The following is a 72,089-nucleotide window of genomic DNA, read 5'->3' as shown; positions in this document are numbered from 1 at the left end:
GACACACAGTGGACCTGCTGGAAGGATGAGATGGCTCACTTCAGGTAAACTATCACTGCTTTCCATAGTGAGGCCCCAGGATCTGCATCCCTAAACTCCACAATGAATGTTTAAGCCTTTTTTTTTTCCCTCAGAGGACCCATGTATGTGTAGATGAGAGCATAAAAACTGGAAAACAGGAAAGTTGGTTGGAACTCCAACGTGAGGACAACATGAGGATGGTTTCTGAGTATCAAAGAGGGCATCCTATTTGGAACATCTTTGGCTAAATATCCCACTTTAGATTCAAAATTATTGTGTCCCAGACTGCGTTCATAACACCCCAAACCTGTTCCTTTCAATGTTCCTAAGCTCTGCGAATGTCATAGCTCTCTATTTACATGAATTTTTTAACCAAATTACTGTATAATACTGTTTCCTCTTAAACATCTTCTGAATCCATTCTCACTCTGTCTTCCTTCGATCTGCCTGTTGATACTGTCAGGCATTCTGGGGGCTCAGATCTCAATTTAGAACTAAGAAGCATTTCTCTTATAACTCTAAGGGCCAGGTCAATTTTCCTGAGTTTGGTAAATCTAGTCTTTCTGTCTTAAGTTTACAAAGACATTCAACAATAACTCTCAAAGTGAGCTTTAAAATTGCTCATATTTTTGTTTTTATCTTATCCCTAGGCAGGTTTCCTTCTGGTTGGACACTGAGTACAAATAATTCCATTTTCAATGGCTATTTTTTTATATATAACATTGAAAAGACTATTGAAAACATCAGTCAAATGCCTACCAGAGTTTTCTCTGAGGTACTGTAAGTTGAATTTTCTTGAACCAGAATTCATATAAGAAAAGCATGTACATTTAAGTCACAGAAAATTCCAAATCTTACTTTTGGTGTCATCTGTCCCTTTATCAAGACATCTGTCATTTCTGGCTATTCATTAGGTGCAAAAGAACTGGTTATGGGTAGATTAAGTGAGTTTTATATGAACACTTAGTCCTTACAAAAGGTTATGTAGAACTTTCAACTTCATGTTTCCATAACCTGATGTAATAAAAAGAGTTTTATAGTGAATCAGTTATTGATATCTACTGAATTAAAATAGGAATATATTTTAATATTATTAAAGGTATTAAATACCTTTAATACCTTTAATAATATTAAAATTAAAATATTATATTTTATATTATTAAAAGCACTCTGGTGTTCCTGCCCTCCTTATTTTTAATTCACACCCTAAAAATTTGAATTACATCCCATCGTTCATCCCAACTTAAACAACAGCAACACACCAACTATTATTTTACATACAAATCTTATGGTTCTGTTAGTGTGATCTAGGAGAGTTGCCTGAATAGAGAGCTGGTCCTGCTACATGCAGGAGTACAAACCAACTATTTTAAAATGAAAGTCTCCAAAATTCAATTACTATCATACATTAACAATTTCCTTAACTTGAAATTGTGTTACTTTTTTTTTAATGATTAAGGGATTAAGCAATTAAATGAAAGTGGAAATTTCCTTATCCTGTTTTATTATTTTTTACATGTTAATTTTGGCCCCTATCAATTACTTGGACTCCCACTTAGCTATTTTGTACAACAAAATAACTCTGTGAATCTGAGTTGTTTCACAAGGACTCAGCCCCAAAAACAGGCATTCTATTGGGTCGTTTCTAATTGACATTGGCTGTGCCTTTTCATCAGGCTACTGAAGGGGGTAGGTTTTCCTTTGGTCACAAATGATGCCCTCATACAGGGTTATAGTGTGTGAGAATGGGTGGTTGTTTTATCCAGTGACCTCCCCCTCCATTCCTCCCTCAAAACTGTCACAAACCCCATCATTAAAACAAAAGATTTATATATAATGTTTTATAATACAATTTATAGTAGTGGCTATAATTAAAGGTGGCTTTGTTGTCACCTTACTTAAAATTCCTATAGCTTTAAGTTTTTATTAGAATATTAAACAAACTTCTGAAATGTTCTGGATTCTTCTACCTTCTGCAGTCTCACTTTTTGTTATTCCCTCTACCTATACCCACCCCATCCCCATCAGTTTCCAGTTCCTTTAAAACGCTGAGCCTTTTTCCAACTGTGTCTTTGTACATACTAATCCCTTTGTTTGTTTGTTTGTTTTCAAAAAAGAAGCATACATTTTATGTATGACATAAAAGTAACAAGCAAGTTTATTCATCCATAAATGTCTGCTTTCCTTTTTTCCCAGTTTTATGTAGGTATAGCTGACAAATAAAATTGTACATATTTAGGGAAGTCCTTAGTGGTCCATGGCCCAGGTTCAATCTGATTGGGGAACTAAAACCCAGCAAACTGTGACATGTGGCCAAAAAAAATACTGTATATATTTGAAGGGTACAACATGGTAGCTTGATATAATATACATTATAAAATATTTACCACAATCAAGTTAATTAACACATCTATAATATTACATATTTGTGTGTGTGTGTGTGTGTGTGTGTGTGTGTGTGTGTGTGTGGTAAAAATATTTACAGCCTACTCCCTTAGCAGAATTCAAGCATACAATACAGTATTATTAACTACAGTCATAACACTGCACATTAGATCTCCAGAGCTTATTTATATACAAGATTATAGCTGAAACTTTGTACCTTTTGATCAACATCTCTCCATGCCCCCCAATCCCCATTGTACTCTCTGTTTCTATGTGTTCAACTTAAAGAAAAAATTTTTAAATTTCACCTATAAGTGAAATCACACAGTATTTTTCTTGTTTTCTGTATGGCTAATTTCACTTAGCACGATACCTTTCATCTGCGTAGATCACAAATAGTAAAATGTTGTTCCTTCTTGTGGCTGAACAGTATTTCATTGTGTGTGTGTAATCTCACTTATTGATTTTTGCTGATTTCACCTGTGCTTTGGCTATCATCCAAAATATCAGGGTCAGGATCAATGTACAGGTGCTAGGAATTTTATAATTTATGCTCATACTTTTAAAACAATCTATTTTGAATTCAATTTTGCAAATGATGCAAGATCAGAATCCAGTTTTATCATTTTGCTTGTGGATATTGTTTTTCCAATACCATTTATTACATAGACTATCCTTTCCCTGGCGGCACAGCTGTAAAGAACCTGCCAGCCAATGCAGGAGACACAGGAGAGGCAGGTTCAATTCCTGGGTCAGGAAGATGCTCTGGAGGAGGAAATGGCAACCCACTCCAGTACTGTTGCCTGGAAAATCCCATGGACAGAGGAGCCCAACAGGCTATATAGTACATGGGGTCTCAAGAGTTGGACATGACTTAGCCATTAAACAATAACGGCAACATCCTTTCTCTGTTGGTGCCTTTGTGGACCATATATGCAAGGACTTATATCTTGGCTTTCTTATCTGTTCAGTTGATCCATGTATCTGCTTTTGTGCCATTCTATAATCACTGTACAGTTTTAATTACTATTGCTTTATAGTTTGAAATCAGGAATTGTGTTGTCTCTAACTTTGTTCTTCCTTCTTTAGATTGCTTTGGCTCTTCAGGTCTTTTGTGGTTTCATACAAATTTTAGGATGAGTTTTCCTATATTTCTGAAAAACGCCATTAGAATCTTGATAGAGATTATATTGAATCTACAGATGGCTTTGGGTTGTATGAAGACTTTAACAATATTCATTCTCCCCATGCAAGAATATGAGGTATCTTTCGTATTCCTCACTTTTTGAAAGTTTGCTTCACACCCCTTTACTTTTACAAAAGACTTACTTTAGCAACTATTTTCATTAACTAAAAGAAATCTGAAGAGAACTATTATATTGTGGGAAAAAAAAAGTGAAAAGCAAAAATCACATTCAACATTTTTGTTTTGCAACCAGATATTTAGAACAGTGCCTGCCCAGAGCAGCAAGAGTGGTACTACCAATTTCATTTCCCAGGAATTTCTCTCAGTATCTCAGCATCAAGTCATCATAACTTTGAACTGTGTCAGTGAGCATCTATGCTGTATCTCAACTTATTTTATGCACCTGTTGGTAAGATGTGTCTTAAGGTAATTTTTGCTTTAAGCCATTTTGGCTTATGCAAAGTTTTATAGTAATGCTGTACTTTTGGATAATGGGGAAACTGGTGTTTGCATCTTCATTACTTTTATCAATGTTTTATAGTTTTCAGCGTACAGATATTTCACCTCCTCTGCTTAAATCACGCCTTCCACCTTCCCCTGCTTGCCTGACTTCTCATGATTCTCATTGTTCTTAGAGAAAATTTTATTTCTTTCAGGGCCTTCCAAAAAGCCTAATTTGAAGCTGCTTTCCTTTGATAGTCTCTCTCCAAAGGCACTGCTTTTAACATTTGGGTTAGTTTCTGTCCTTTTTAAAATCTAATGCAATCTGAAATTACATGTTCATTTGGGTGTTTATATGATCGAGGCTTGTTTCCATCACTGGATTACAATTTCCACTAAATGGGGGACATATCAATTTTGTTCAATATGATGAAAAGAATACCTAGCCCAATGTCTCAGATATTAAATTGTGTGTCAAGCATTTTGCTAAACATTGTTGAATGAATGAATAATGATTGCTAGTGTCCACTCAGTACTCCGAATGTCCCAGAATATATGGACTAAACCAGGCTTAAAGAGACTAGCATTATATTACCTCCTCACTAAAATGTTAGCTATTATTAAATGGTAAGTTAAGGTGTTCTAATGATCTGTACTGGAATAAGGGACTGACGAGTTCCATGAAATTACTTGTTCAAAAGAATGTGATTAATTACATAACTTGGTGTCTTTTCTCTAAGAGGTTTCTGAAGACACTGCTTTCTGCTCTTCCTTTCAGAAATAAGCAGTTTTACTTCTCTGAACACTTGACTGGCTTCTAATTTATAGACATTGTGAATTATGCAACTAAATCATGCTTAACTCTCACATAACCTAAAACTGAATTCTTGACCCATGTGCAATAAGAGAATGGGGATTCATGGTATCTGGAAACTGTATTAGCTATCTTTTTTATTTTCTAAAAAAAATCTTTCTTTTTTTAAATTTTACCTTTACTTTCTCTGCTACTTATACTTCGTAGTATTTTTATTCTGCAAATAATTTTGGAAACAACATATGTGCCTGTGTCCCACAGTAAAAAGAGCATGCAAACTTGAGTCTCTGAGTCCAAAGAATGTATCTCTCATACTAAAATTCTATGTTGAGAATTATATAAAAATGTAAATCTAGTGACATGTGAGTGAAGGGGTAACATCGAGGTGAGAACACCTCTGTTCTAGAGAACAGATTCTCTAGAATCTGAGAAACCATGTAGAGCTCTGATATTTTGATTCAGATGAAGAGTGATGAGTGTTTGACCCTCTGTGGTAAGGGGAGGGAATGCTCACTCTGGACTGATGAATCTAGAGGTTGTCTAGAAAAAGCAGTCGGATTTAAGGTCACAGTAAATATGGGAGGATATCAGACATCAGCTACCATTGGCACCCATCAAACATCAAAAATAGTTATTCCTTGACGGATTCAGTGACTGAATGACTCACTATAACCAGCTTAAGCATACTGGATTTGAAAAGACAATGAATAATGTAAACAGAGATACATTTTTGGCATCAGACTACATTTCTTTTGGGATATAAGAATGAAGAAGAGATTCGGAGCCAGCAATATTTATGATTGGTCAAGTTTCAAACCACATCTTAATCTGTACCTACTTTTTCATCTTATTGGCCATGGGAATTTAGCTTCCTCTGTATATTCCTACTTAGAGGACTGTACCCATCCCAACTCACTTGGTTTTTTAATGAGACTGAGTGAAAAATGAGCTTTTGGTTTCATCATCACCTTCTCCCTTGATCTAAAATAAACATCTGCACCCTCAGTTTAGTCATTCATGATTATTTGCCATTTTTATTCTAGATAAACATTGCTTATGCACCAAGAACATGCCAGAACCCATACTTGATGCCATCCAGAAATGGACTGAAGTATCCAAACTAAAAATCCAGAACCTCACAGAGTCATCATGGTAGAAGTCCTTTGCTCTGCAAGTTGTAGAAACTACTATGATGTATAAATCTGAAAAAAAAATCAGATTCTTTAGAAACATCATTATAGAGAAAAAAAGATGCTGATTATTTTATTGTTTTCATTTAAAGTTTTATGATCAGCTTGAAGAAATAGAAAATTTTTGATTCCTAAAATCAAAAAGTTTCCTAGACTAAAAATTTGTTTTTTTGTAGCTGGAATGGCAGAGAAGATTTCTGCTTAAAATACTAAAGAAACAATAAAAATCACACTTTTGATTAATAAGAAATTTTTTATCAGTCCCTTCTCTGGGGTCAAAGTGACAGATTTAGTCTTTAAGGTGGACCAGGGAGTTGCCCCTGCCCCTAGACCTCAGGCATGTATCAATAGGACCTCTTAGGTAAGAGCAGAAGAATGACATTCTCTCGTATCTGCTTAGTCTTTACTCCATAGACAATAGGGTTGAGGGCAGGTGGGATGACAACATAGAGGTTGGCAAACACAATGTGAAAGGTCTGAGGGACATTGTGTCCAAAGTGATGTGCAAGGATGGAGAAGAACGCTGGTATATAGAACATGAGGATGACACAGACGTGGGAACCACAGGTGCCTAGGGCCTTCTGGCGAGCATCCTGAAAAGGGAGGCGAAATACAGCACAGAGGATAAGGATGTAGGAAACCGCAATTAGAATCGCATCTATAATCACTATCATGATGGGAACACAAAACCCGTACCAGATATTAATGGAGATGTCAGCACAAGCTAGTCGGGCAACACCTATGTGCTCACAGTACGTGTGAGGGATGTTATGTGTCCTGCAGAAGGGTAGACGATGTACAAGGAAAACACATGGGACAAAAACACAGAAGCTTCTGAAGGTGATTCCCACAGCGATTTTGACAATGGCCCTGGGGGTGAGAATAGTGGTGTATCTCAAGGGTGAACAGATGGCCACGTAGCGGTCAAATGCCATGGCCAGCAGTATAGCTGAGTCCAGAACAGAGCTGTAGTGCAGAAAGAATAATTGTGTGAGACAGCCAGGAAAGCTGATTTCCTGGGGACCAAACCAGAAGATGCTCAGAGATTTTGGAACACAGGTGGTAGACAGCGTAAGATCAGTAATAGCCAGCATGGAAAGGAAAGAGAACATGGGCGCATGAAGACTGTGCTCCACTGCAATGAGGTAGAGAAGGACACTATTCCCCGCAACGGCCACAAGATAGAGGAGGCAGAAGGGGACGCTGATCCAGACGTGGTACTGCTCGAGTCCAGGGATACCCAAAAGGGTGAAGGCACCCATGTTGTAGCCAGTTAGGTTGTATATGGCCATTGAAATCTGATTAACAGGTTCTGTGTCCTAAAACAAATTATATATAATTAACATATGCCAAGAAACAACCTCCCTTTGCTATTAAGAGGAATGCTTATCTTTAAAAAGATTCTAAAATACTAGTACTTCTGATACTAAACACCAGGTCTCTCCAAAGTCTTCAAACTGCATAAAATGTTATTTCCATTTTAATGACTGAGTTTTGCCTAGGTTAATGTAACATGTTGCTGTATAGATACAAATATAGAGAAAAATAATCTAACTATAATCAGAGAAAAAAGAAAATTAGAAAAGTAAAGCATTATTAAAAATTATTTACTTATTTTTTATTTGGGGCTGTGCTGGGCCTTTGTCGTGCATGGGCTTTCTTAGTTGTGGCAAATGGGGGCTACTCCTAGCTGTGGCGCATGGGCTTCTCATTGCGGTGGCTTCTCTTCTTGCGGAGCATGGCCTCTAAGGTGCATGGGCTTTGGCAGCTGCAGCATGTGGGCTCAGTAGTTGTGGTTTCTGGGCTCTAGAGTTGTGGCGCATGGGCTTAGTTGCTCCAGGGCATGTGGAATCTTCCCAGACCAGGGATCGAACATGTGTCCTCTGCATTGGCAGGAATATGCTTATCTATTGTGCCACCAGGAAAGTCCAAAAAAGTAAGGCATTTCAATTGGAAAAATCAGGAGGCAATTTATAATTACAGGCTCCTCCCATAGACCAGTCTCATAAAGTATTATCTCATTTAGAACAATCTTCTGAGATTATTTTTATTCTCTTGATTTTCTTTTAACAGAAACTAAAACTCTGAGAGCTATCTTACCCAAGATCTCATTTTTAGTAACTGGCAGAGCCAAGAACATTAAAGTCCACAAACAACAACACTCTACCTCAGGTGACTTCTTCAATACTCCGTTAGATGAGAAGAATTGAGAAGAGGTAGTGGGCGTAGAGTTTAAGGAAAGACATAACCTGTAACTGTAATTTGACGCACCAATCCTATTGTAGATGCAATGATTTCCCTGACTCGAGAAAGTCTTGGGATTTGCAGACCATAATGTGCTCTGAGGCTGTGTTTAATGTCTCACCATGGAGGATAATCTGAGAAAGATATGTAGCCAGCCTCCAACATAGGATTTAATACGGCAGTTATTTCAAATGTGCTTTGGATAAAGACAGAGATGATTTCTACTGAAAGAAATATAGAATTAATATATTCTAAATTCTGAACCAAGATAAAAGCAAATAAGCAACCTCTATAGTAAGAGTTCTTTTCATTTGGAGAAGGAAATGACAACCCACTCCGATATTCTTATCTGGAGAATTCCATGGGCAGAGGAGCCTGGGAGACTACAGTCCACGGAGTCACAAAGAGTCAGACGCAACTGAGCAACCAACACTACTGCTACCATAGTAAGAGTTAACAATTTTTGAGAACTTTCATTATACTACACAAAACTAAAGCTCTTTACATGAAATCATTTCTATGCTCCTCTTAACAATGACATAGATAAAAGCATTATCCACATTTTAAAGATATAGCAACTGAAGCAGAGAGAAGTTAAGTAACTTGCCACTGCCACACAATGAGGAAATGGCAGAGCTGGGACTCAAACTCTAGGAGTCTTTTTCTAGACTCCTGTGTATATGACCAAAATTCTTTATACAGTCTATGGAGAATTGTATATACATGACATCTGTACAATGAAAGATTTAAATTTTGGCATATAAAGAAAACAGAAAACTGGAAGCATATAGCCAACTAGTGTAATATTGAGCACATTACTTATGATTTAAAATGTAGATGTCTGGGGCTTCCCTTGTGGTTCAGTGGTAAAGAATCTGCCTACCAATGCAGAAGACATGCATTCGATCCCTGGTCCATGACGATCTCACATGCCCTGGAGTAACTAAGCCTCTGCACCACACCTGTTAAGCCTGTGCTCTAGAGTACTGAGCTCATGTGCTGCAACTACGGACGCCTGCATGCCCTAGAGCCTGGTACTCCACAACACAAGAGTAGAGAAAAGCTGACCACAACTAGAGAAAAGCTGACACGGCAACAAAGACCAGCACGGCCAAAAATAATATAAAGAAATGGAAAACTTTTGTAAATGTAGCTTTCTGTATTCTTATACTTAAAAGCATAGGTATCATTGAAGTCTTTTAAAATAAAATCTGATTATATGTTGCTCACATGAAAAAGATCTAAAGCAAAGTACCCATAAAGGGTAAAACAAAAGGATAAACCAGGGAACATCAGACAACTTTATAGACAAACAACACAAACCTTATAAAATGAAAATAAGAAAAAGTAAAGTTTACCTTTCAATGTATTAAATGAAACAACAAATACTTTGCGCTATTAAGAGGAACACTCCTAAGTGAAGGTGTAAGCCATACTGCCTGTAGATATCCATTCTTAGTACTCATTTAGCATAAATAATGTTTGTTAGAAATAACCTATTCATTTACCTAACTTTTTATTTTCTTATTATTATCTGTCACAGACTTCCTTGTAATTCCCTTTATTATTTGAAGATATATATCTGGCCATTATCTGCAACAAGTTTAACATCCTTGCCCTTTACCTACCCAAAATTTTCTTCTCAAAGTAGCACAGCATCATGCTGGATGACTTTATTTTGTTACTGATGATCAGCCCACCCAATTCCAGGGCCATATCTTTGAAGTATTGTAACCCCAGATTGACTAACCTCATAAATCACAAATATGGTTTTATATCTGTCCTATGATGTGAGTCACCTATTACCAATCTGTTCCTGAAGAACCTCAATGCCTCTACACCATTGACTTTGTCACTATCATTCCTTCAGTATCCATGTGTCTTTGCATCCCTCTTTATGTAGTTTAACATCTAAGAGTCATCATTTCAACTACTCTCTTAAAATATTTTGCTGCCCTCCCTCCACTGAGCTTCCATGATATATAAATGGCAAAATATAGTTCCTAGATTTAAAAACCTAGTAAGTACTCTAGGTCATGACGGAAAAGTACTTCTTAGTTAAGTATATTTGTGTCCCCAAAATTTTATAATCATCAGCCTTAGACTTAATCCTCAATGCTGTCCAATGGTCCAACAACATGATCTTGTACAACTCAATCTCCCTGTATGACTTTTTTTTTTTTTTTGGCTGCACCGTGTGGAATCTTAGCTCCCTGACAAAGGATTGAACCCAGGCCATTAGTAGTAAAAGCACAGAGTTTTAACCACTGGACCAAAAGGGAATTCTCTGGCTTTTTTCCCTACTCTCTTTTAAGCACATTCACCATCCCCAAATCCCTCTTTCTCAACAGATAATGTTTTATTTTACTTCATAGAGAAGTTAGAACCATTAGATATTCCCTTGTGGCTCAGATGGTAAAGAATCTGTGTGCAATTCGGGAGATATAGGTTCAATCCCTGGGTCGAAAAGTTCCCCTGGAGAGGGGAATGGCAATCTACTCCAATATTCTTGCCTAGAGAACTCCACAGACAAGGGAGCCTGGCAGTCTATAGTCCATGGGATCGCAAAGGGTCGGACACCACTGAGCAACTAACACTTTCACATGTAAATCATGTATAGACACACTAGACAGCATATTCAAAAGCAGAGACATTACTTTGCCAGTAAAGGTCCATCTCGTCAAGGCTATGGTTTTTCCAGTGGTCATGTATGGATGTGAGAGTTGGACCATAAAGAAAGCTGAGCTCTGAAGAATTGACACTTTTGAATTGTGGTGTTGGCGAAGACTCTTGAGAGTCCCTTGGACTGCAAGGAGATCCAACCAGTCCATCCTAAAAGAAATCAGTTCTGAATATTCATTGGAAGGACTGATGCTGAGCTGAAACTCCAATATTTTGGCCACCTAATTCAAAGAACTGACTCACTGGAAAAGACCCTGATGCTGGGAAAGACTGAAGGCAGAAGAAGGGGAAAACAGAGGATGAGATGGTTGGATGGCATCACTGACTCTATGGACATTAGTTTGAGTAAGCTCCGGGAATTGGTGATGGACAGGGAAGCCTGATGTGCTGCAGTCCATAGGGTTGCGAAGAGTCAGACATGACTGAGCGACTGAACTGAACTGATAACTGAAAATCATGTATAGTGGAAAGTCCATGCAGCAAGGAAGACACAGCACAGCCCTAAATAAATAAATTTTAAAAATTAAGAGAAAAAAAAAGACAGTCCTTTTATTCACACACAGAGGATCATGTATGTAAGCCTTTTGGAAGGATGCATCACAATTTATCGCATTTACTTGCCTATCATCCATCTTTCTTGAGGGTAAAGACTGTCATATTCATAGCTTTATCTCCTTATTCTAGCTTAAAGTTTTACTGAATAAATGAGTAATGTTTACGTTACTGCACACACACAAGCTCTTGTTTGACATGGGTCTTTTGTGCATGTGCAGCCACATCATTCTCCATCCTACCTCTACTCTAGCCACCCTGTATTCATTAAAGTGCAGGTTAATGAATAAATAGCTAAAATAATGGGTTAATTAATTAATTAATTAACAAACACACAACATATTTTTGCACATCTACCTAGAAGCACATGGAACATAGGGAAAGTCTACACAAAGTCACAGTACAGACACTGCTTAAGAACTCTGATTTTAGAGTCAAGTGTTCTGAATTTGCGCTTAACCTGTGCTTCTTTTTTCACTATACTTAACACGTTATTTGATTTCTTTAAAATGCCTGTTTCCTCATAGCATTTTCTGAAGAGATTTTCTACAGGAGAAACGTCCTCACCTCAATGACTGGAAAATAGTAGGCGCTCAATAAATAGCAACTAGTATGTAATACCAACTAGTATGACAACAAATGGAGGAAAATGCACAGATAAAGCAGAAAGTGTCAAATCACAAAAAAATACAGAGTGCTGGTCCAGTGTTCTGATCCAAGTTCTTAGACAATTTTGTTTCAGCTATTGAATTGTCCTCATGACAGCTCCAGTCCTGCTTGCTTCCTTTATTTCTCCATCCTTATTTCAGTCCTTAGACTTTATAATCTGGCTCCCTAGCCTGTGGACTATCTCATGGTGAAAGCTGGACTGAGCCCACCTTATCTTTTCTTGTTCCTCCTCTCAGGTCCTCTGTGTGTCCTTCAGTCAGCGCGCCCCAGGATCTGGCCTGAGTCATGACTGTGGCTTTCCAATCAAACCTGACCTGTCCCCAAACCAGCACTCACCAGTCCCCAGCTCCTTCATAAGAATGGACAGAAACAGCACCCTAAAGGGGCCAATCTTCCTGGGATTTCAGAGGAGACATTCAGGCTGGTGGGCCCCTGAGGTACAGCAGGCATTAATCCAATTGTTGACTTGTGGGAGGCACAGTGAAGCTCTTCCCAGGTGGTCTAGCTCATGACGTTTTGAGTTCCCAAAGGTTGGGGTGGACTGAATCCTTGCAGGCTCAGATCTTCCTGGACAAGCAATGTCTCAGGGAGCAGAATCTCTTTGGGCTTTCAAAATGGCTGAGAAAGCCATCGAGATACTCTCTGTATTTCTTGTGTATGAGTATGTGTGTTTTCTGTGTGTTTCAGAGAACTTGCATGTCTTTGAGTGATATTTTGTTTATGCTATAAATTTTCAAAGGTTGTTTTCATAAAATGTAAATAAATTTAAAGAATATACATGGATTTTTCTTTCTGATACTTAAAAAGGAAATGGCCAAGTTATCACAAGTCATTCATCTTGATCAAACACTTGAGCTTTCATATAAAACTCCTTACACATACCCTTGCCAGTCCTGCTGATTTTGAAATCTACTTCAAAATATCTTTAGAATCACGTTCCTCCTTCAATAACCACTCTTCTGTCTCTTGTTGCTTCTGTTATTGGGCCCTTATTGATCTAAAATTCAATTCCACCCCACCAATCCATCCTCTCCTCTGAAGCCATAACATGCTGTGCTAAGTCAAGTCAGTCGTGTCCGACTCTGTGCGACCCTGTGGATTGTAGCCCGTCAGGCTCCTCTGTCCATGGGATTCTCCAGGCAAAAATACTGGAGTGGGTTGCCATGCTCTCCTCCAGGGAATCTTCCTGACCCAGGGATAGAACTCACATTTCTTAATTCTCCTGCATTGGCGAATGGGTTCTTTACCACTAGCACCACCTAGGAAGACCAAGAAGCCGTAGTAATCTTTCTAAAATAGAAGTGTTATTGTCATTTCTGCAGAAAATATTTAGGATAAAGTAAGTGGCTTAGAAAGTCCAGCAATTTCAGGCTGAAGAGGAACTTAATCCTCTTTAGTTGCATCTTCTTCTACTTATCTCCAAACACCCTAAATTCCAACTGCTCTCTTTGTATTTTCACCTACACAAAATTTTGCTAGGATCTTCCTTCCACAAATGTTGTTTCTCTTTTGAGACTATCTTTCCTACTCTTTTCTGACTCAGCTTAAACTCTAGCATCACTTCATTTGGACAGTCATCCCTCACTCACCCCTGTGTTTACTCCCGCCGTGGCACTAATCACACCATGTTGCAATTATCTGTGTAGTTCTCTGTCTTTACTTTCAAAACACAAATTCCCTAATGGAAAGCTTCACTCTTTATGCTCATCACTGCCTTTCCATTGTTGTTCACAAACTATGCATTCAATTTGTGTTCTCAACTATTACTAGTAGTAGAAAGAGCATCACCTGTTTTTATCATATTTGTTTATATAATATCTTGTACGTTGAAATTACTGGTAAAAGTCCAATTAGAAAATAATTTTATACTACTTGATACAAAAATACCTAAAACTTTCTGAAGTTAGAGCATAATTTGCTGTGCTGTGCTGTGCTGTGCTTAGTTGCCCAGCTGTGTACAACTCTTTGGGTACAGGCTACTCTCTGTAGCCTGCCAGCCTCCTCTGTTCATGGGGATTCTTAAGCCTAAGTCTTAATACTTTATTAGCTTATGATATCAAAAATTCAGATCCAACTAGGATAATTTGACAAAAGTGTATCTTAGATTAAAACCTCATTTTTATTGTAACATTTTTGTAGTCTTCTCTCAGTTCAAACTCTATTCTAACCCTAATTTTTAGAAAAAATTCATATTCCATGACAAGCATGATTAGTACAGAAGAAAACAAAGAATTGAGGACCCTAACACCTGTCCTCAATTTACCTTTTTCTTTAGGGAGGGGTTTATCCATGTTTTCTGTAAATTCTTTATTTATTCAGATAGAATGTTGGGAGAAACTATTGTTATTCTGTTAAGAATCAATGGTGACAAAGATAATATGAGCTCTGTGGTTCGTATATAGATTTCAGTGCATTGTGATGCTGACAGCCTAGCACGTTTGTATGCCTGCTGTGTGCTCAGTCACTTAGTCACGTCCCACTCTTTGCAACCCTTGGACTGTAGCCCATCAGGCTCCTCTGTCCATGGAATTTTCCAGAGAAAAATACTGGAGCAGTATGCATATTGTTAAGGTCCAATGACAAAACATCAGAAAGATGAGAATTAAGATTATATATATATATATAAGCAACTAGGTAAGGTGGCTTTAAAAAGTGATAGTCCTATCTCAACAGGTGGAGTTAATTCCCTTCCCTTGAATATGATCTGGATTTAGTGACTCAACTCTAACAAACAGTACACGTGCATGTAAACTGTGTGTTTCTTCTGAAACTAGGCCACAAAAGACACTGAAGTTTCTTTCTCACTGTCGCTCTTGAATTGTCCAATTTGAGAGTAACCAACCTACAGGCCATGAGGACAAGCATCTTGTGTAGAGAGAAACTGAAGCCTCTTACTAACAAATAGCACTACAAAAGTGGCCACCTTGAAAGCAGATCCTCCAGCTCCAGCCAACCCTTTTGATGCTTACAACCCCAATAACATCTTAACTTCAACCTAATAAGAGACCCAAGACAGAAATGCCTAGGTAGACCACTCCTGAATTCTCTCTTGTCAGTCAGACAGTTTGTGATCATAAATGTTGTTTGTTTGAAATTGCTAACTTTTTTTAAATTGGAGTATAGCTGCTGTACATTGCTGTGTCAGATTCTGCTGTGCAGCAAAATGAATCAGTCATACATATACATATGTCTTTTTTGTGATATCTTTCCCATTCAGGTCACCAGAGAGGACCGAGTAGAGTTCCTTGTGCTGTTCAATAGGTTCTCATTAGTTATCTGTTTTATACATAGTAGCATTTATATATCAATTCCTCCAATCTCCCGATTCTTCCCACCCCACCATTTCCTCATTGGTATCCATTTGTTTGTTCTCTACTTATGTTTCTGCTTTGCAAACAAGATCATCTATACCATTTTTCCAGATTCTACATATATATGTTAATATATGATATTTGGTTTTCTCTTTCTGACTTACTTCATTCTGTATGACATTTTATATGTCCAGAAATTGTTAATTTTTGACGTAATTTGTTATACAGCATAGATGACTACTATGAAAAGGAATGCAGGTTATCATTATATAGCTCCACCTAAGGATGAGGAGAAGGCAATGGCACCCCACTCCAGTACTCTTGCCTGGAAAATCCCATGGAGGGAGGAGCCTGGTGGGCTGCTGTCTATGGGGTCGCAAAGAGTCGGACAAGATTGAGCGACTTCATTTTCACTTTTCATTTTCATGCATTGGAGAAGGAAATGGCAACCCACTCCAGTGGTCTTGCCTGGAGAATCCCAGGGACAGGAGACCCTGGTGGGCTGCCATCTATGGGGTCACACAGCGTCGGACAGGACTGAAGTGACTTAGCAGCAGCAGCAGAAGGATGAGGAAGTGAAGGTCAAGGCAGAGTATATAGTTCTTGGCCGCTTGGGCTGCTTAAAGATATTCCACTATAATTTTATCAAACTTCAACAGAAGAGGTCACCTATTCTATATGTGCGAAATGCAGTAATCATCATGAATATCTGTAAAATAATTTTGAAATCACTTCTTTCGCACCAGAACCATTGACTAAAACTAGGAATAATCTGTCAGGTCCTGGAAACTCAGGCATCACATCAGTTTCATCACATCACCACACATCACACCTGCTATTCAGAGATAAATATCAGTCCATTTACTTGCAGACACAAACTACTAAGGTCAATATTGTAAAATAAAATTTTAATATACAGAGAGTATTATAGGAAATACAAAGAAGTCCTTGGAAACTGAGCACAGGGGTAATACCACAGGCTAGGGATCAGAAGGATCTTGAGAAATAAGGTAACTTAATATAAATCCTGAGGATGAATAAGGATTAGAATAAGACACAGAAAAGATATTTGGTGCCGAGAGATTAGTGTGTGCAAAGGTTCAGCAGTGTCAGCGGTTATGATGTGTTCTGGAAATGTTTGTCATTTAGGAGACCCAGGTATATTTAGTGAAGTGCTGAGAAATGAAACTGCTAAGGTAGGCAGGCAACCAGTCATTCATTCACGCATTTTGTTGTTGCTCAGTCACTAAGCTGTGTCCGAATTTTGGTGGGTCCATGGACTACAGCATGCCAGACTCCTCCGTCCTCCACTGTCTCCCAGAGTGTGCTCAGATTCATGTTCCTTGAGTCAGTGATGCTATCTAACTATCTCATTCTCTGCCACCTCCTTCTTCTTTTGCCTTCTATCTTTCCTAGCATCAGGGTCTTTTCCAGTATGCCAACTCTTCACGTCAGGTGGCCAAAGTATTGGAGCTTCAGTTTTAGCATCAGCCCTTCCAGTGGATATTCAGGGTTGATTTCCTTTAGGATTGACTGGTTTGATTTCCTGGCAGTCTAAGGACTCTCAAAGGTCTTCTCCATTCATGCATGCAGGTCATCGATCGTTTCATACAGATACATTGAACATGGAGTACCAGCAAGACACCAAGCTAGACATCAAGAACACAGTGAAAAGGGAAACAGACACAGTGCCTCTCCTCACGGACTGGTCACTCTAGTGAAGAAGGCATACATTATTCAAATCACCAACAAATTCTATGTATAAAAATAATCACTTCTTTTGATAATTGATATGAATATAGAGTATAATAAAGACATCTGATCAGGCCTGGGAAAGACAGAAAAAGATTTTCTGAGGAAGATATTTGAAAGAATTCTAACTAAATGCTAATAAAATAGTGTTTATTGGGGTCTTGCAATGTGTCACAGAGTCAAACACTGAAGAAATATTATCAGATTCAGTTCTTACTCTCTTCCAATGAGGTAGGTATCCTTGTTGTTTCCACATTACAGATGAGACAAATGATACATAGAAAGTCGATCCAGATTGTTCAGCTGTTTAGTGGAGAATTTTCTAACTTAGGTAGTCTGACTCCTGAACCCTGCTTCTACTTCACATTATACTATGTTTTCTCCAGCAGGCTAAAGAAAAGTTGGAGAATATTCTAGATACAAAGAAAAGTATGTGCAAAGTCCTTTAGGTGAGAAGGAGGAAGACGTTGATATAAACTCTTCATACACTTAAAAAATTATGAGCCTCAGAAGACTTTTTTGGTAAGGAACTGATCTTCCCAAGAAACTATCTTGAAAGACAACATTCAACTTAATACTATATTCCCTGCCCCAGTTTACAGTTCACTCACTCATACATTCATCCAACCACGATTTATTGAGGCATCTACAGGATGATTAGAAGCAGGACTAAGGTGAAAAGATGTATGGGTGAATCCTGACGGTTGACTGCAATTTATCAGTTCCACCAGTTCCCTTTGGATGAAACTGGAAAGTTTTTTAATTATCCAAGCGTCAGTTTCCTTATGAGTACATGGAGCTCTTACCTATCTCACAAGTTTTGAGAATTGATGGTGATATTATTTGAAAGGCACTTTGCACATTGTTTGACAATTATTTTTAAATTTGATTTTACTTTACTGTGTAACAGGTGCTGTGGATGCAGATATGACTAAGACATGTTTTACTATCCTCAAAGATGTCATAGGTTAGTAGGGAAAACACACATGGAAGCAGGCAATTCCAACTCAAAGTGACAAGAGATATGACCTTAAAAAAACAGGGAGCTGTGAGAACACAGAGGAGAGTGCTGATACAATTTGGGGAGAGGTCAGGATAGTCTAGAATTTTTTACCACAGCCATGATTTAAAGGAAAAATAGGAGCTTTCAAGGGAAATCATGGGAATAGAAACATGCTAGGCAGAGAAAACATTATTTCAAATGCAAAGAAGCAAATGAGAACATGATGAGATCTGGGGAACTGTCTGAATCTTGATTTGGGCACATACTGAATGTGGCTGAGGCTGAGAAGCAGGAAGGCGGAGGTCAGAATAAGAGTTTAGGGAGATGAGCAAAAACCTATTCCTTGTGCTTTGGAACTTGGATCTTATTATAAAGGATAAGGGATAAAGGAGCTGATGGGAGGTTTAACTTGGGAGTATGACAAAATGAAACTAACATATTAGAACGTTCATTCTTGCTGTTGTGTGGACTTGCTACTAGAATCAAGTAAGATGCACTTAGATTGAAGCTATAGAGGCAACAAAATTAGCTTGAGAACTTTCAGTGCAGTCTAGGCAGAGATGATGAGGAGTTATATTTGCTAAGAGGATGAAGGAATGAATTAAATAATGCTCCCTCCAGGGCTTGGAGGTCTCTAGAATGCAAAATTTAAGGAGCTGCTCATTCTCAAGGTCTTAAGTGTTGGTTCGAGATTTTTTGCCAAGCGTACCTCTCCAGGGCTTGCCTGCTCAGTACAAGGACAAATTATTGCCTGTTCAGCAGAAAAGGGTTAAGCATTTTCTTTATTCATTTATCTGTCTGCTGTTTAGCTGAAGGCCAGAGCAGACACCACGGCCCAGAGGTCATTCCCTTGGGACCTTCCAGGAGCAATAAATAATCCCAGTCTCACTCTGCCTTCTGTGGAGTGGGAATCTCCCTTACGAGGCCAAGGGAATGGATGGGGTTGAGTGAACTAGGTGGGACATTTCCAGGGATCTTGGCCAGAGACACAGAGCAGTGACTGTAACCACCTAGATTGTAAGAAGTCATTTCTGTGTCTGTGGCCTGCCCACATGGACAGCAGGTAAAGTGAATTTTTAGAGTGAACTATTTCGACAGCTTTTTCCTATATTTTCATTGTCTGACTCTGCATTTCCCCCCTGTTCTCCCTACCGAAATCTCTCCCTGTCTCTAGGGAGGAATTTGTGCCCTTTCCCTAAAACAGTGACCAACACAGTGCCTTGTTCTCTGAGCTTCCCCCAGTGGTATTTTACAGTTGTGATGATCACATTCCTGCTGCTAAGTCACTTCAGTTGAGTCTGACTCTGTGCGACCCCATAGACAGCAGCCCACCATGCTCCCCCCCGTCCCTGGGATTCTCCAGGCAAGAACACTGGAGTGGGTTGCCATTTCCTTCTCCAATGCATGAAAGTGAAAAGTGAAAGTGAAGTAGCTCTGTAGTGGCCAACTCTTCGTGACCCCATGGACTGCAACCTACCAGGCTTCTCCGTCCATGGGATTTTCCAAGCAAGAGTACTGGAGTGGGTTACTATTGCCTTCTCCGTATGGCTATCCTAGTGGGCATGAAGTAGAACAACAAAAAGGAATTGAAAAATCATTTTCCTTCGTTCTCATTCTCAAGTTCAAGCTAAGATTTGGATTCCAGAGGGAATAGCATGTGTGAAGTTCCAGAAGGACAAGAGAACATAGTCTGAAAAACCAATAGAAGCACAGGGTGGTTGCAGCAAAAAGGGCATGTGAGAGAAGGAGCGACAGGAAAGGGGAGGACTGGACACCAAGCGATAACTGGTTAGTACCAGTGATGTCACAAAATGCTCTGAAGTTATGCTAGGGTACTGGGTTTTCTTCCAATCAAGATAACTGTTAAATGATTATTAACTACAGGATTGACATGATCTAGTTGAACTTTAGTGAGACCAATATTGTTTCTGAATAAAACATAAATGGGAGAGAAAAATAAGTAAATAAAGGTAGCAAATTTCTAAAAGAGGCTGCTGAAAAATCCAGGGCAAAGGGAAGATTATGACTATTTTTAATGTGAAACATGAATAAATTGAGGATATTCAGAAGACATAATAAATAGTAAATATTTTTTAAAATAATTTTTTCCCTGGTAGCTCAACTGGTAAAGAATCCTCCTGCAGTGGAAGAGACTCTGATTTGATTCCTGGCTCAGGAAGATCTGCTGGAAAAGGGATAGATAGGCTACCAGATTGCCGGGAGAAATATCAATAACCTCAGATATGCAGATGACACCACCCTTATGGCAGAAAGTGAAGAGGAGCTAAAAGCCTCTTGATGAAAGTAAAAGTGGAGAGTGAAAAGTTGGCTTAAAGCTCAACATTCAGAAAACGAAGATCATGGCATCTGGTCCCATCACTTCACGGGAATTAGATGGGGAAACAGTGGAAACAGTATCAGACTTTATTTTTTGGGCTCCAAAATCACTGCAGATGGTGACTGTAGCCATGAAATCAAAAGACGCTTACTCCTTGGAAGGAAAGTTATGACCAACCTAGATAGTATATTCAAAAGCAGAGACATTACTTTGCCGACTAAGGTCCGTCTAGTCAAGGTTATGGTTTTCCCTGTGGTCACGTATGGATGCGAGAGTTGGACTGTGAAGAAGGCTGAGTGCCAAAGAATTGATGCTTTTGAACTGTGTGGTGTTGGAGAAGACTCTTGAGAACTTTTGGCCACCTCATGAGGAGTTGACTCATTGGAACTGCTGGGAGGATTGGGGCAGGAGGAGAAGGGGCGACAGAGGATGAGATGGCTGGATGGCATCACTGACTCGATGGACATGAGTCTGAGTGTATTCCGGGAGTTGGTGACGGACAGGGAGGCCTGGTGTTATGCAATTCATGGGGTCACAAAGTATTCTTGAACTGCTTCAGTATGGCCAAAGAGTCAAGACTGAGCAACTTTCACTTCACTTCAAAGCTTTGAACTTGAGAATTATCAGCATATAGGTGGTTATTGAATTCATAAGCTTATTTCATGCTAAACAAATTTAACCTTACAAAAAGCCTACAACTTAAGCAATATTTTTTCTGTTATTTTAGTAAGAGGAAATTGAAACAGGATCAAAGGACCTAAGCTTTTGTGTCACAACATCTGACCTCTCATTTTCAGTCATTCAACCACCAATAATGCCAGCAGAATCCCAAATTAAACCATTATTGAAGGCCCCCCATCAATATGGACATTTTCCACAATTGTTCATTGGTTGCATGTTTTAGTGGAACAAAGCCCCAGCAGACCTATGACATAGAGACTGGCAAACATGGTGTGAAATATGTGAGAGATGCTGTGACCGAAATGAGTCCAGAGAACATGCTCAAGAATGTAAAATGCCATAAGGATCATGTCTGAGATAATACGTGTCCTGTTGAATGGCATCACAGAGAAATAACAGGAACTATATCAAAATGGCCAAAACAATCAACCATTTGGCTGAGTACCAACTGTATCCAGAAGATTTCTGATGAGCCAATCTTTTACTTTCTAGTTACTCCATAGTGATGAGGTAGAGAAGAATGCCATTGCCTACAACTCATCAGGAGTCTCTAAGATCTTCATTCATTTTGTCATGCCAATTTGATTCCTGACCAGCTACTGCGCTTTAAAATCATATCATTCCCCAGCTGCTGGAACACAGTAATCTGAGGACTGGCTCTGGCTCTTCATTCTCCTTCAGTCTCTATGTCTCATTTGCTGGCTCATATGATCCTTTTTTTAAATTCCTATTTGGTCTGACTATTCCATTTCTTTTCCTTCCTCTCAAGTCATCTTCATCACTAATTAGAACCACAGAATAATTCTTCCAATGTCTTGCAAGTCCCTTCATCACCTTATGCTGTCAGATTTCTCTTTTGAAAATATGAAATTTTTAAGACACTATTCCTTAAAAGATATTCATATAGGCCCCTCCATATTTTTCCATTATTCCTACATTTAATCATATATATTTCTATGTTTTCCAAAAATGCAATCTTGTCTCCTTGTTGCTCCTGATCCTTTCAAGTGCCAATGATTCCAAGAAACCTTCTCTAGTATAGCTGAACCATACAGTCTACTTCCCTGCTTGTATAATCACAGTTATTAATCATTTTACCAAACAATCAGATAGTTAAATCTATGCATTATTTTCTTATTTATTTTCCAGATCATCTTTCCTAGATATGTAGTCATCCTTCATTAATGATTGAAAACTCTTCTTAAGGACACATTTTCTGTCCGCATGTGTCTATTCAGACTGGGAGGAGGTAAGGTTTCACATAGAATAACCATTCATACAGTCTCAGTAGTAAAATTGATATTTTAAGTCTGCCATTGTTTACGTTTTTTTTTTTTTCTGATTTTTTTTTTTTACATCAAACCTTTCCCTTAGACCGAAAGGGGTGTGTGTGTATACACACAGAGAGGATTTAGTCTTTTACACAGAAGTCACTAGTCTGACTTCTGACCTTTGTAGTCACATATTTCTCTCTGACTATAAACTTTTCTATCTCCCTCTCCATTTATAAAAGCCATTGCAATTGCATTGGAATCATCCAGAAATCCAGTATAATCCCCCACTTTTAAGTCAGCTGATTATCAAGCATAAGTCTTCTTTGACTTGTAAATAATGTATGCACAGTTTCCAGGAGTTAGAATGTGCATATCTTTGAGGGGCCAGCCACTACTCTGTCTACCACAGGACCTTTTATACCATCTGGATCTTTCCCAGTCTACCTCCACAAGACTTGTACCCACACTCAGATAACACTCACAGGCCCCTGATTTTGAGGTCAGTGCTGGGTTAGAAAGTCAGGAGAAAGGTTGTCATGGAGAACTCCAAGGATAAGAACACCAAGATGCAGGAAAGAACATAGAACAATTGAGGAGGACATATAAAAAGAAAGAAAGCAAGGGTACCCAGGTCATAAGATGAAGCATGGGGAGGTGAAGGTGAAGTCGCTCAGTCGTTTCCAACTCTTTGCGACCCCCTGGGCTGTAGCCTACCAGGCTCCTCCGTCCATGGGATTCTCCAGGCAAGAATACTGGAGTGGGTTGCCATTTTCTTCTCCAGGGGATCTTCCCGACCCAGGGATCGAACCCAGGTCTCCTGCAGATGAAGCATGGGGAGAAACAAATTTAATTCCAGCCAGGAAAGATAAACACATATGGTTGGCGTAACTTTTACCTCATGTTGGTTTTCTCAGGGGATAGCGGGGACTCTGAGAAATGAGGGCTCTAAAACTAGGGGGATTCCCAGGACTTCAGTTCCAAGTCAGTACTATTAGTATCTAGTTGTCTATCATTTTCGTAGTCTATAAATGATAGCATACACTCATAGGATATGATTCTAGGTTTTCTTTTAAGTCTATTTTTAATTGAAAGATATTTGCTTTACAATGTTATGTTGGTTTCTGCCATACAACAATGTGAATCAGCCATAAGTGTGAAGTGTTAGTCGCTCAATTGTGCCTGACTCTTTGCGACCCCATGAACTGCAGCCCACCAGGCTCCTGTGTCCATGAGATTTTTCAGGCAAGGATACTGGAGTGGGTTGCCATTTCCTTCTGCAGGGGATCTTCCCAACCCAGAGATCGAACCCGCATCTCCTGCACTGCAGGCAGATTCTTTACCGACTGAGCTACAAGGGAAGCCAAATCAGCCATTAGTATACACATATCCCCTCCCTCTTGAATCCCTCTCCCACCTACCCCTCATCCTGCCCAATAGGTTGTCACAGAGCACTGGATCGAGCTCCCTATGTTATACAGCAACTTCCCACTAGCTGTCTATACTACATATAGTAAAGCATATGTTTCAGTACTACTCTCTCAATTTGTCCCACCCTCTGAGTTTTAGACAGAGGCGAGAAACCAAAAAGTGCTAGGATTCTTCAGGGTATGGCTTGTGTAGACTAGCCATTTATAGACAATCAAAAAACACTCTTTGAAAGAATAACGAATTAAAATATGTAGGCACCTGGATCTGAATCAGAACAGTGTGATGATGACATTGCAAATTCTAGGTCCCAGAAGATGATTTTAGGAACTGTTGGAGAAAAGACAGTTGATTGGTTAGGGATGCTAGTTAGTTCCAGAAGATATGGTTGCAGGACAGACGTGACTATCAGTCTTTCAAAGTCCTCCAAATTCTGATTCATTTGGTTTCTCAGCCCCAATCCTCCATCAAGTGAGGGTCTTTCTGGATCATTGCATCATCTTCTGTTTCACTGAATGAGACTTTCTGGTCTCTACATGTTACGGTAATGAGATATTTTTTGGAAATAACTCAAAAAAATTTTTTTGTGAAAACTCAGTGACTTCTGAAAAAACTCAGTGACTTCTAAACTTTTAAACTTTTATTACACAAACCACTCCCTTAGATCATTGTCTGTTTATTATATGCCTACCACATGGCTGGAAACGTATTATTAACATCCAGCTACTTATGGTATAAACCTAAACACTTTTGACATCCTTTTTTCTCATTTACCATACTTTCATTTTATTGATTATGTTAATGTTTTACAAAAAAAGAAAAAAAAACTATCATAGATCCCAGTGTCATACAGAGACCTTTTATACTTGTCTTGTATTTTATAACAGTGTAATGGATATATAATGCAGACCACATTTTACATATTGCAGAAAGGGCTGAAATACATTGTAGTTTTGTATTGCTAACTATTCTTTGCATTTTACTATAAATGCAAAGGTATAAATATCAAGTCTAGAATATTACAAGGAGAAACAGAACAGAGTGGCTATATGCTTGTTAGCTTGGTGTATCAATTAAGATAGATTTTTTTTTTAAAGGCTAAAATAAAATTCTGCTTCCCTAAAAAATTACCTATTCTTTTGACTCTGGCTGTGTGAGTGAGTTCATGAAAATCTCTCAGTTCCTTACATGAAACTGTCTTTCTCTCATTTCAACATGTCACAGTTGATATTTCATGGCAAAAAATCAAACTGAGCACACAGTAACAATGTAAAAAATATAACATTTAAAAATAAAAGCATATAACATATACACAAAAGAGCTATTTTTAAAATAAAATTAAAATAGTAAAAGACTGAAAACATTTATGAACTAAACTGTTGCATCCAGAAGAGTCTGAGGAGACATGAAATTAAATGTAATGAGGTTTCCTGGGTGAAATTCTGGAACAACAACAAGAGGACATTAGGTAAAAACTAAAGAAATCTGTCATTTCTGTATGGGCTAAAGGATACTGTCTCTGACCCAGAAGTTTTGTGTTCTTTACCAGCCTCATGAAACTGTGACAGACTAACATGCTGTCTTGCAAGTAGAGTACAATTTCAGACACTTACAGTTCTTGACAGAGACTATTTGACAAGATGTCCCTAAGAAACAGTGAGTCACAGAGATAGAAGCTATCTTTACTATTGACTGTCCTCTCTATGAAACCAACAAGATTATAATTCTTTGGGACAAATATTCTTAATGATAAAGTGATTGTTGTAAATGCAGCAGATATATGCCATTCTAGAATGCTATATCAAAATAAGTAATATTAAGATGCAGCTCTTCCGAAAAAACATGAGTTATTTCCTAAACTTACAAAACATATACTAAATGCTCAAAAGATGTTAATTACTGTTAGCTGTTGTATATAAATATATATATATATGAATGCATAAATTATATAGTCTATTATTGAAATTCTATAAACTTATCTATATAAATAAACTTAAAGAATTACATACCAATATTTCTACTGTAAATACACTATAAACAGAATATATATTTCTGATACAAATTATATCAGAGGTTGACTTTGGTTAACATATTTTTAAGGGCTTCCCTGGTAGCCTAACTAGTAAAGGATCCGTCTGTAATGCGGAAAACCTAGATTCAACCCCTGGGTTGGGAAGATCCCCTGGAGAAGGGAAAGGCTACCGACTCCAGTATTCTGGTCTGGAGAATTCCATGGACTGTATAGTCCATGGGGCCGCAAAGAGTTGGACACGGCTGAGCAACTTTCACTCTTGCCATATATTTACCTTAATTAATACTAATGCATTAGTATTGGCTCATTGATTATAACAAATGTGTCATACTAATGTAAGATGTTAATAATTTATTTATCATAAATTACAGGACTCTTTGCTCTATAAAATGTCTGAAATAGGTGAATGTATCAGAAACAAATTAGCATTTCCAGGAACTGACAGGAATAAGGTCTGAGCTGTGACTACTCTCAGGCGTGTCAATTATTTGCAGGGTATAGGAAATGTTCTGGGAATAGAGGCCATGATTCAACAAACCTGTGAATATACTAAAAGCCACTGAATTGTATATTTTTAAAAAGTTGAATTTTATCTCAATTGACAAATAAAATTAAGTAAATCTTCTCTCCAAAAGAGGCATCATTCTAAATGTGGAAGATCCTAAGACAGATTAATACTATTTCCTATCTCCTGAATGCTAGTCTCTGCTATCTGTTTTATTTCCAGTATTTTAATTCCACTCTTACCATTCTGTCCAAATTCACCAAAATAATATTTCATTAGGAAAGTCTTTTCACCTTCATTGTCTCAAGCAGCACTTACAATAACCTCATAGACATGCCACCCACACACAAGTGTACACACACTCTCATGCTTTACAGTTCAAACTGCAATTTGACACTCTGTGAAGCCTCTCTTAGAAATACCAGGCAGAATTATGCTTTTAGCCTCTGACTCCCACAGCATGGTGTATCCACTGTTTTATTGTAATTACTGATAGCTACTCATGGTAAGAGGGCATGATTCCTTCCTCTTTTGACTTTGCTAACTCAAAGAAAGGGTCAAGCCTTGTCAGATTTTTTAAAAATCACGCAATATACATTTAAATTTTTTTTAAAATTTTGGCCACATTCTAGTTCCCTGACCAGGGATCAAACACACCTGGTCCCCTGAAGTGGAACCACTGGATTGCCAGGTAATTCCCCTTTATCAGATTTTCGAACGAGAAATCACTACATACCCTTTTTCTTAGGATGACATATGAATATACGAGATTTTCAGAGACAGTGAAGGAGTGATGAGAAAGCGCTAAGGTGAAGTACAAACATGGATTTGACAACAAAAAGGTGATGAAGAAAAGAAGCCTAAGAGGAACTGCTTTAGGAAGGACAATGGAGAGAGAGAGAGAAGGGGTAGGATTAAAAGTGTGAAAGAGTTCTAGTATTGGAATGGGTAATACAAAAGCAAGTTCAAAGAAACATTCAGGCTAAAAGCCTCAGAGCTGGTGCTGACCACCTCCTCTTCGATGCCCAGATTTGCTGTCAATGGCTCTCTTCCATCTGGCTCTATCCCACATTCCTATGTGCCTTAGAGCCTCATGTTAAACAGAGGCACATTGGTCCAAATGGTATGCAGGATGAAGTTGGAGCTGAGGAAAGGAATGACACAAAGGGAGGAGAATCTGTGCTCCCAAAGGAGACGAGGGAATAAACACCATATGAGGCAAAGTGTGAGCTTCAATTCTATATATTAAAGAAGCCTAAGTTGTATATGAAATACTGAAGCAACTGTGAGTCTGAGAAGGTTGCATTGGGAAGGTAAGTTTGGGTTAGATATTTCAGGATGGAGAGAAGGCTATTAATATGAAGGAATGGATGCAGAATAGGAACCAGGTAAGTGGAAAGTTCTGTGTCAGTGTTCAAGGAGGAGTAGAGGGCTGATGGAAAAAAAAATGTCTAGAGTAGCTGGAGTGAATTGTGTTTTCCTGGGAAGTCAGAAGAGAGAAGGGCAGTTTGGAAGGTCACTTTCTAGGTAAGGATAGAGAGGTAGATGACTAAGTGATCCTTGGTTCCTGAGGATGATGCAAGAATCATAAATGATATAGAGGTTTTAACCTCAGACATTAGGGAAAAACAAAAATTTATTTTGCTGCATTTGGGGGATCACTTAAAAAGGACAAATTTCCTGGACAGAGCAGTCAGATAAAGGATTCAAAAACAGGTGGGGAAAAATTCACTGATATATAAGGGATACTTTTTCTTGTAATTTTGCCAGAGATGACAGAAGCAGGAATCAGTGGGCAAGGAAATGGAAATCAGCTATTTTAAAAGTGAAAGTTCTGAAAACAGAGGTTGCTGGAGAGACAACTTTAAGCAGAGTGCTTGGAGTTGCTCTGGTTCGCTTGGTTGCTTGGTTTGGGGATGTGGCAACAGCAATAGGTATATATTGACCAATATGCCTGAATTGGAAGGAAGCAGAAATCACAGAAATGAGTGATAGAGAGATAATGTGAACAGAGTCTGCCTGTTAGAAGGGGAACTGAAACGAGAGAAGAAAATTGTGTGCAGGCGCTGATGTGACTGGCAAAGGTGGGTGCATGTAGGAGAGGATGAGCATGGGGAATGATGCTGTAGAAAGAACGAGCACGATGAGTAATGCGCACTACAGACAAGGAAAGAATGTGAGCACAGATCTATGATTGTAAATCCGTGATTATTGCAATATTTGCTTGTGTCCTTCACAGTGTGAACTTGCATGGCTGAGTGGGTGGAAACTTACATATTCTCTTATTTTCCTTTAACATTTGTTACATGTCACCCCTGTCCCAGACATCAGTGAATAAGATACAGCCCTGACCCTTAGGGAGCTGATAATATATTGAGGCTGAAAATGTTTCAGTGTGATAAATCCTAGAGAGAAAGAAATACATAACTATAGGGGAATATGGGAGTACAGAGGAAGTACATAACACTTAGGAAATGAGAAAAGTCTTCTTGAATGAGATATTTAAATTGGCTAGATTAAAGGAGAGGATGGGGATAGAGGGAGCGGAATGTATAAAAGACCACCAAGAAAGAAGAGGCACTTCAGAGACATGCATCTTGACCAGTATCAGTGGAGAAAGCATAGACCATGATTCTGTTAGGCAATGGGAAATTATTATCAGTGATCAAGTAAGCAGAGTACTCAAAATTATCTTTAGGAACTATTATTTATTTATGGAGACTGGTTTAGAGACTAGAAGGACTAAAGGCTAGGATACCAGTTGGGAGGTCTTCGAATAATTAGATCTGGATCCTGGAAAGCAATATAAATGGCAGCTATAGATTTGGGATGTCTTAGTAAATGAACCTAAGGCAGGTGACAAAATTGGCCAGGTAGACTGAAAAGTAAGGGACGCACAGAGACAACCATAGAAAGTACCAACACCAAACCCTCCTTCAGGGGCAGAGGAGCCCTTCATGAGGATAGAAAGAAAGGTCAGGGGCAAGAGAAGAACCAGTGGAGGGTAAAGACATCAAAGCCAAAAGAAGCATCTAATGAAAAGCGTGACTTCGAAGGAAAGGAGAGAGACAGAACAGAAAGTAGTGAGACAGGGTAGGTGAATAAGAAATTTTACTGTAGGTGTTAAGTTTCTTGTTTGCTTTTAAGACAAAAAATATATGAATGTTCATAAATAATCCTGATTCAGGAAATTAGGAGTAATTACTGATAAATAAGAGAAGGGATAACTGATGGAACAAAGTCCCTGAGAAGGTAGGAAAGAAGGTTGATTCAGAGATTAGTTGGGGAAATTATTCTTGAAAATACACATACATACTTTACATATATATATAGCTTCTCTGGTGGCTCAGACGGTAAAGCATCTGCCTGCAATGCGAGAGACCCGGGTTCGATCCCTGGGTTGGGAAGATCTCCTGGAGAAGGAAATGGCAACCCACTCCAGTACTCTTGCCTGGAGAATCCCATGGATGGAGGAGCCTGGCAGGCTACAGTCCATGGGGTCGCAAAGAGTCGGACATGATTGAAGTGACTCAGCATGCATGAGAGTGTGTGTATGCATATGCACGCACTGTCACTGAGTCATGTCTGACTCTTTGTGACTGCGTGGACTGTAGCCCGCTAGGTTGCTCTGTCCATAGAACTCTCCAAGCAAGAATGCTGGACTGGGCAGCCATTTCCTCCTCCAGGGGATTTTCCCTACCCAGGAATCAAACCTGGCTCTCTTGCCTTGAAGGCAGATTCTTTACCATCTGAGCCACCAGGGAAGCCTCACATACGCAAATATTTATGGGGGTTTTGTGGGTTTTTTGGTGTGTGTGTATATGTATCCAGCTTGTTTCAAAAATTACTTGAGATAAGGCACAAAATTAAAATGGCAACTGTGTGAGGTAATGGGTATGTTAACTAACTTGGTTGTAGCAACCATTTCATATTGTATACATATGTTATCATGTTGTATACCTTAAATATACACCATTTTTATTTGTTGATTACACCTCAATAAAGCTGGAAAATTAAATTTTAAAGCTATATATTTATTTTGAGAAAATTGATGTTTTAACAATCAATTGCGTTTGCCATTCTGTGTACATAGTACACTTCTCAGTCATGTCCGACTCTTTGCGACCCCATGGGCTGCAGCCTGCCAGGCTCCTCTGTCCATGGGGATTCTCCAGGCAAGAATACTGGAGTGGGTTGCCATGCCCTCCTCCAGGGGATCTTCCCAACCCAGGGACTGAACGCAGGTCTCCCACATTGCAGGCAGATTCTTTACTGTCTGAGACACCAGGAAAGCCCAAGAATATTGGAGTGGATAGCCTATCCCTTTGCCAGGGGATCTTCCTGACCCAGGAATCAAACCAGGGTCTCCTGCATTACAGGTAGATTCTTTACCAGCTGAGCTACCAGGGAAACCCTACACTTCTCCATTTATTTGCATTAAAAAAATTCTTCTAACAATATTTTACAATTCTTAGTACAGAGGCTTTGAAAATTTGAGTTAAATATAAAAAGAAAATTTTCAATTTAGTCTTATAGTTGTTTGCTGCTAGTATAAAAATATAATTGATTTTAAATATATATATAATTGATTTATATTGTCTTTGTACTCTCTAAATAAATAAATAAACAAATACATAGATAAGGGAGCTTTCTCATGCCTAAGTAAAGTAAAATATAGCTCTAAGAGAGGAGATATTGAAGTGCAAAAAAGATATCATCACTGCTTCCTCTGAGAGTGGAGGAAAGGAGACACGGACGGTTACAGAGATAAGACAAATTTACAGGACTGGAATAATAAGATGAGGAGTTGGCTCCTGACAGTCTTTAAAGTTTTAGTTAGGTAGGAGGGACATTCAGCTGAGAAGAAGGAATTTGGGCAGCAGTTAAAAGCTTTATAGTTGTGAGAATAATTTAATAGGACTGAGGGGGGCAGGTGGGCTAGCATGTTAAAGACCACTGATATGACTGTGTCATTTTCTTCACATCCTGACTAGTTAAAGCTTTGGTTTTTCCAGTAGTCATGTATGGATGTGAGAGTTAGACGATAAAGAAAGCTGAGCGCCGAAGAATTGATGCTCTTGAACTGTGTTGCTGGAGAAGACTCTTGAGAGACCCTTGGACAGCAAGGAGATCCAAACAGTCCATCCTGAAGGAAATCAGTCCTGAATGTTCATTGGAAGGACTGATGCTAAAGCTGAAACTCCAATACTTTGGCCACCTGATACGAAGAGCTGACTCATTTGAAAAGACTTTGATGCTGGGAATGATTGAAGGTGGGAGGAAAAGGGGATGACAGAAGATGAGATGGTTGGATGGCATCACCGACTCAATGGATATGAGTCTGAGTAAGCTCTGGGAGCTGATGTTGGACAGGGAGGCCTGGCGTAGTGCAGTCTATGGGGTCGCAAAGAGTCATATACGACTGAGCGACTGAATTGACTATGTGAGTTGAGGGAAGCACCAGTTAGATTTAGATGAAGTTTGAGTATTTTCACAGAGAATGCGGCAGAAATTAATTGGGATGGAGAAGTTATCAGTCCTGTGAGACAGACATCTAGACTAGAGAGGGAAGAAAGTAAAGACATTCTTACAACATTGGTTCATAAACATTAGCTGTAATCAGAATCACCTTGTGATCTTGCTAAAATAGAGACTGCTGCTCCAGTTTCTAACTCATTAGGTGTGTGGCAGTGTCCAAGAACCTACAAGATCCCTGGTGATGCTGATGATGCTGGCCTGGGGATGGCACTTTAAGAAGCATTGCTCCACAGCTCCACACCTTCCTTCATATTCTAGGCGATAGCACCACACTGCAGAGCCACAGTGTTTTCAAACTCTGAAGATGCCTGAAGGTCTTATAGCCAAATGGGGTAGAGGGTCTGAATGATGACACTGAGACTGTCTGTGGACAGGGTCTAGAACTGTGTACTTTGCACAGACATTGGGTGTGATTTTTCTATAGAGAATATGCATGTGTGCAAAACCCATCATGGTTGTAGAATCTGTGAGTGTGTGCAGGCCTTGTGGCTGATTGCAAACCATTATGTGCACTCTGCTAATAAATACAAAGTCTGAAGCTATTTTTCCCCTATGGCACAGGTGAGATCTCTGCAGAAAATTATGGCCTTTTTGTCCGCCAACAACACAGCTGCTGTGAACAACTCTGATACTCGCCTGGAGGGCTGCTTCCTTCTTGGTATCCCTGGGCTGGAGGACCTACACATCTGGCTCTCCATCCCCTTCTGCACCATGTATGTAGCTGCCCTGGCAGGCAACGGCATTTTAATTTGTGTCATCCTCTCCCAGCCAAGCCTGCATGAGCCCATGTACATATTCCTGTCCATGTTGGCCAGTACTGACGTCTTACTCTCCACATCCACCATGCCCAAAGCCCTGGCCAACTTCTGGCTAAGTTCTACCCACATTTCCTTTGATGGTTGCCTAACCCAGATGTTCTTCATCCACTTCCTTTTTGTGGCTGAGTCTGCAGTCCTCCTGGCCATGGCCTTTGACCGCTATGTGGCCATCTGCTCCCCTTTGAGATATGCCACAATCCTCACCAGCACAACCATTGGGAAGATCGTGGCTGCCACGCTAGCCCGCAGCTTCATCATCATGTTTCCATCCATCTTTCTCCTCAAGCGCCTGCACTACTGCCGGGTCAATATCATCGCGCACACATTTTGTGAGCACATGGGCATTGCCCGTCTGTCCTGTTCTGATATCTCCATCAATGTCTGGTATGGGTTGGCAGCTGCTCTGCTCTCCACTGGCCTGGACGTCATCCTTATTGCTGTTTCCTACATTCACATCCTCCGAGCTGTCTTCCACCTCTCCTCTCAAGATGCCCGGTCCAAAGCCCTGAGCACTTGTGGCTCCCACATCTGCGTCATCCTACTCTTCTACATCCCTGCCCTCTTTTCTGTCTTTGCCTATAGGTTTGGGGGGAGACACATCCCACGCTATGTCCATATCCTCCTGGCCAATCTCTATGTGGTCATCCCACCTATGCTCAATCCCATTATTTATGGAGTGAGGACCAAGCAGATTTTGGAAGGGGCTAAACAGCTGTTTTCAATTTTTGTCAAAGAATCTAAATAAATGCTCCGGACTTGACTTCAACTTAATTCCTTTCTGTACGTCTTCTCATCTCTACATCTTCCATTTATCCCTGTGTTATTATCATCCATATTCCAATTATGTAAATACATGTTCTACTCAAATCCACATTTGACTTGGAAATCTATAGTAATAGCCAACCCCCTTTCTTCCATCTATTATTCAAATACCTCCTGGTTCCCCTCTAATTCAAGGAAAATCTAATTAGGAGAAATGCTCTAACTTAACTGAAATTTACCATATAAACAGGACTTTTCTTTATATCTACTTTCATTTTCTCCTTGATGTGGTAATCAATCACACATATAATTTTTTCATTTAGATTTTCCAGTTCAACATCTTTCTCACAATGGGAACCCTTGAGAACTGTCATGCTTATAAACTCACAGTCCCTTCAGATATTTATTATCAGCTATACATGTCCATAATTACACGTTTAAATATCCAAGTTCAGAGATGCTAACACAGCATCATAATAGGTGAAGTAAACACATCCATTTACCACCAACTAAACGTGGCTCCGCTGGATCATAGAAAAAGGAAGAGAGTTCCAGAAAAATATCTATTTCTGCTTTATTGACTATGCCAAAGCCTTTGACTGTGGATCCCAATAAACTGTGGAAAATTCTGAGAGAGATGGGAATACAGACCACCTGACCTGCCTCTTGAGAAACCTGTAGGCAGATCAGGAAGCAACAGTTAGAACTGGACATGGAACAACAGACTGGTTCCAAATAGGAAAAGGAGTACATCAAGGCTGTATATTGTCACCCTGCCTATTTAACTTATAGGCAGAGTACATCATGAGAAACGCTGGGCTGGAAGAAGCACAAGCTGGAATCAAGATTGCCAGAAGAAATATCAAGAACCTCAAATATGCAGATGACACCACCCTTATGGCAGAAAGTGAAGAAGAACTAAAAAAACTCTTGATGAAAGTGAAAGAGGAGAGTGAAAAAGTTGGCTTAAAGCTCAACATTCAGAAAATGAAGATCATGGCATCTGGCCCCATCACTTCATGGGAATTAGACAGGGAAACAGTGGAAACAGGGTCAGACTTTATTTTGGGGGGCTCCAAAATTACTGCAGATGGTGATTACAGCCATGAAATTAAAAGACGCTTGCTCCTTGGAAGGAAAGTTATGACCAACCTAGATAGCATATTCAAAAACAGAGATATTACTTTGCCAACAAAGGTCCGTCTAGTCACAGCTATGGTTTCCCAGTGGCCATGTATGGATGTGAGAGTTGGACTGTGAAGAAAGCTGAGTGCTGAAGAATTGATGCTTTTGAACTGTGGTGTTGCAGAAGATTCTTGAGGGTCCCTTGGACTGCAAGGAGATCCAACCAGTCCATTCTGAAGATCAGTCCTCAGTGTTCTTTGGAAGGACTGATGCTGAAGCTGAAACTCCAATACTTTGGCCACCTCATGCGAAGAGTTGACTCATTGGAAAAGACTCTGATGCTGGGACGGATTGGGGGCAGGAGGAAAAGGGGACGAGAGTGGATGAGAAGGCTGGATGACATCACCGACTTGATGGACATGAGTCTGAGTGAACTCCAGGAGTTGGTAATGGACAGGGGGGCCTGGCATGCTGCAGTTCATGGGGTCGCAAAGAGTCGGACACAACTGGGCGACTGAACTGAACTGAACTGTGGCTCAGCTGGTAAAGAATCTGCCTGCAATGCGAGATACCTGGGTTCGATTTCTGGATTGAAAAGATGCCCTGGAGAAGGGAAAGGTTCCCACACCAGTATTCTGGCCTAGAGAATTCCATGGACTATATAGTCCATGGGGTTGCAATGAGGTGAACATGACTGAGCGACTTTAACTTCACTTCACTTCACTTCAAATACGAAAATACCATTTCAAAACTTTTATCAAATAAGCCTGGGCCACTTTTACCTGTTCCAGACAAAGCTTTCCTCAAAATGTAGATAATTGTATAGGAACACAGTAGTCTATTCCATCCGAATATGTTTTGTATTTGAAAATTATACTCACAATTAAAATAAGTCAAATACCTACTCATATAATAGACAGAGACTTACATATTCTTTAATAACTAATTACTTGTTTTGTGCTCAGCGGCATCCTACTCTTTGCAGCCCCATGTACTGTAGCCCACCAGGCTCCTCTGTCCGTGGGATTTTCCTGGCCAGAACACTGGAGTGGGTTACCATTCCTCCTCCAGGGGATCTTCCTGACCCAAGCATCAAACTTGCATCTTTTGTGTTTCCTGCTTTGGCAGGCAGATTCTTTACTCTTTTCATCTATTTTGTTGGGTCCTGAGAATATTTCTTCCTGTTTATTAGAGTTTCTCTTTTTAATGTTGGTGACTTTATACCTGGTCTAGAATGCATTCCTTGAGAAAAGAGGTTATTTTGAAAGGTTCTATAACTATTGCTCCAAACATAAGCACCTATACAAAGCAATTATGTATTATGTATGTGCATAAAATTTGTATTTTAAAGATTTTTTTAACATCACACTTATGCTCAACATTTATTCTTCTTTGAGTGAGCTCTTCTCAGCCCTGGAATTCAGTGTCAAGTAGAAGAAAGAACTGTACTAGGTGCCAGGATAGTGAGTTAAAGCCAGGATCTACTGCTTATTCAGTGAATTCTAGATGTTGCATAGTCCCAGTGAACTTCATTTTCTCTTCATCTGTAAAGAAGATGAAGATGACATAAACAATTCACTTCAAGTGTTCAGTCGTGTCTGACTCTTTGCAACCCCATGGACAGCAGCATGCCAGGCTTCACTGTCCATCACCAAATCCCAAGGCTTGTTCAAACTCATGTCCATCGAGCTGGTGATGCCATCCAACCATTTTATCCTCTATCATCCCCTTCTCCTCCTTCCTTCAATCTTTCCCAGCAGCAGGGTCTTTTCCAAGGGGTGAGTTCTTTGCATCAGGTGGTCAAAGTATTGAAGTTTCAGCTTCAGCATCAGTTCTTCCAACGAATGTTCAGGACTGGTTTCCTTTAGGATTGACTGGTTGGATCACCTTGCAGTCCAAGGGACTCTCAAGAGTCTTCTCCAGCACCACAGTCCAAAGCATCAATTCTTCAGCACTCAGCTTTCTTTATGGTCCAACTCTCACATCCATACATAACTACTAGAAAATATATTTATTAGAGTAAGCATTCAATGAATGTTCAGTTCATTTTTCTTTCCACAATGCTCTCTGCATCCTGAAGACAATATAATGAAAGTTATAGAAAGAAATTATTAGCATTTATCATGTGGAGGAGAAACCAGGAGAAGTTTTGGGTTCCGGATCTTCATTAGAATTCAGAATCTTCTGTATATTATTTTTTTGACTTTGGGCAAGTTACTTCACCTCTCTATATCTCAACTTTCTCATATTTAAAAGAAAATACTAATAGTACTTTTCTCCTAATGATTTGATAAAAGATATATATTATATAGAATGCATATGAGATATACATATATGTATATATTCACATATATATCATTTAATAGTACTTGGCATATAATAAATGCTTTACAAAACAGCTTTACTTGTATTGTTGCTTTAATTAATAGCTCATCCAACTCAATAGCTCATCACCTCATAATTAATATAAGGTTGTCTTGATTAGAATTGATGCTTTTGAACTGTGGTGTTGGAGCAGACTCTTGAGAGTCCCGTAGACCGCAAGGAGATCCAACCAGTCCATCCTAAAGGAAATCAGTCCTGACTGGAAAGACTGATGTTGAAGCTGAAACTCCAATACTTTGGCCGCCTGACGCAAAGAACTGACTCATTTGAAAAGACCCTGATGCTGGGAAGGATTGAAGGCAGGAGGAGAAAGGGATGACAGAGGATAAGATGGTTGGATATCATCACCGACTTGATGCACACAAGTTTGAGTAAGCTCCAGGAACTGGTTGATGGACAGGGAAGCCTGGGGTGCTGCAGTCCATGGGGTCGCAAAGAATCAGACATAACTGAGTGACTGAACTGAACTGAACTGATTGTACATATATTTTATATATCTCATGCAATAAAGTCCAACTTCATTTTTTTAATGAGAAAAAAGAAAACAAGAATCAAAAAATTTTAGTTTAATGTTTTAACCTAATGTTTACAATAATTGATTTCAAACAAATATAATTTTGAAATATCAAAATTAAGTACACTAAAAAATCTCTGAGGGCTTCCCTGGTGCTTCAGTGGTTAGCAATCTGCTTTGCAATGCTGCAGGCTCTGGTTCAATGCTGCAGGCTCTGGTTCAATCCCTGGTCTGGGAAGACCCAGACATGCTGTAGACAACTAAGCCCATGTGCCCCAACTACTGACGCCCACCTGCTCTAGAACCCATGCTCCAGACTAAAAGCATGTGTGTTCAGTTGCGTTGGACTCTCTGTGACTCCATGAACTGTAGCCCGTCAGGCTCCTCTGTCCATGGGATTATCGCAGCAAGAACACTGAAGTGGGTTGCCATTTCCTGCTCCAGGGGATCTTTCCCTTCCAGGGACTGAGCCCATGTCTTCTGTGGCTCCTGCATTGGCAGGTGGATTCTTACCACTGAACCACCAGGGAAGCTTAACTTATTATTAAATACACCTCAATTATGCTTCAGTTCAATTCTTCCAATTATTTTTAATTGGTGAGTAAGCATGTTTTTGCTTTAAATTGTGATGGAAAAGTAAAGATCACTGAGGCTGAGACCTCAATATCACTGTCTATTGGCCTGTTGAATTACTGAAGCCTACTAATCTTTAAGGGCTTCCCACATATACTAAAAACCACTGAATTGCCCTCTGTAAAGTGGTGAATCTTATGTTTTGTGAATCTCAACTTAATAAAAAAGTTAAATAACATGATCAATATCATACAAATAATAAATGATGAGTGTATAGCTTAATGGGGCTTACCAGGTAGTGCTAGTGGTAAAGAACTTGCCTGTCAATACAGGAGACATAAGAAATGTGGGTTTGATCCCTGGGTGGGGAAGATCCCCTGGAGGTTGGCATGGCAACCCACACCAGTATTCTTTCCTAGAGAATCCCATGGACAGAGTAGACTGGCAGGCTACGGTCCACAGGATGGCAAAGAACCAGACACGACTGAAGCAACTTAGCACACACACATGCACTGTTCTTTAAAATCCTGATACAGTTCTTTCTTGCTTAGAACACACATTTCTTCCCCTTCCCACTTTCTGATTCATGGTGCAGCATTCTAGACTTGGAATGACTGAACGTATTTGAATTCACATTATAGGAGGTTTTTCCGGCTCTTCCTGCCACTTCCCCAGCCCCAGAAGCTTTTCTTACTTTCTGTTTTCTTCTGCACATGCAGGTATAGGCGAGTGAAGCCAGGAGGCCTTCATCCTCCCTTCAAAAGGTTTTGCCTCTCCACCAGACTTCAGTAGTTGGCTGATGTTGGATAGAGACGTGTAGAGAATTTTGCAGGTTTAAAATGTAACCCGTTTGCGGAGAAAGCATAGAAAAGCTGATCTCTAGCCATGAAGTGGTTGTGTAAAGGCCATTGTCCACCAGACCCTGGCCCAGGAAGCTAAATGGGATGGGAGAGGCAGCTTCTTGGATTAAGGCATTAATTCCTAGAATGAAGGTATTTAGTCATGAGATAAGAGGAGATTGAGAGGCCAGCAGCTTGCATTCATTTCTCTTTCTGCTGCAGGAGTCCAGTTTCTTTTCTTTTCTTTAATTTAAATTAGCACTTTATTGAAATATAATTTATATACCATATACTACCTAAAAAGAGATACCTTTTTTCCTACAGTCTCCTAGGTCTGACTCAGGAGATAACTGATATACCACAGTAGCACACCATTGTCTCAGATATCAGTCTGTCCTGGTTTTACTTCTTGAAGTCTCTGGATATAATAAGTGCAGAACATCTTGTTGGAGAGCAGTACAATTCTCAGTATTCTAGAGTTCAATTTGTCTCAAGTCTTTCCTACAGTTCAAAGGGACATAGAGTCTTTGTCTCCTCAACTAAAGCCAAAGCTTCACAGAGGACAAATCACCCTGCCATTCTGGTGAGTAGCTGCTAAGCTGCTAAGTCACTTCAGTCGTGTCTGACTCTGTGTGACCCCATAGACGGCAGCCCACCAGGCTCCCCCATCCCTGGGATTCTCCAGGCAAGAACACTGGGGTGGGTTGCCATTTCCTTCTCCAATGCACAAAAGTGAAAAGTGAAAGTGAAGTCGCTCAATCTTGTCCAACTCTTTGCTACCCCATAGATGGCAGCCCATCAGGCTCCTCCATCCATGGGATTTCCCAGGCAAGAGTAGTGGAGCAGGGGTGCCATTGCCTTCTCCGTAAAAGAAGTCAGAGAAGGACAATCTCACTAACCTGACAATAACTCCACAGGAGAGGTTTTTATAGTGAGTGACTAAGTATGGAAAAACTCTAGAAATTCCATGATCTAGGGTATGGATCTTTTATGGCCTGAGGGCAAGACTTGAGTTCTTTTGACAGTGATGGAAAGCTTGGATCATAATACTACAACTCTCAGAATGGTTCCCTCAGAATAGGGCTTCCCGCTTAGCAGCAGCAGCAGCAGTATAGCTCAGTTGGTAAAGAATCTGCCTGCAATGCAGGACACCTGGGTTTAATTCCTGGGTCATGAAGATCCCCTGGAGAAGGAAATGGCAACTCACTTCAGTATTCTTGCCTGGAGAATCCCATGGACAGATGAGTCTAGCAGGCTACAGGCTATGGGATCACAAGAGTCTGACATGACTTAGCTACCAAACTATCACCACAGACTGGTTCAGAATTTGAAAAGGCATGTGAGTCAAAGCACCCCAACGATGAAATCAACAGGCAGAATTTAACAGCTCAGACTGCAATTCCTATAGCCCATTAACCAAGTTTTCAGTAATAAAGTGTGAGGACACAGAAAAAAAATCATCGATCCTGAGACTTTATTTTACTCCACCTTCCCCACTGACTTTGAGAACATGCCAAACTCACTTTAGATACTTGCTCACTCCTGCTGATCATGAATCCTTAATACTCAGCTCAGTGACCTGTATCTGCTAACTGCTCAGTAATGCATTTTCACTACCCTGATTCCCACAAGGGCTCACTGTGAACTGTGATATAGTTCACCAGACAAAGTAGCTGACACTTCCCACCCTAACCCCATCCATATATTCCTTTCTGGGGCACTTTTCCGTCCTGTGGGAGAAAAGAAAAACAGGTTCAATTCAGAAATCACAGAACATTGCCCCCTTTCAGAAAGGTTTAGTATTACAGTCATAAAAGCAAGAGTAGGGTCCAGGCAGATTATTCTAGTGAACCAACAGGGGTCATGAGAAGATAAAAAAATAATAACTCCAAGTTGCAGAGTCTGACAGACTTGTAGGAGACAAAGAGGAGCCTATATTATTTTCTTTCTGTGATCTGATCCCTGAAAAGGAAGTCATGTACTTCCTTCCACAAGCTAATTCTGAATAATTAGTACATTATTCTACAGTTATACACATATGAATATAGAAATGATCCCTGGCCTTGAAGAGTTCAATGTGTTATTCTTCAGCCTCTTGTTTCTTATCATTCCATACATAACTCCTTAGGGATATAATTACATTTTCTGGCTTGAACACTTGTACAGTGTGTTGACCCACAAATCTATAGTAAAATCTAGTGGCTACACTTTACTTGGAAGGGCTTCCCTGGTGGCTCAGAGGTTAAAGCATTTGCCTGGTATGAGGGAGACCTAGGTTCAATCCCTGGGTTGGGAAGACCCCCTGGAGAAGGAAATGGCAACCCACTTTAGTACTCTTGCCTGGAGAATCCCATGGAGGGAGGAGCCTGGTAGGCTACCGTCCACGGGGTCACAAAGAGTTGGACACGACTGAGTGACTTCACTTCACTTTACACTTTACTTGGAACTCAGTGTTTTAATCTTATCTGAATGATATTCAAGATATGCTAGTTTGGTTTAAAAAACAGCAACAACAAATGTGCATTTTTTTCCCCCAGAAAATTGCTTTGTCTCCATAATTCCTCACCTTGTGAACAGCTTCACTGTCTATCCAATAGCTTAATGCAAAAATCAATCTTAGAAATTTGGGATTAAAATATACACACTGCTGTATATATAATAGGTAACCAACAAGGACCGACAGGGAGCCACACTAAATATCTTGTAATAACCTATAATGGAGGGGAATGTAAAAAAAGAATATATACATAAAACATACGTATGTGTGTGTATATTTATATATATGGGCTTCCCTGGTGGCTCACATGGTAAAGAATCTGCCTGCAATGCAGGAGAGCTGGGTTTGATCCCTGGGTTGGGAAGATCCCCTGGAGAAGGGCATGGCAACCCTCTCCAGTATTCTTTCCTGGAGAATCCTCATGTACATAGGAGCCTAGTGGGCTACAGTCTATGGGGTTGCCAAGAGTTGGACATGATTGAGAGACTAAGCACAGAACAGAACAGCACAGCAAACACACACACACACACACACACACACATATATACATATATATAGCTGAATCACTTTGCTGTAAATATGAAACACAGCATTGTAAATTAACTATATTCCAACAAAAATTTTAAATAGAAAAATCAATTTCAGATTCCTCCTTCTTCCTTCCTCCAACATGCTGCAGTCAGTGGGCCTAATCATTCCATCTTAGCAACTTGTTTTATCAGTTCCTTCATATTTTCACTCTACTGCTTTAGTTTAGTTTCATCTGGACTGTTTCAATAGTCGTTGATCTTGATTTCAGCATTGGGCATTTCCACGTCCCCAACTATCCAGCCACGCTCGCAACTATCCAAAATACAAATAACTGCATTTCCCATTGCCTTTGAGAGAATGAAATCAAACCCCATGGAATAGATTAATCGGGCTTCCCAGGTGGCGCTAGTGGTAAAGAATCTGTCTGCCAATGCAGGAGACATAAGAGATGAGGGTTTGATCCCTGGGTCAGGAAGATCCCCTGGAGGAGAGTATGGCAACCCACTCCAGTATTCTTGCCTGGAAAATCCCATGGACAGAGAACCCTCATGGACTACAGTGCCTACATAGGGTTGCAAAAATTCGGACACAACTGAAGGGACTTAGCACACACACACAATAGGAAATAGATGCTGCTGCTGCTGCTAAGTTGCTTCAGTCGTGTCTGACTCTGTGTGACCCCATAGATGGCAGCCCACCAGGCTCCCCCGTCCCTGGGATTCTCCAGGCAAGAACACTGGGGTGGGTTGCCATTTCCTTCTCCAATGCATGAAAGTGAAAGTGAAGCCACTCAGTCGTGTCCGACTCTTCGTGACCCCATGGACTGCAGCCCACCAGGCTCCTCCGCCCATGGGATTTTCCAGGCAAGAGTTCTGGAGTGGGGTGCCATTGTCTTCTCCAGGAAATAGATGAACAGATATATTATAGGACAACAGCTATTCATTACTTGATCTGCCAGTTAATTTTAGGCAAACAAATGTAAATTGGGGTTCTCAGAGTTTCTTTGTAAAGCAGATATTTCACCTTTCACTAACTTCTCTGTGATAAATTGAATTTCAAGTGCAAAAATCAAATCTATAAAGTCATATGAAGATATCTTTTTAAGGGTTGGGGTGAGCGGATTGGGCTTGAATAAAGTAGAGATTCAAAAATGTGGAATAGGGTGAAGGAAATAAGAAAGATCAAGGAAAACTTGTTAGGAGAACTTGAAAGATAGACATTCTAAAAGCAGCAGTGTAACTTCTACCTTGAAATTCTGGAATAGCTATTCTCAAAAGAAAAGCAATTCAGAAAAAGAAAACGCAAGTTGCATTTAATGGAATGTTATAAACTCTTTGGTTTATTAATCCTCACGTTTTAAAAAAAGCTTTCGATGAAATGAATTTTGAGCTAATTCTTGAGCTAGATATCATCATTCTTTTGAATCTATTCCTTGCTAGATACTAGTCTTCTTTAATATCAAGGCTCTCTTGAACTATCTTTTTGGCTTTTTGCTCTGTTCCTTCAAGGTACTTTCCCTGGAAATATGTTTCTTCAGTGGGCTCCTTTGCATATCAGCTCACATTCCTCTTCTTACTCGTATTTTTCATCTCTTAATTTTACCTTTTCTTCCAAATAGATGTCATTAAGAGTGAGAGTAAAAGATCTGGCTATATGTCATGATTTACTTATCCTTAATTTCCACCTACACTTTGTCTTCAATTTCAGGTTGAGAAAACCAATTATTAACAAATTCATTGTCTTCTATCTATATTCAATAGAATCTAGTTAAGCAATTTTCCTCCAAATTAAAGCAATAATTAGACATTTAATTTCCCTGGATTTAGGCATTGTCTGTCACCTCCAGACCTCTTCAACCTGATCAGTGCAGCCAGGTGATCTTTTCTTACCTAACATTTAGACACTGAAAATATTTCATTCCCAACTACACCCTACCATCTCTCTCTCTTTCACACACACACATACACACACAAAACTCCTTAATGATTTCCCAACAATGTCAAGACAATTCAATGAGGAAAGAATATGTCCTTGAGACAACAGGCTATCCACACTCAAAAGAATAAAACAGAACCTCTATCTCACACAGTAAAAATGAACTTAAAATAGCTCATAGCTCTAAGTGTAAGAGGTAAATTATAAAATCTTTAGAAAAAAATATAGGAGAAAGTCTTCATGACTTTGGGTTAGGCAAAAACTTCACAGACATGACATCAAACGTACAAGTGACCGAAAAAACGTATTTCATCAAAATTAAAAATCTAATCTTCAAAGGATGCAATCAAGAAAATGAAAAGACTACCCTTAGAATGGTAGAAGATATTTACAAATCACAGAACTCATAAAGGACTTGTATTTAGAATATATGAAAATCTCAGAAAAAGACAAATAACCCAATTTAAAAAAAGATCAAGGACATGAATAGACATTTCTCAAAAAAGGTACACAGATAGTAAAGTGTATGAAATGACGATAAACACTATTAGTCCTTGAAAGTGAAAGAAAGAAAGTGAAGTCGCTCAGTCGTGTCCGACTGTTTGCGACCCTGTGGACTGTAGCCTACCAGGCTCCTCCACCCATGGGATTCTCCAGGCAAGAATACTGGAGTGTATTGCCATTTCCTTCTCCAGGGTATCTTCACTGGAGTTGGTTGCCATTTCCTTCTCCAGGGGATCTTCCCGACCAGGGATCGAACCCAGGTCTCCCACATTGGAAGTAGATGCTTTAACCTCTGAGCCACCAGGGAATGCAAATTAAAATAAGATGACATAGCACTTCACACAAAGTAAGTTATTATAAGAGAAAATAAAACGTATAATAACAAGTACAGGCAAAGATGTGGAGAAACTGGAACCCTTCTTACAAAGCTGGTGGGAATGCAAAATATTAGAATCACTTTGGGAAACAGCCCGGAATTTCTTCACAAAAGTAAATACATGGTCCAGCAATTCTATTCTTAGGTATATACCCTAGAGAAATAAAAAGCCTATGTTTATTTTAAAAAAATTGTACAAGAAAATTCATAAACACGTTATTCACAATAGCCAAACAGTAAAAACAATCCAAATGTCTAAAAACTGATGGATGAACAAAATGTGAAAAACCCATCCAATAGAGTATTACTCAGGCGTCAAAGGAATAAAATACTCACACAAGATACAACATGGATGAACCTAGAAAATATTATGTTGAATCACAGAGCCCTCTGCTCTGACTTTTATCTGGATACCCTCATAGGTCCAGGCCCTCCTTCCCTAACTGCCTTCCCAAGTCAGTTTCCTTGGGGCAGAAAGTTTAGCCTTTTCTTCTCAAATTGCTGTGCTCTTAAACCCCTACAGTTGAAGTTCCTGAAGCTTCATGAAGCTTGCTTGTATTCCTAAGGACTTAAGAGGAAACATTTACAGTCTTTCAGTTATATCAATTAAAATTAGATACAAAGTTATATCTGTAATACAAGTTCCAACTATATTCGTAATTTTAAATTCATAAACTTTAATGATCTTTTTGCAAAGCATGCCATTATAACGCCAAATTGTTATCTTTCCTTATTCGTATAACGTTATAAATACTTTTACTCAGATATTTTAATTTATATTTTAATACGGAGTACAGGTATGAGTATACCAACACTGACATGAGGTCAGGAAGCCAAACTGAAGACAATCTACGAGTACCATCCCTGGCCTTCAGGAGTTGGCCGAGGCCTCACCGTTTGCGGTTCAACCGGTAAGGGGAACCGCCTTCTTGAAGCTGGATGCGGCCTTGGAGCGCAGGACCCAACGCGGCGCTGGACAAATCAGCAGCATCTCCTCCCCCCGGCCCCGCCCCCGCCCCTTTCCCCCTGAGCCTTTCTGCCTCGGTGGCGGCGGCAGCAGCTGTAAGTCCTCGGCTCTGATCCAAGTCACAGATTGCAGGTTGGTGAGCGAATCCATTTTCCGGCCAGCCGCCGCTGTCCCCACTAGTGTTCAGAGTTTGACCCGTCCTACAGGTTGTTTGGGGGTGTTCGCGGGTGGAGACCGACTGAGGGAGACCTCTGCAGTTTTGAGATGACTCAAGTTCAGGAAGGGAGTTAAGGAAGAGACACCTTTGGAGCTGGGAGTAGCCTGTGTAAAGGTGGTGATAATGAAACCCTGATTCTGGAAGCTAAAGGATGTCGGGGAGTCACCTCTGAAAGTCCTGTTAGGGAATGACGTTGGGGAGTAACTGCCGACCTGGGGACTGGCTTGGATCCAAAGGTCAGCAGCCCCTCCCCCCATCTCCCGCGTTCCTGCTCCGGGAAGTGAGCACCGTTTATCCTGCCCCACCCCCACCCCTCCGCCCCTGAGGCCCTGACTCCACCCTGAGCGAGCTGGGGGATGAGCCTTCCGGACGCACTCAGTCCGACCTGCGGGCTGCGTGCAATTTCCCCGTAGCGGGCAAGGCGGCGCCCCGCTGAGCTCAGGCGAAAAGACCTTTTCGTGAGCATTGTCTGTTCTTCAGAGACTATTCTAAAAGCCTTTCGTTTGCCTTTACTATCTGAAGCCTCTAGGTGCCCTTCACCCGGAGATGTTTGCCCGCTGTGGCTGGACCACTTACTGTCACTTGAAGTGACAGGGCTGTAGAAGAAATGGGGTCCCTTACCTTGTGGGGCTCATGATACAGATAATTTATCTTTATTTCTTTCTCATCCTCACTGCGAATGAGCTCAGCGAGATTAGAGACAGCGTTTAATCTGTCAATGAAGAGAGAAATGTATGGTTAGGAGCATAGGAGCTGTGGCCAGAGTGCCTGGGCTTTTCTGGTGTCATTTGGGCTGCATTGAGCAGTAGCCGTTGGTGAAGGGCCTAATGGGATGTGGGCAGGGCTCACTCAAACCCTTATAACTGAATGTTAGCTGAGTCAGCCTTGGCCACTTAGACCCAACCTGTGTGCCCCCTACCTGTTGCTTGAGCTTCAGCTTCTCTCTGTATAATGGACAGCATCATATTTACATTCTAGAGTTTTGGTGAGGTTTAAGTGAGGCAGAAGTTTAAACACAGGAGAGCGCCTGAAAAAGTCGTAAATACTCAAAATATTAATCAAACTCAATGCCTACCTTAGAAAAGTACGAAATCAAAATTTTGGACAATACCGATTTCCTGACTTTTACTCTGAAAGCCGTTTTAATATCGAGGTGTGAGCTTTCATTCTAAGAGATGTTTCAGATCTAAGTATCAGTTCATTCTCTGCTCTTCCCTACCCACCTTCACCCCTTTCTATTTTGCACCCTAAACTGCAATTACCTGGGAAGAAAGCAAAGCTTCTGAGGACTTAATGTGCATACGAATCGCCTGAGATCTTATAAAAACGCAGATACCGAATTGATCTCTCTGAGGCCCAGAAATTCTGGATTCCAGTGAGGCAAGTTAGCAGACCACTTGACCATTTTCTGGAGGCTGCTTCTAATGTAATTGGTCCCACCCAGTCCTGGATTTGGCTTCTTTCATTTGCTAATTTGGGCTTCCCGGGTGTTGCTAGTGGTGAAGAACTGCCTGTCAATGCAGGAGAGACATAAGAGATGCGGGTTCGATCCCTGGGTGGGGAAGATCCCCTGGTGGAGGGCACGGCAATCCACTCCATTATTCTTGCCTGGAGAATTCTCACGGACAGAGGAGCCTGGCAAGCTACAGTTCATGGGGTCCTAAAGAGTTGGACCAGACTGTAGGACTTTCACTTTCATGTGCTAATTTGATCTTCTGAGCTCTTCCCCTTAGGCTCTGGTATCTGCTCTCACACAGTGGGACTCATTTTTCTGCCACCCACACTGCTCTTGAGACATGGGACTCTGTTGGCTTTTCTTGTGTCATCTGGGCTGCATTGAGCAGTAGCCATTGGTGAAGGGCCTAATGGCATGTGGGCAGGGCTCACTCAAACCCTTATAACTGAATGTTAGCTGAGTCTGTTTTCTTCCTTTCCCCAGGTTCAACTTCATGACAAGAGACATCAACTCTTACATAATCTTTTCTGTTCAAGAATCTTACTCTGCCTTGAATATCTCAAGTAGAGCATTAGATGGAAAAGTTATATAGAATTATAGGGCCACATACATAATTTAAATTTTTCTATTGGCTTCATTAAAACATTAGAAGAAATTGACTTTAATATATTTAACGTCATGCTCCTCAAATATATTTAAACAATGTAATCAATATTTTAAAATCCATTAATGAAATGTTTTAGATTATTTTTTCTTACCAAATCTTTCCTACCAGATTATTTGCTTCTTACCAAATCTTCAATGTGTATTTTATACTTAAAACATCTGATTTTCAATTAGCCACATCTCAAGTGCTCAGTAGCCACATGTGACTACCATGCTTGACGACACATTTCTAATTTGTGTTCAAAAGATCAGAAAATTAAGCCTCAGTTTTTCTCATTGCATTTCTTCTATTTTTTGTTAGATCTACTGAGTTGTCATTTACATTTAATAAGTTGGCAATTTGAAGCCTACAATTCCATCAGATTTGACCATATATAGTTGTCCAAACAACACAGTCATAATATATATAGGGGATTTCCATCATCCTCCATACTTTTTTGTATCCCTTTGTAATTCATCCCCTTCTGGCAGCCCGGGGCCCTGGTATCCACTAGTCTGTTCTCAAATAGTAGACTTTTTTGTCATTTTTAGGATTTCATATAAATGAAATCATACAGCACCTTATCCTTGCTGTCTAGTTTCTTTCATTTAGCGTAATTCTTTTGAGATTTATTTTGTTGTATATATCAGTGCACCCATTTTATTGTTTGGTAATATCCACTCAGGTCATGGTTTCAGCTCACTAGATCCCTAGCAATGCCTTGTACTCACCTTACTTATCTCACAGATTGCTTTCTTGGTCTGGGGCACTTTCTCAGGCTCTTCTGTAAGGGCTTGTTACTGTCAGGCAACTTGATATTTTTTTAATCCTATTAGGCCCTCAAGAGGGGAAAATTGATGTCAATTACAGGACCTGTCACCAGATTCAGTGGGTCCACCACTTAGGGTACATAGCCAATGGACCACCAACTACTGATTAAAGTAGAAGTTTCTTACCTGTGACAAGTAAGGAGACAGGGAGAAGCTCTCAAAAACTGTCTTTCTGAACAGCAGGATCAGGGAAGTTTTGTGTCTGAGGTACATGGCTATTCATGAAATGGCAACAAAAATGGAAAGCAAACAGGTGCTTGGTGGTTTGCTCACACTGTGGTTATCTTGTTGATTGGAATGCACTGTAACCTTTGTGAACTATCTGGTATTTGGAACTTTTTGCATCTTTTTGCAATGGTTAGTTTCTGCAAAACAAAGCATACCTTGGTTTAACTCCATCAGTTCCCTGCTGCTGCCTAGCTAACAGATTTTGTTTTCTTAAATTTTGCCCACACTGAGCATGTTGTACACAGTGTACATCCACCTTTGCTGGGGGCCAGTCAAGAGAGAATTATATTTGCTCTCAGTCAGGCTATGGCCTACCTTGTACATGAGGGTCACAGCTGGAATCAGAGGTAGTGTACCTTCAAGTAGGCAGTGCCTCTGTCAGCTGGCTCTTCTTTGGTGACCCAAACTAGACTCCTAGGCCCATTCCTGTATAGGCAACGGGAACATGTGGTTTCCAATGAGTGATTCAATGTTGGAATACTATAAATAAATACTTTTAGATTTCTTTAAATTTATGTGATTTAAGACAACAGTAATATAATTTAATGACTGAAAACTTTCAAGAATGAGAAGATATTTTTCAATGAGGACATCTATATTAATTAAGCACAGACAAAAAATAAAGTTAGGGTCAGTTCCAGTATCTTGAGTTGTCTCATCAGAGAAGCTACTAGCTTCCCTAATTAACCCTTATGTGAAGCATGGGAAAATGACTGGGCTAGGTCCAGCTTTCTCACCTTGTCCTTCAGTTCAGTTCAGTCACTCAGTCGTGTCCGACTCTTTACGACCCCATGAATCGCAGTACGCCAGGCCTCGCTGTCATCACCAACTCCTGGAAATGCCATCTTATTAAATCTTGTAAATGACTTGAGATAGTGGATTTTTTACCCCCTAGGTCCAAAAGTAGGAGGAAGATATGAAAAGGGTGAGAAAGTGATGCATTCATCCTTATAACAAATACTTATATAGAGCTACCCATTCATCAGATTTTGCTGTATCCCTGTTCCTGGTAAAAATATCAAAGAGGCTCTTTTCCTCGTGGTAGTAGGGCAGAGCACTAAAGATCGGCAAGCAATGGTGGTATAAATGTAGTGACAGCCAGTTTTTACTGAGACTCTTCTACACAGGCTCAGGTAATTTATGACAAGTGTGCTGTAAGGGAGGACTTGTCATCAGCAATTCACAAAATCACATCTCAGATCAGGAATTACCCCAGGGTTCCAGACCCAGAGACAGACAAATTCAGGATTCAGAGCTGCATCTGTGTTACCCCCAGTGGGCAGTGCCCTCTCTTCTCATCTCACGCTGTCAGGGGAAAGGAAGCATGGAGTCCCAGGGATGTGCCGTGAGGAATGAAGCAGAGCAGGGCTGGAGAAGGAGCCTGCAGATAGCTTAGGAAGTGCTGTAGGATGCTTTCAAAGATCAGAAGAAGGGAGCTATCAGTTGCTGAATCAGTACAGCTGAAAAATGAGACAAGCACCAGTCAGGAGTGGGTAGAAACAACCTGAGCCACTTTGTGATCTGAGTGTCTTTGCAGGTAGTGTGTGGGGGTAGGAGGTGCATAAAGGAAACATTCTCTTCTTTTAAGGACCAGACAACTGAGGTTTGGATTTGCATAAAACTAGATTATAACCTTTGCTTCATCAGTTATTCATTCCGAGACCTTTGGTAATTGAATATCTTTTTAAGTTCACTTTTCACATTTGTAAAAAAAAAAAAAGTGTTACTACATTTATCTGATTGAGTTATTATGGGATTAGATTCAGCCATTGCCTCTCACATAAAAAGCAATCAAAAAATGGTCTCTATGATTATTTTTTGTTTTCCACTATCCCTTGCAACAAATAACTTCATGAATACATACTTGCTTGCATTAATAATGATTGTCTTTGCTATGTGTTCAAAAGAGGATGTGTTTCCTGCTCACAGTCTGAGTGGTACACTTCCTTGTACGGGATTTATTTCAATCATCCCTATCTCCCCATATCAACTACAGCACCTTGCTTGTCTCAGGTCTTTTCCCATAGCTGCCTTGTGTAAAAGCTGTGGAGTTGGGAGAGCTCTGAACCAAAAGTCACAAGATAGCCTCTCCCTCTTTTTTTTTTTCCTGTCATATAATTTTTTTTTAAATTGAGATACAGTTCATATACCATAAAATTCACCCTTTCAAGGTATACAAATAAGTATTTTTTTTTTAAATCACAAAGGTGTTCACTAGCACCACTGTCTAATTCCAGAATATTTTCATCACCTCCCCAAAGTGATTCCAAATGCATTAGTAGGCATGCTCTATTCCCCGTCCCACCACCTCTTGGCAACCACTAATCGACTCCATATTGTTTTTCAATTGTATTTCTTTATGCTGCACTGGGTCTTCCTTGCTTTTGCGTGGGCTCTCTCTAGTTGCAGCAAGTGAGGGTCACTCTTCGTTTTGGTGTGCTTCTCACTGTGGTGACGCCTCTTGTTGCGGAGCGCAGGCTCTTAGGTGCGTGGGCTTTGGAAGTTGCAGCATACGAGCTCAGCTGTGGCGTGTGATCTCTAGGGCACAGGCCCAGTAGTTGTGGCACATGGACTTTGCTCCGCTGCATGTATAATCTTCCTGGACCAGGGACCGAACCTATGTCTCCTGCATTGTCAGGTGGATTCTCATCTACTGTGCCACCAAGGAAGTCCTGGACGTTGCTTATAAAAAGGGTTCTATTATATGTGATCTTGTGTATTTGGTTTTACTCACTTAGCATGTTTTCACAGCTCATCCATGTTATTAAAGGTATCAATTCTTCATTCCTCTTTTTCCTCCATTTTTATCTTTTTCTCCTATCAGTGATTCTGAAATACTTTCCCCCAAATGCTATAAGACCTCTGTCCCAAACACCCCACCTGCATACTTCTGCCTAGGTCTGCTCTTAATGAATTATCCTATCCCTAGACCATATGTGACGTCAACTGCCCACCTGTCTCTTCCTCTCCCATTCACATGGGCCCCGTAAGCCTCCTGCTAGAGTTTTGGACAGCCCTGGTAAAGTCTTGTCCCCAAAGCTCCAGGTCAGTGCTGGACTTTGAGCATCCTTAAGACTATCTTTGCAGTCCATGGGGTCACAAAGAGTTGGACACGACTGAGCAACTAAACTGAACTGAACACCATCTTTCCTGGAGAAGGAAATTGCAATCCACTCAGTATTCTTGCCTGGAGAATTCCATGGACAAAAGAGCCTGGCAGGCTACAGTCCATGGGGTCGCAAAGAGTCAGACATAACTAAGCGCTAACACACACACACCATCTTTGGGGTTAAAGTTACAAGATTGAGGATGGAACTTTGAACTAGGACTCGACATGAGAAGTGTTGCCAGCTCTGTGATTTATAAGCTGTGTGATTTTTATAAAGTCACTTAGTTTCTCTGCTTATCAAAAGGCCAAAAATTAATTTATTCATAGTTTTCCTATGAGGGATAAAGCAGGGGAATATGGTTTTGAAATCACAGCTGGTTATAAAAGTGTTGGTTGTAAAGATGTGACATCATCTTATTGTGGTCATTGTGATTTCTTTGGGTTTTTCTGGGAAAGTGACCATGAGAGATGAAAGGGCTCTGTGTAAAGCTCTGTTAGAAGGTGGTTGTGTCTTCCCAATAAATGATAACCTTTGAATTGGAGATTAGGTCCTGGAGAGCCGTGCCAACATGATGGCAAAGAGAGGTGAAGAAGCTGCTGAGAAAGATCTAATCATCTATGGAGAGATGAGATTCTGGTTTTCTTCATCGAAAGTTGAGGACCTGTGTGTCAGGCACTGAACTCATTCAGTAATAAGCAAAACAGTCTCTGATCTCATGGAGCTTATATTCCAGTGGGAGGATTCAGACAATTAAAGATGCGTATTGTTGTTTAGTTGCTTGGTCATGTCTGATTCTTTGTGACCCCATGAACTGTAACCCATCAGACTCCTCTGTCCATGGGATTTCCAGGCAAGAACACTGAAGGGGGTTGCCATTTCCTTCTCCAGGGGATCTTCCTGACCCAGGAACTTGCATCTCCTTCATTGGCAGGCAGGTTCTTTATCACTGAGCCACCAGGAAAGCCCCCTAAAGAAATGTATTAGGTGGTGATAAAAAGAAAAATAAAGTCATTGAGTATATGAAAAGTGATGGTGTGGGTGGCTGTGCCTTCACTAGGCTTGATAGAGGAAACCCTTCTGGTAAGGAAACATGTAGGGAGAAAGTTGAAAGAAGTCAGAGAGTCATGTGGCTATCAGGGTGAAGGGGCTTCCTTGCAGTAGGAACAGCAAGTGCAAACATCCCGAGGGAGCAGCATGTTCTGGTGCTTTGAACACTGAGGATGTGTGTCAGTGGGCTGAGAAAAGGTTAACCAGATTGTGACTCACCCAAGTCCACTTCTCTCCAGGATCTCATTGTCCTTTATCCAGTGAGTAAAAGGAAATTGTTTTGTTGCTATAATGAGGGTGCAAATTGATGTCTAATGTGAGGCAGGGGCAAAGAACATGTTTGAAGTTAGAATGAGAAGTTCCCATTACCCCAGTGCTTGACCTCTTTATCCAGAACAGTCAGCCTCCCTTTGTCTCCCTCATTTCTTACCCTGAACCCTTTTTTGTTTGCCCATCTACCCAGGATTCCAAACGCAAGAAGTACCTTAGAAGTCAGGGCTGAGCAGGCAGAGGCCAGGAAAGTGGCTACAATGACTTCCGCAGTCCTGGTGGACATCCAAGATGAAGTGACCTGCCCCATCTGCCTGGAGCTCCTGACCGAACCCCTGAGCATAGACTGTGGACACAGCTTCTGCCAAGCCTGCATCACCGCAAACAACAAGGAGTCCGTGCCTGGCCAAGAGGGCCAGAGCAGGTGTCCCGTGTGCCAGACCAGATACTGGCTTGGGAACCTGCGGCCCAATCGGCACCTGGCCAACATAGCTGAGAGGCTCAGGGAGGTGGTGTTGGGCTCAGGGAAGCAGCTGAAGGTGATTCTTTGTGCGCATCATGGAGAGAAACTCCAGCTTTTCTGTGAAGAGGATGGGAAGCTCATTTGCTGGCTTTGCGAACGGTCTCAGGAGCACCGTGGTCACCACACATTCCTCATGGAGGAGATAGCCCAGGAGTACCAGGTGGGTGCCCAGGCAGGAACAGGCTGCTTGGTAGATTTTAACTTTTTTTTATGCTCTGATCTAATTTCTTTGTAGTCCTCCCATTTACCTAGAGGGTGAACCTAGAAAAAGCCCTTCTGACCAAGAGCAGAGACCGTCTCTGTCTTGCTTACCACGATCGGCTCTGCATGAATAGAGACTGCTGAAGAAGGCCAGCAGGGGGCTAGACAGGGTGAGTGCAGGGGATATATTGGCAGTGAGAGTAAAGAACTTAAAGTGATTCCTGATCAGGTGGTTCCCCCGCAGAGAAGACAATGTGCCTATTCTCACTGGTTTCCATCCCTTATTTGTAAAAGGTAACTTTGACCTTCTCAGTTTTTCATTCCAGGGCTGGCATCTCCTGAGGTCAGCGTAATCTCTCCCCCATTCATTCCATGTCTTGGCACTGAGACAGTTTGGCACTTGACCCTACTTGACTTGATGTGTTTCTTCCAGGAGAAGTTCCAGGAGTCTCTGAAGAAGCTGAGGCAAGAGCAGCAGGAAGCTGAGAAATTAACAGCTGTTATCAGAGAGAAGAGGACATCCTGGAAGGTAAGAGATTCTTCTGAAGGTGTCCTGGAACAGAAATCAAGCCAGGGCATGGGAGCTGAAGGCAAAGGAGACCCGGTTTTATCTGTTCCCCAGTTTGGCTAGATAAGCTTCCTTTTGCCCATTTCTTCACTGCAAGCCTTCCAAACAAGCGTATTGTTCTTGGTGCAGAGTAAGGGGGAGAGAAAGGGGAATAGAAATGAACATATCAAAGGGAATTTAGGTTTCTGAAGATAATCATATGGGAAAATAATCATAGTCATTGGCAGCCCTTAATTAAGGATTCTGGACCTTGTTCTATAGTTTCAAAAGTTGGAAAAATAGGTCAGGCACAGGCCAGTCATTCTTATATCAATATTGAAAACTGGAAGAGGAGGCTGATGCCTAGTCCTGACAGGCCAGGAAAGGTGTTTAGAATCTGAACCACCCCCAGAAATCAAAGTCTCTGTCTTAGAAGCCTAGATAAGGCAGCCTGGGGCCAGTGGCCTGAGAAGAGCTGAAAGGAGAACAGAAAGAACGAGCAGGTTCTGCAGGGCCTACTCCCTCATTTGTTCCTCCAACCCAATGAGACCTTCCAGGAAAGCAGTACAGAGCCTGCCTCCCTTCACCCCTCCATCCCTTATACAGGAGACCCTCAGCTCAGCAGACTAGCTGCCTCTTTCTTTTCCGTGTTCCTTAAGAATCAGGTGGAACCTGAGAGACACAGGATCCAGAAACAATTTGATCAGTTGAGGAGCATCCTGGACAAAGAGGAGCAGCGACAGCTGAAGAAGCTGGAGGAGGAGGAGAGGAGGGGGCTGAACATCATAGCAGAAGCTGAGGTAGAGCTGGTCCAGCAGAGCCAGTCCCTGAGAGAGCTCATCTCAGACCTGGAGCGCCGTTGTCAGGGGTCAGCAACAGAGCTCCTGCAGGTAAGAATGGGAAAGGGGCCAAGACCAAGAGAAAATAACTCTCCTTCCCTTCTGGGACTCCTATCCTGGTAAAGGAAAGAAAAAATTTCCTTTGATCATATATCATGTCTTCGCTGTTTAGACAGTTCAAGGTTTATCCATGGATAAAGCACAGGATAACTAAAAGTACAAATGCTAAGGTTTGTCTCATATTTCCTATGTATAAAGAATACTCCAAAAGTTAAGTTAATACTATGTCAAAGATCTTGTATAGTGAGTGATATTTTATAGCATCATTTCTCAGTCTTGGTACTATTGACCTCTGATGCTGTGTTGGGATTGGTCAGGTTCCTTTCACCCAGATTAGTCACAGGCATACACAACCAAACTCAAGTACTTTAGAGATTTTTTTATATAATCACCAACTCTTCTTTGCTGTGACTCTGTTCTATAGGACAGAATCATTGAACATGTTATAATAGGAGTTCAAACAGAGCTTTTGAGGAACAAAGAAAGAACTCTGGTTTCTGTGTGTATATAGACTGGGAGAGTGCAAGCTGTCAAATCCAGAAATCCGATAGAGAAATTTGAACTGAGATGGAAATCTGAGTGGCTATTTCTTCATAGAGTGAATAGTGTGACTGTTAAGTTGAAGCAGGATGTACCTTGAGACATTCTGAAACCTTCAGCCTATTCCTTATTTTCTGTTTGGTTTCTTGCTTTCCTCTTGCTGTCTTTCCTAGTGGAATAATTATTTCTTTACTTATTCTTGGGCCCTAGTATTGAGGTCAGTTCAGTTCAGTCACTCAGCCGTGTCCGACTCTTTGCAACCCCAATACACCAAGCCTCCCTGTCCATCGCCAACTTCCAGAGTTTACTGAAACTCACGTCCATTGAGTCAGTGATGCCATCCAACCATGTCATCCTCTGTCGTCCCCTTCTCTTTCTGCCTTCAATCTTTCCCAGCATCAGGGATCAGGGTCTTTTCAAATAAATCAGTTCTTCACATCAGGTGGCCAAAGTATTGGAGTTTTAGCTTCAGAATCAGTCCTTCCAATGAACACCCAGGACTGATCTCCTTTAGGATGGACTGGTTGGATCTCCTTGCAGTCCATAGTTCAAAAGTATCAGTTCTTTGGTGCTCACCTTTCTTTATAGTCCAACTCTCACATCCATACATGACTACTGGAAAACCCATAGCTTTGACTAGGCAGACCTTTGTTGTCAAAGTAATGTCTCTGCTTTTTAATATACTGTCTAGGTTGATCATAACTTTTCTTCCAAGGAGCAAGTGTCTTTTAATTTCATGGCTGCAGTCACCATCTGCAGTGATTTTGGAGCCCAAGAAAATAAAGTCAACCACTGTTTCCCTATCTATTTGCCATGAAGTGATGGGACCAGATGCCATGATCTTAGATTTCTGAATGTTGAGCTTTAAGCCAACTTTTTCACTCTTCTCTTTCACTTTCATCAACAGGCTCCTTAGTTCTTCTTCATTTTCTGCCATAAGGGTGGTGTCATCTGCATATCTGAGGTTCTTGATATTTCTCCTGGCAATCTTGATTCCAGCTTCTTGATTCCAGCTTCTTCCAGCCCAGCGTTTCTCATGATGTACTCTGCATAGAAGTTAAATAAGCAGGGTGATAATATACAGCCTTGACATACTCCTTTTCCTATTTGGAACCAGTCTGTTGTTTCTTGTCCAGTTCTAACTGTTGCTTCCTGACCTGCATGCAGGCTTCTCAAGGGGCAGATCAAGAGGTCTAGTATTCCCATCTCTTTCAGATTTTTTCCACAGTTTGTTGTGGTCTACACAGTCAAAGGCTTTGTCATCGTCAATAAAACAGAAGTAGATGTTCTACTGGAACTGTCCTGCTTTTTCAATGATCCAACGGATGTTGGCAATTTGATCTCTGGTTCCTCTGCCTATTCTAAATCCAGCTTGAACATCTGGAAATTCATGTTTCATGTACTGCTAAAGCCCGGCTTGGATAATTTTGAGTATTACTTTACTAGCATGTGAGATGAGTACGATTATGTGGTAGTTTGAGCATTCTTTGGCATTGCCTTTCTTTGGGATTGGAATGAAAACTGACCTTTTCCAGTCCTGTGGCCACTGCTGAGTTTTCCAAATTTTCTGGCATATTGAATGTAGCACTCTCACAGCATCATCTTTTAGGATTTGAAATAGCTAGAATTCCATCACCTCCACTATCTGTGTTCATATTGGGATCATGGGTTAGTTCATATTGGGGTCATGGGGTGGTTATTTTCCACCACTTGGAGCTTTTCCTCATTCACTGCTTCTGGTTTCATGTCTTTAGCTTATTCTTCTTGCTTTTTTCTTCATCTTTTATGTTTGGTTGCCCTAATGCTTACCTCTAACCCCGCTGATTCTAACCCCTTTACAAGTGTCCTCAAACTGGAAACATTGCTTCATAAGTACAAATGGATAATCAGTTTGTTTAATTGTTAGTTGAGGCCCCTGCTCGACTCTTATACCCAGAACACCCAATGGTCATTTTGACGAGAGTGTTATCTTAGTCAATTTTCGCAGAACTTGCCCATCACAAACACTTCCTCCTCCTCTTTTCCGTATCTGTTTAACACTGTTGCCCGTGAAGATTTGACAGCTGGACACATACCTGCAGCTTTCAAGTTTCAAAATGTGAACCCTGAGAATAAAGCTAAGCTAAGAGGAAAAGGCACGGAGTGGCACCCTGACTTGATCATTTGAGTGTCTTATTATAAGTATGCCTTAAGATTAGTACAGCCTTGGGACTCCCCTGGTAGTCCAGTGGTAAAGACTCCTTGCTTCCACTGCAGGGGGTGCAGGTTCAATCCCTGGTCAAGGAACTTAAGATCCCACATGCAGTGTGATATGGCCAAAAAAAAAAATTTTTTTTACAAACCTGAATCTACATCTGCCACTTTATATATCCAAGCCAGTTTTAGTTGTGTTTTTACAAGATACAACCAAAAATAGCTTCACTACTATGAAAATAGTTATTCTTGTATTGCACAGATCAAACCATTGGCCTTTTCTTCTACTGAATTGAAATGTATAGAGCAGAAGTTAGGAAGGTTATTTAAGAGGCCCTGAGATGAGAGTTGGACTGTGAAGAAGGCTGAGCGCCGAAGAATTGATTCTTTTGAACTGTGGTGTTGGAGAAGACTCTTGAGAGTCCCGTGGACTGCAAGGAGATCCAACCAGTCCATTCTGAAGGAGATCAACCCTGGGATTTCTTTGGAAGGAATGATGCTGAAGCTGAAACTCCAGTACTTTGACCACCTCATGCGAAGAGTTGACTCATTGGAAAAGACTCTGATGCTGGGAGGGATTGGGGGCAGGAGGAGAAGGGGACAACAGAGGATGAGATGGCTGGATGGCATCACGGACTCGATGGACGTGAGTCTGAGTGAACTCTGGGAGTTGGTGATGGACAGGGAGGCCTGGCATGCTGCAATTCATGGGGTCTCAGAGTCACACACGACTGAGCGACTGAACTGAACTGAACTGAGATAATTCTACTCAAATGAATCAGGCAGTGGTAGTGATGATAAGAGCAGTGGCTAAAAGAAGTTGAGGGTATTAAATGGACTACTTTGGTCTAAGATGGGATGTTGGGGTGAATATCAGTTTTTAGGACAGTACTTTGTCTACCTTTGGTGACTGAATGCTGATGTCATTGAAAAAGATGGAAAGTAACAGAAGAGGCATTATGGTTGCAGAAAAAGTAAGTTTTCTTTCAGACAACTTGAAATTGTGATTCCTATGGCTTATGTTGTTGTTCTAGTCACTAAGTCATATCTGACTCTTTGTGACCCCATGGACTGTAGCCTGCCAGGCTTCTCTGTCCATGGGATTTCCCAGGCAGGAATACTGGAATGGGTTGCCATTTCCTTCCGCAAGGGGTCTTCTTGACCCAGGGGATTGAACCCGCATCTCCTGCATTGGCAGGTAGATTCTTTACCACTGAGTCACTAGGGAAGCCTGTATCTCATGTACTGGGGTATATAAAAGAAATGTGAGCATCGCCAACAGGCGTGTGTGTTGAAATCAAGAAAAATACAAAGTCAGCAAAGCAACATAGAGGGTTAGGGGAGGTGGGATTTGAGAACCAGCCGCATTTAAGGTCTTGTATCCTCAGCAACCTGAATGTAAGCATCTGGATCACAGAAATTAGGACTTAGTCATGTAAGAGCATCTAGGACCAGGCACAGTGCCTGGCAAATAATAGATGATGTACATATATAACATCACACACATACACGCACATTTATAAAAATAAATGCACTATGGCATGGGTCGAATCATTTCCTGATACGCCTGGATTGGGCCTCAGGGAGAGTCTGCTTTGAGTTCTTGCCTCTGCTTTGTGGCCTCCTATTGGATCATCTCTATCCCCAACATACCATGGGGTGGTGAGGGTGGGATGATAGACATGGATGTGGCTGTAGTAGAGGACAAGGTCTATAGCTCCTTGTCTTAACCTCTCTCTTTCTCTTCTAGGATGTGAGTGATGTTGCAAAAAGGTATGTATAGAACATGAGGTGGTTCCCTTGGGTTGACAAAAGATCCCTATACCCTGTTAGGAGGGTTAGGAGGCTCCTATAGTAGTTATCTTACAGTCAATGAGAAAGGAAAAAAAAGTCACCAGGCAGGGAAGATTTAGGACTGTGGTGTCTTGAATTGCTTAGCGTGAGAATTTGGGGTCCTCCAGAATAAAGGGAATGGCTTGGTTTCTATGTTAGGAGAAATTGGGTTGCAGTAGGTCACAAATTGAGGACGGTGATGTCCTTAATCAAGGGTTACAGTATCACTGACTCACCTTGTACCTTGTGATAGAACAAACTTCTGTATGCTTGCTTCCAGCCCTGATTCCAGTACTTTATAGCTACCTAAAAATACGCAGCGATTTTCTTTGCCCATATACTTTTATTAGAGGGAAATGTCCCATTTGCATTTTTTTTTTCAGGGTTCAGGAATCAACTCTAGGGACCTCTGCTTAAGTTTCCCTTTCTCTCTTGGCTTTAGAACAATCCATACCTTGCTACCAAGTTTTCCTCAGACTAGCATTTCTCAGTTACAATAAAAACATAGACTGAGGTCTTGAAAAAGGTGGCTTTGGCCCCGGAACAAGAACATACTTTGTATCACATACTGTAGAATTTCGTTCTTCAAGGCGACCCCTAAAGTTGCCCACATACCTGGTACCTTGAGGCTCCTATGGACATGTGACCTGTGGAGCCTGTCGTCCCTTTGGAAGTTTTCACTCTCAGTCCGGAATGAGGACATTTCCTTTCTCCAACTGAGGTAACATTCCCAGAGACTAAGGGACTGTTCTGAAGGTCTTTCTCCCTAGGCATCTGTAAGACATTAAGACGTAAACCACAGACTCTTCAGAGGGAACCCCTTGTCTGATAACTGTGAAAGCCCCAATAGCAGGTCCTGATGTCCTTCTTGTCCACACAGATACCTGTAGACTCTCTAAGAAGTCACTGATGTTTTAAATATTTTATGTCTCTTTTAGAGGTAGCAAAAAATTTCCCAGCCATTATTTTATTTAATATTATACAGTCTCTGGGCTTCCCAGGTGGCTCAAGAGGTAAAGAATCTGTCTGCCAGTGCAGAAGATGTGGAGTCAATCCCTGGGTCAGGAAGGTTCTCGAAGGAGGAAATGGCAACCCACTCCAGTACTCTTGCCTGGAGAATCCCATGGACAGAGGAGCCTGGCAGGCTACAGTCCATGGGGTTGCAGAGTCGGACACGACTTAGTGACTTAGCATGCATTCAGTCTCTAGGATGCAAAGAAGGAAAAATTGCTGTGTTTCACAAAACAACAAACCGAACAAAGAAACCAAAATGAGGCTTTGAGGGATAAATCCTATCAACTTTTTAAAAAAATTGTTGTATAGTTGAATCAAAAGAGTATATTAGTTTAAGACATAGTGAGACAATATTTTTATACATTATATTCCATTTAAAGTTAATATAAAATATTGGCCATATTCCCCATTCTGTACAAAAGATACATGCACCCCAGTATTCATTGCAGCACTGTTTACAATAGCCAAGATGTGGAAGCATTCTAAGTGTTCATCAACAGTTGACTGAATAAAGATGTGATGCAGATATTAATAGATAGAGATAGATACAGAGACAGATAGAAATACTATTTTTGTGACTCTGTACTCAGTCGTGTCCAGCTCTGTGCAACCCCATGGACTGTAGTCTGCCAGGCTCCTCTGTCCATGGGATTCTCCAAGCAAGAATACTGGAGCAGGTTGCCATGACCTCCAGGGGATCTTCCCAACCCAGGAATCAAACCTGTGTTTGTTGCATCTCCTGCATTGGCAGGCAGATTCTTTACTACTAGTGCCACCTGGGAAACCCAGATATAGGTACTACACAGTCATAAAAAAAAGCATGAAAATCTTATCAACATGTACACATATGGTGAGAAGCTAGTTTTTAGTCCAGGTCTTCTGGCTCCTATGCGGGAGCTCTTTGCAGAATGATGCTAATTTTCTTCAGGAAAGAATGTTGAAGTTCACCAGTGGGCCTGGGACACAGGAATTAGAGGCACCCAAGTTTAGTAGTGTTGGAGTTTCATAATATCTTTTCTCTCTAGGAGTGAGTTCTGGACCCTGAGGAAGCCAGAGGCTCTCCCCACCAAGCTGAAGAGTATGTTTCGAGCTCCAGATCTGAAAAAGATGCTTCGAGTGTTTAGAGGTGAGGAGTTTCAGGGAACAGAGTTTGGATGGGGGATCATGGTGGTAGGAGGAAATGAAGAGAATGGAGGGCGTGCTTGGTATGTGGGAACAGTGGCAGAGGGAGCGACACAGTACGCTGAGGAAGACGCGGTTCACTTAGAAGGGGAATGAAGTGGCCAGTTCACAACCGTAGAGAATTCCCTGACACTCCCCTCACCCAGGGGACGGCAGACTTGAGACTGCTGGTGTGATTGACTCTTTGTCGTTACAGAGCTGACAGATGTCCAGAGCTACTGGGGTAAGTAGAAACTGCGGCCTCTTTAAGCTGACGTGTGCTTATCCTCCCCGCTCATAGCCACACACACTCTCAGATATGCGGTGTCACTATTCCCCCCACCACCCAGCTCCATTTCCTCCCACTCATAACCTGTGTTTCTTCTTCTCAGAATCATAAGACCATGTACCCATGCTCTGCTGATGCTGTACTTTTCTCCCACAGTGGACGTGACCCTGAATCCACACACGGCTAATTTAAATCTTGTCCTGTCTAAGAACCGGAGGCAGGTGCGATTTGTGGGCGCTCAGCTGTCCGGGTCTCATCTGGAAGAGCATTACGGCTGTGGTGTCCTGGGCTCTCAGCACTTCTCCTCGGGGAAGCATTACTGGGAGGTAGATGTGGCCAAGAAGACTGACTGGATCCTGGGGGTGTGCAGTGATTCAGTGGGACCTGCTTTCTCTTTCAACCAGTTTGCAAACAATCGGAATGTTTACTCCCGATACCAGCCTCAAAGTGGGTACTGGGTGATTGGATTACATCACAAGCATGAATACAGAGCCTACGAGGAATCGTCCACTTCCCTGCTCTTGTCCATGACAGTGCCCCCTCGCCGAGTTGGGGTGTTCTTAGACTATGACGCAGGCACAGTCTCCTTTTACAATGTCACCAACCATGGCTTCCCCATCTACACCTTCTCTAAGTATTACTTTCCTACAACCCTTTGTCCGTATTTTAATCCTTGCAACTGTGTGTTCCCCATGACTCTGCGTCGCCCAAGCTCTTAAACATTCTGAGTTGATACCTTGTACTCCAAGTCTCTCCTGCATCTCAGTTTATCCTTTCTTTCCTGTTGACCATTTGGTGAAGATTTTTCTTTGTTGATGCAGTATTAGAAAATACTCTTCTATCTGATGTCAGTTTATGTACTGAATGGAAAATTTTCAACATATATTGTGTCTATAATTATTGAGATAATTACATGTCACTTTTATTCTGTCACTGAGTATATTGATATGTTTTCGTTTTTAAAACCAACACACATTTCTGGAATAAACCACTATTATTCATAAGCAATACTGGATTTGTCTTTGCTCGTATGTTGTTTAGGTTTTGCTTTCATCTCTGTTTATAAAATAAATTGACCTGTAACTTTATATTCCTGTAACATTGTTGTCAGCTTTTATAAAATGCAATATATGAGCATAGAAATCGCTGGGTTTCTTCTATAAGTATATATAAAATTGAGTGCTAAAATCCACTGAGTGTTTTTTTGTGTGTGTAAGTATATAAGATTGAGTGCTAAAACGTTAACTTTGGTAGTTTTAAATTCAATTTAAAGAAAGGTTCTAACTTCAATTTTCACTACAAACTTCGTGGATTTTAAAAATCTAAGGTACTAATTGGAAAACAAAAATTATTCTAAATGGATTGAAATAAAAACAGGGGAGAGGAAGAAAATGACCAATCCATACAGATTTTTCTGCCACAATGTGGGGAAAACGTAAAGAGAAAATAATCAATATAAAGCACTTTTCAGAAGAGAATGATTTCTTCTAGTTTCTTCATACCTCCTTTTCTTTATGTTCATGAATAGCTTGTGAACAAGTGCCTTTGGTAGACAGGTGCTGTATGCTTTTTGAACCAACTATAAAATTATGATGAGGTGGTTGTGAGGATGGAAACAAATATCAAGGAGTTGAATATCAAGAGCATGGCTGTCCATTATGGTAGCCAAGAGGTTCTGGTGGCTCTTGAACACTTGTCTGAATTGAGCTGTGTCATACATATAAATTGAACACTAAGATTTTGAAGACAGTTCAAAAAAATAAATATCTTAATATCTTTCACATTATGGATAGCAATGATAATGGGCTTCCCAAGTGGCTCAAGAGGTGAATAATCTGCCTGCTGTGCAGATGACCTGGCTTTGATCTCTCGGTCAGGAAGATTCCGTGGAGAAGGGAATGGCTACCTCCTCTTAATATTCTTACCTGGAGAATCCCATGGACAGAGGAGCCTGGCTGGCTATACAGTCGCTTAAAACATGACATGTCATGTTTTAAGCGACTCAACACCCACACACTCATTCACAGTAGTGAAATAGTTCAGTTGTATGGTAGGTAGTAAATGGTTAATTTTTTTAACTGCCAAACTATTTTCCAAAGTAATTATACCATTTAACATCTGTTTTATCATTGTAGAAGTTATTCTACATCCTTGCTATAACTTGATTTTGTTTGCCTTTAAGTGTTTTAATAATGCACAAGTGAAGTATCTCATTGTGACTTTAATCTGAATTTCTCTAATGCCTAGGGATGCTGAATATCTTATTTTTCTTTCGTTTTGTCAACTGTGTATTTTTGTTTTTTTGCTGAAGTGTCTTTTCAAGTCTTTGATCATTTTTTTAATTGTTATTTTCTCATTACTGAGTTTTGAGAGTTGTTTTTTATACATTCTTGATATGTTTCTCATTATATACATGCTTTGCATATACTTTCTCCTAATATTTGTCTTCCCTATTTATTTATTTATTAAGTGTCTTTCAAAGAGGATGAGTTCTTAATTTTAATAATGTCCAAATTAGCAAGTTTTTCTTTTATGGATCTTGATTTTGATGTTTTGTCTAAGAACTTTACCAACAAAAGGTCACAAAGAATTTTTATTTAGTTTTCTAGAAGTTTAGATTTTATACTAAGTCTATGAACTGCTTTGAGATTTAAAAAAGAAAATAGTGCAAGGTGTGTGTCAAATCCATGTCTTTGATATGGATCCAATCATTCCAAGCACTATTTGTGGAAAAGACATTCTTTTCCATTGAATTGGCTTTGTAGCTTCATCATGTCTCAATTGATCATATATATATGTGAATCTTTCCCGGGAGCCAGCACGGGAGATCCCACCCATGACAAGATCATGCAGGACTCGAGGGAATCCCTGGGCCATCCGACCCATGACAAGGTCATGCGGAAGAGTCCTGATGAGCAAGGCCTCAGGACTCAACGGACCCCCTGGACCTGCTCAAGCATCTACCCCCGAACCAGAATCTGTCTGTCCTACTATTTTATGTCTTTCACCAGCTCTTTTGACATTAGCAAGGGGCTGTCTCTGACCAAAAGAGTTAACTTAGGCCTCTAGTTGATAAATCTGGGCATGAACGGAGTGTTTCAAACCCTCTGTTAGCATTCTAGCTTACATGGCAGCTTTATCCAGACTTGCAACATTGTTGAGCCTATGCAATGCTTGCTGCCAAGTTCTCACATCCCTTATCCATTGTGTTCTTGGGAGTGCATATAGTCAGGATGTAGAAGAAGCAAGTAATAGCCTTAGCATTAGCAACATTAGACTTTGAGTTAATAAGTTCTTTCTTTGCTGTAACCTGCTAAATCTTTGCTCCATAAGAATGTAACTGTACTTTAAGGGTGACGCAGGCTAAGAATTTAAGAAGAAACACTTTAAGGAAAAATCATTGTTCTGGTGTTCTGGCTGGCCAACCTTTATCAAAAGGAGGTCATGGAATATCAACAGGCCTCCGGAATAGAAGATGATGTACAGAAAATAAGACTTTTGCAGAAAGGAACCTGATATCGATGAAAGTTATTACTGATGGAATGTTGAGTTGAGTCTGCACTTTTCACCTTGCTGTATGTACAACTCAGGGTATAAAAGCCCCAAGAAGAATAAAGTAAATGGCCCTCGCTTGAAGAAGCTTGGTCACCCCATGTCTCTTTCTTTATCTCTTTATCTATCTTTCTTCATTCGCCAACGTCGTCCATCCTGAGGACATCCCTGGACTCTGCTGAGGCTGGACCCCGGCAAATCTTTTTCTGGATTCTGTCCCTTCCCATTTATCTACTTATCTATCTGGATATCAGTACTGTATGTATTGGCTATTGCGGTTTCATAATATATCTGGAAATAAGTTGGTATTAAGTTTTCTGTCTTTTGCTCTTTTCCAAATTTGCTTTTACTCTCCTATATCTTTTGCAGTCACATGTGCTGTTGTGCCTTAATTGACCTCATTATGACCTCTGTCCACATGGTCTTTTATTCATCTATCCTAAGCTTTCTGAATGGCCACTGGGTTCCAAGAAGGCAAATGAAAGCTGCAAGGTCCATATGCCCTGGAATTCACACATCACTTCAAACTTATTCTGTTGATCAAAGCAACTCACAAGGCCATCTCTAATTCAGAGGGTCAGAGAGTAGGCTACTGCTCATGTATAGGGGAGTGGCATGTGTGTATAGCAGATGGAACAATGAGTGACAGCCATTTTTGTACATGGTCAACCACATTTGGTTAAGTAGCAGGTTGATAATGTTCAAAAGCTTGACAATACACTCTGCTGGAAAAATTATGAGAAAAAAGACACTCTTACTGCAGTAGGTTGCCATTGTCTTCTGCAAGGGCTTTTCTTGATTTGGATTGAACCCACATCTTCCTCATTGCAAGCAGATTGTTTTATCCCTGAGCCATTAAGGAAGCCTCTATACATTGCTGCTGCTGCTGCTGCTGCTGCTGCCGCTGCTGCTGCTGCTGCTGCTAAGTCACTTCAGTCGTGTCCGACTCTGTGCGACCCCAGAGACGGCAGCCCACCAGGCTCCCCCATCCCTGGGATTCTCCAGGCAAGAACACTGGAGTGGGTTGCCATTTCCTTCTCCAATGCATGAAAGTGAAGTCACTCAGTCATGTCCAACTCCCAGCGACCCCATGGACTGCAGCCCACCAGACTCCTCCATCCATGGGATTTTCCAGGTAAGAGTAATGGAGTGGGGTGCCATATACATTGCTAGTAACAATAAAAAAACTGTACAATCACTATGAGGGAATTTTCAATATCTAGTAAAACTAGTATACAAATGCAATTATTGTTTAACCAAGGTAATTGTGTTTCTAGTAATTAACCTTAAGATTTATTAATAGAATTACTCAACTAAAGAAGAAATAAAAAATGAAAAGATTCTTTGGTAATAATGCAGCCATATCACAAGATCACATGTAGTTGGGATCCTAAAGTAAAATGAGACTGAAATCTGGCAGATTGGGTAAAAATCATAAATTTACATGTTCAAAACTCTTGCAAAACTTCAGAGTATAAAAAACAAGGAATGCTACATCTAGATACATCACAATCAAAATTAACATAGATTGAAAATACGCAATGCAGTTAAAGGAGGCAGGGAAGAGAAATACAAATGTCCAAGTTAATAAAGACTCACGACTCTTCTATGAATTGTTAAGCATGCACTTTTATATTGCCTCAGGTTATAGTTAAACATAATTCATGACTCAAATTTGAAACTTATGAAAACTCAGGAGATGAATACTGTATAACTTCAATGGAGTTCTTTTCATGACCAGAAAAACGTTAAAAATCATTGGTGCCTTCAAATTACACTATATTCCTGTTGAAAATAGATTTCTTACTAATTAAAATGCTGCAGCAAGGCTAGATTAGGTGGAAAAGGCTTTTATATCAGAAAAACCTGAGAAAAGCAAAACTGCAGAGAAGTAGAAGAAAGAGTGGCAGATAGGCAATGGTCATAGAGGTTTAGCCCACTTGGGAAGACGGTGAGGCTGCTAGAGACAGCTCAGTCCCTGGAGTCCTGATGTGCTTCCCTCAAGGGCTCCACAAAGGAAGATAAACAACCCTACTCCTGACCATCACATAACAGATCTCCTGTCTGTCTGATTCTATAGTCTCAGCAGAAAGGTGGTGAGTTAATTCAACATCTGTTGAGTGGGTTGTTTTCCAGAAGCAAGGAAGGACTGTGTGTGTGTGTTACTTGCTCTATCATGACCAACTCTGAGGCCCCATGGACTAGCTCACCAGGCTCCTCTGTCCATGGAATTCTTCAGGCAAGAATACTAGAGTGGGTTGCCATTCCCTTCCCTGGGAGATCTTCCCGACTCAGGGATTAAACACAGGTCTCCTGCGTTGCAGCAGATTCTTTACCATTTGAGCCACCAGGGAAGACCCAGATAAGGACTGGGCCGGTGTCATGTCCCAGACAGGCCAGCAGGGACAGGACTCTGGGAGAGTATTGATATATGTGGACAAGGAATGGTAAAGACCAGAGGCGCAGATCTGATTGGTTATAGCAGATGAATGGAATCTGGAAAGGGATGTTGAGAGCATGTAGGGGCTAGATGAAGGATCCTGAAGTGTGATAAATAATGAGAAACAATTCAATAAAGGACAAATATCCTAATAATTAGATGAGAGATGAGAAAACAGAAAACATATTTACTTAGACTATAGTCTCCTCTTGGAAAACTATGAAAGGAGCCCTGAGAATGGCAGGAGACTGCGGCCACCTACCCTGTACCAGACATTTTAAGGAGCTTTGAGGAAACAGTCAGGGAATCTCAAAAGATATGAGAACTAGGAGCCAATTTTCCTCCCCGGAATGATAAATCAGGGACACCAAGAGGAGGAGCTGGAGTGGAAGAAATAATGAGCATAAAATATACCTTAGCTACTGAGCTAGATATTTTAAGATATCCCTTAAATATTCTCAGAAACCCCAAGAAGAGGTTATTCATTGTTTGGCTCCATTTCTCTTCATTCTGTGAAAGATAGATCGCCATGGCTGTCTTCTCAGAAGTATCATCTGGGTCCATGACACCTGGAACATTTTACAAAATTCATCTGCTTACATATCCACCATTCTCTCAAACCATCTGTCTAAATAGGGCTCAGGCACCTGATATGATGCCTGAAATATAGTCACTGCTAAAAATATACTTGTTGAATAATTAAGCTCATGGATGAAGAAAAGTGTTTAGTAGGAAGTAATTGTTGAAATCATATATTCATTTCTATCAACTGAAGAATCTTCCCCGTACCAACTACTGCAACCCCCTGCCCTCCAGCAATAAATTCTTTCTTTTTCCAATTTCATTTATTTCTAAGTTTAGCCCTTTAAGGTGAGAACATCAGGGGTGCCTCATCTCTGCCATGGAAACCCTGTCTATGTTACCCCTTAAAATTTTCATGACTCACTTCACAAGTAAGCAAACTGTAGGTAGTGAAGTTAGAGGATTTAAATTCATTTCTATCAATTGTTTATTGTGAAATTTGACAGGTGATTCACAGTCTCTGGGTCTCACTTTCCTTAGGTGTGAAACAGAGATAACATCTACTTCCTAGAGTGGATTTCTACTCCCTACATAAAGAATACATAACATGTAACCTGCATATTACAATCCCTGGTATAAAACAATGCTTAATAAATATTCGTGATTTTTTGTGGCTTTACTATATTTAGATCCATTCTACTTCTGGAATATGAATAATCTTTTAGCACCAAACTCTTCAGTCAAGTGCTAATAAACTTTCACAGGTAATCATTCTAAACTAGTATAATTGTTATACACTACTTTCTTCAAGACATCTAATGGCTACTCCCCACGTAAAAGATGGAGTCTAAGTGTAAGTTGTGATCACGGCCTTTAACAATCATGGATATCTGCCTGTACAACCCCCTATGAAAATCTTAAGTACCTGTTGCTATTCTCTAGAAGCGTTCCAGGAGCTCCCTTTATTGCAGTGATCTATGTATTTACCTTGTGTTGTGCTAGTATATATTTCACTTCTAATTCATAATTTATAATAAGCTCATCATTTCAAGGTCAAGTTCAAGTATCAATATGTTAGCAGGTTTATCAGACATGAATACTGATTTCTTCCTTGTACTTAAATTTTCTCTTTGAAAGAGAAATACGTATAATCGCACCTCTCTGTTTAGTTGGAGGTAAGTGTAGTTGGCTATCACTCAATGGCGTGCAGACCATATTCTTTCACCCTTGCCTATTTCCTATGATTTGCATGTTCAACAAAGATGGAGAGTGTGAGATAGGCCAAAAGCTCTTGGTATATTTTTCACAAAGTGTGGTTGTATGGTGGCGCTGGTTTAGTTGCCAAGTCGTGTCTTACTCTCGCGACTCCTTGGACTGTAGCCTGCCGGACTCCTCTGCCCATGGAATTCTCCAGGCAACAATACTGGAGGGTGTTTGTATGATTCCTGTTAATAAATATATTAAAGAATATATGTTTTCCTCGATCTTTGTGAATAGGAAGTGCAGTCCCATGTCATCTGCTCCAGATATGACTGCTTCTAACCACAGCAGTGTTAGCCACACAGTCTTCCATTTGCTGGGCATCCCTGGCCTTGAGGACCAGCATGTGTGGATCTCCATCCCCTTCTTCATTTCCTATGTCATTGCCCTGCTTGGGAACAGCCTGCTCATCTGCATTATCTTCATGGAACGGAGCCTCCATGAACCCATGTATCTCTTCCTCTACATGCTGGCTGGAGCAGACCTTGTCCTCTCCACGTGCACAGTCCCTCAGGCCTTGGCCATTTTCTGGTTCAATATGAGGGAGATCTCCCTGGATCGCTGCATCACTCAACTCTTCTTCATCCATTCCACCTTCATCTCTGAGTCGGGGATCTTGCTGGTGATGGCATTTGACCGCTACATTGCCATATGCTACCCACTGAGATACACCACTATTCTTACACACACACTAATTGGGAAAATCGGTGTGATTGCCTTTCTGAGAAGTTATTGTACAATTTTCCCCATAATATTTCTTTTGAAAAGGTTGACTTTTTGCCAAAATAATGTCATTCCACACACCTATTGTGAACACATTGGCTTGGCCAAATATGCTTGTAATGACATTCAAGTGAACATCTGGTATGGGTTTTCTGTCCTCATGTTAACAGTGGTCTTAGATGTCCTATTAATTTTTGTTTCTTACATTCTGATTCTCCATGCTGTCTTCCACATCCCTTCCCAAGATGCTCGTCACAAGGCTCTCAACACGTGTGGCTCCCATGTCTGTGTCATCATTCTCTTTTATGGGCCTGGAATCTTCACAATCCTTACTCAGAGGTTTGGCCGCCACATTCCACCTCATATCCACATCTTGTTGGCTAATGTCTGCATGCTTGCTCCACCTATGCTGAATCCCATCATTTATGGGATCAAGACCAAGCAAATCTGGGAGCAGGTAGCTCATGTGTTGTTTATAAAGAAGAAATAACTTTAGCATAAGATGTGAGTTTTCAGAATCTCTAGGTATCTGTGAAGAAGTCTAGGGAAGTGGCGGGAGGGATCAGCTGAAACACTAGGAAACAGCTCAGTGAGTCCTGCCTGAGAACAAGTTCACCCCAAGATTGCAGAATTTAGTTTTCTGTTGTCAAAACAACCTGGCAGAGTGAAGCCATGTTTAACTAACTAAGCAACCTCCTTCAAAGACCCTGGAACAGGAT

The 72,089-nt window shown here is 40.6% G+C and overlaps 4 protein-coding genes across 6 annotated transcripts; 3 read left to right on the top strand and 1 right to left on the bottom strand.

The window, feature by feature from the left end:
• Positions 1–6,381: 6,381 nt before the first annotated feature.
• On the bottom strand, positions 6,382–7,329 carry LOC101119670 (olfactory receptor 52H1). The gene has a single exon (XM_004016640.3). The coding sequence runs from the start codon at positions 7,327–7,329 to the stop codon at positions 6,382–6,384; it is 948 nt and encodes a 315-aa protein (XP_004016689.3).
• Positions 7,330–32,595: 25,266 nt separating this feature from the next.
• LOC101119418 (olfactory receptor 52B6) lies at positions 32,596–33,606 on the top strand. The gene has a single exon (XM_015100789.2). It carries the CDS (start codon positions 32,596–32,598, stop codon positions 33,604–33,606), a length of 1,011 nt encoding a protein of 336 aa, XP_014956275.2.
• A 12,324-nt stretch (positions 33,607–45,930) lies between these two features.
• On the top strand, positions 45,931–64,065 carry LOC101103179 (tripartite motif-containing protein 6). Of its 3 annotated transcripts, XM_004016233.6 has the most exons (8): positions 45,931–46,001; positions 53,867–54,356; positions 54,831–54,926; positions 55,604–55,834; positions 60,327–60,349; positions 62,449–62,549; positions 62,802–62,828; positions 63,030–64,065. In XM_004016233.6, exons 2-8 carry the CDS (start codon positions 53,934–53,936, stop codon positions 63,590–63,592), a joined length of 1,464 nt encoding a protein of 487 aa, XP_004016282.1. In that variant the 5' UTR covers positions 45,931–46,001; positions 53,867–53,933; the 3' UTR covers positions 63,593–64,065. The 3 variants fall into 3 exon arrangements, 1 of the variants encoding a protein (XP_004016282.1); XR_009596525.1 differs by having other exon boundaries at positions 60,327–61,410; positions 62,175–64,065; XR_009596524.1 differs by having other exon boundaries at positions 60,327–61,410; positions 62,213–63,881.
• Positions 64,066–70,915: 6,850 nt separating this feature from the next.
• Positions 70,916–71,860, top strand: LOC101102926 (olfactory receptor 52B4-like). Its single transcript, XM_004016232.3, has one exon. The coding sequence runs from the start codon at positions 70,916–70,918 to the stop codon at positions 71,858–71,860; it is 945 nt and encodes a 314-aa protein (XP_004016281.1).
• The last annotated feature ends 229 nt before the right edge of the window (positions 71,861–72,089 follow it).

This window comes from Ovis aries, chromosome 15 (genome assembly GCF_016772045.2).
Source record: "Ovis aries strain OAR_USU_Benz2616 breed Rambouillet chromosome 15, ARS-UI_Ramb_v3.0, whole genome shotgun sequence".
Lineage (NCBI taxonomy): Eukaryota > Metazoa > Chordata > Mammalia > Artiodactyla > Bovidae > Ovis > Ovis aries.
The sequence above is the reverse complement of the archived record's forward strand: the minus strand, read 5'-3'. Positions and strand labels throughout refer to the sequence as shown.

What these genes read in the sequence shown, in the direction of transcription:
- LOC101119418 (XM_015100789.2), top strand. Translation starts at nt 32,596, where the DNA reads ATGGCACAGGTGAGATCTCTGCAGAAAATTATGGCCTTTTTGTCCGCC.
- LOC101102926 (XM_004016232.3), top strand. Translation starts at nt 70,916, where the DNA reads ATGACTGCTTCTAACCACAGCAGTGTTAGCCACACAGTCTTCCATTTG.
- LOC101119670 (XM_004016640.3), bottom strand. Translation starts at nt 7,329, where the DNA reads ATGGCCATATACAACCTAACTGGCTACAACATGGGTGCCTTCACCCTT.
- LOC101103179 (XM_004016233.6), top strand. Translation starts at nt 53,934, where the DNA reads ATGACTTCCGCAGTCCTGGTGGACATCCAAGATGAAGTGACCTGCCCC. An exon ending in GTGAGTGATGTTGCAAAAAG is followed by an intron (nt 60,350 to 62,448) that starts GTATGTATAGAA and finishes TTTTCTCTCTAG; the next exon opens with GAGTGAGTTCTGGACCCTGA. An exon ending in AGATGTCCAGAGCTACTGGG is followed by an intron (nt 62,829 to 63,029) that starts GTAAGTAGAAAC and finishes TTTCTCCCACAG; the next exon opens with TGGACGTGACCCTGAATCCA.